Source organism: Peromyscus leucopus, chromosome 8b (genome assembly GCF_004664715.2).
Source record: "Peromyscus leucopus breed LL Stock chromosome 8b, UCI_PerLeu_2.1, whole genome shotgun sequence".
Classification (NCBI taxonomy): domain Eukaryota; kingdom Metazoa; phylum Chordata; class Mammalia; order Rodentia; family Cricetidae; genus Peromyscus; species Peromyscus leucopus.
The window spans coordinates 92,348,648-92,417,719 of NC_051086.1; the positions used below are offsets into that span (position 1 = coordinate 92,348,648).

Sequence of the window (69,072 nt, forward strand, 5' to 3'; positions counted from 1 at the left end):
ATCTTTCCCCTTACATGTCTCCTGAGTTTGCTTAGGGAGTGTGTGAAGGTAGTGGAATGCAGGGGCTCTAAAGAGTCAGCGCTACAAACACATGAGCCTCTGTTTCCTCATCTGTAAAATGGGTGGTAATCATTTCCCTTGCAAGGCTGTTGTAGGGCAAGTACATAGTGGCCGTAAAGAGACAGCAATGGGGGGTGGGCAGGGTAGCCAGGTTTTTACATGTGGGCTCATCCCTGGAGATTGGACTGGGACAGTCAGAACCTGTTGTTACTCCCTGAGGCAGACAGAGAGGTAAGGAGAGGCGTGTCCCTGGACCGGAGTGGGGCTGGGCCTCGTTAAAGCACTCCTCAGATGGCCAGGAATCGGGGCAGCGCAGGGATGGAGCTAAGAGGGACCGAGGCCTGGCAGAGTGAGGGATAGGGCGGGCAGGAGGGGTGTGGGATGAGTCCCTCACTCCCCCAGTTCAGCTTGGTGGGATGCGGAAGGAGTGAGGAGACTCAGCTGCCTGGCGGCACCGGGTACAGAACACCAGGTGGGGAGGCAGCCTTGGGGAAGGGCAGGGCACCCTGCCAGCCACACCCACTGGCCGGGCCTTGCCCTACCCTGTTTAACCCATAGGGTGGGGGTGGGGTGAGGCTGTGTGGGGCTCTGAGACGAGGGCCTGGCGGCTTTCTTCTTTCCCTGAACCCTGGTCCTCAAGGCTTCCTTCCTTCCTGTGAGCAGGAGATGGAGGAGGATGCTCACAGCTGCTCCCTACCCCTGCCAAGATACAGGCCGCATGCGTACCAGGCTTCATGTAGACACACTTGGTCCCATCCGTACTAGGTGGATGCTTAGGGGTACCTGAGTGGGCTGTGAACGAAACACATCTTGTCCAGAGACATAGACAGGGCCGGGACCAGCAGAGGGCAGCACCCAAGGGAAGCTCAGGTAGAGCACAGTAGAGGTTCAGACGAGGGTGGGAGCCTGGGGCCTGAACAGGGGGGCTACCTGGGAGAAGAGGCTCTGGGTAACAGGCCGCTGCTTTAACAAGTTACCTCAAACCCATACAAATGCACCATCTCTTTGTTTTTGAGGTGGGTCTCTCTAGTATCCCGGATTGCCATCAAATTCAGGATCCCCCTGCCTCAGATCAACCTCCTGAGTGCTAGGACTGCAGGTCTGCCACCGTGCCTGCTTCAAACTGGCTGTCTCACAGTTCTGGGGGTGGGTGGGTGGGTGGGTGCGGTTTACAAGTCTGAAATGGTTGCATGGCTAGAGGCCGGGGTCGGGAGGGAGGGAGGGAGGAGGGAGGGAGGAAGGGCTGAGAATCCATCTCGATGGTTAACTGTCCGCTTGACTGGTTTTAGGATCAACCAGGAGGCAAGGTGTTTGGTGTGTCTGGGCGCTTGTTTCCAGAGAGGTTTAAGGGAAGTTGACAGGACCCATCTTAAACATGGGCAGCAGCATCTGGTAGGGTGGGCTCCAGGACGGAAAGAAACAAAAAGGCATCGTGTAACAGGCCTCAGACCTTAGTAGGCCCCCAGATCTTAGCACAATTAACTCCATGATGAAAGCACCATTCAGGCCATAAAACTCAGCACATAGACAGCATCACCAGCCAAAACAAAAACAAAGACCTAATTCATCAATGTCCATAGTTCTGGGAAAGTCTCTAAATTTCTAACCTTGCTTTCTGGCTTCTGTAGTTCCGCTTCTGACTAACCACTGCTCTTCTTAACTGAATTATACCAGCCTAGAATATAGTTTTTGTGTTTAAAATCTCGTCCCGAGAAGGCTCAGGACTCCACTGGGATTGCGACACCTAGTGTCGTCCCCAGCTGGCTAATAAAGGCTTTCTATTGGTTTAAACCTGTGTCTGAGTAATCTTGTCTAGTGGACACCCCACAAGAATTGAGCTAAGTGCTAGCTGGCTCTCTGCTTCCTGACTGTGGATGCAATGTGACTATCCGCCTAATGCTCACCCCTTCCCTGCTCCGGTGGACTGTCCCCTCCAACCTGGAGCGGAAATAAATGTTTTCTTGGCTAGAGTGCTTCTGTTGGGGATTTTGCCATAGCAACTGGGAAAATAGCTAACACACCACTTCCTTGTTTGTCCAGTTTCTAGAGCTGTTTGGATTCCTCCCTTGGCTGGAGGGCCATTCTTCACAGTGCATCATCACCCTGCCTCTGTTTCCACGATCACCCTGTCTCTGTTTCCACGATCACATCTCTTCTCTCTAACTTTGATAGTCCTGTCTCACTCTCATAAGACTTTGTCCCTACATTGTACCCAACCAGACAATCCACTTCCTTTCTCAGGATATTTAACTTAATCACCCTCTTCCAAGTCTCCTTTGGTTGAATCTCTGGGCTTTTCTGTCCCATGCAGGATGATGAAGGTATAATGCTGACTTCTCAAACAGCCATGGAAGGCGCATGCTCACAGGACATGTGCATCTTTGGAAGGCTGCTTGTCTGTGGATGGCATCGGAGGTGGCCACAGGTGACATGTGGATGGCTGGGGGAAGGGCACTGCAGGTGGGAAGGCCAGCTGAGCAAAGATAGGGTGCGGGGACATCGGTGGCCCATGCCAGCTCCTGTGGGTGATTGCAGGAAGGCGTGGCTTTGGGGAACGGGGCTAGAAAGCCTACTTGAAATGGCCAGTACCTTGATCGAGTCAAGTGTGTCCTGAGGGTTAGGGGAAGCAGACATCTGAGGTCAGGGAAGTTGGTTTCATTTTGTTTTTGAGACTGGGTATTAATCTGCAGCCAGGCTGGCCTGGAACACGTGATTCTTATGCCTCAGCCTTCTGAGTGCTGGGATTACAGGCATGAGCTGCCATGCTCTGCTTGAGAGAGGAACTGTGGCCATGGAAACAGGTGGAGGTAGGGCACTTTGAAGGAGGAAGGGGACACAAGCCACAGATAATTCAGGGGGCTCTGAAGCCAAGAAGGCAACCCTGTGGGGTCTCCCCTGCCCACAGCCTCCTGAAGGGCACCTTCTGAAGATGCTGTGATTTTAGCCATAAAATCAAGACTGACTGGGGTTGGTGTGCTGGGTGTCCCGAGTGTCATTATTCAGTGCTGATCCCTCTCTGATCCTTGTCACTGTCTACCCAAAAATGTCTCCCAGTGTCACTGCTGCTGGCAGGCTCAGAGGCGATACCATTCCTTTCTCCAACCTTTCTCGGTCTCAGGCTTCTACTAATCTCCTCGTTCTGTGTTCTGATCCCGGGTGGCATCTGAACACCCCACATTCTTTTTTTCCATGCCAGGCTGCTCTGCCCTGCACAGCTCAGGGGTTGAATGGACAGGGGTGACGAGAGAATGAAGAAGGACAGACACATGTACAGAAAGCTGAAATCCTGCAGCACTGTGCTCCTCTGACGAAAGGCACCAACCACAAAGTGACCTGGATCCTGGGGGCGCGCAGGGCGTGCGCGGGGGTGGAGGGGTTGTTATTGTGTATAGAACAAGGAGGAGGCGTTAGCTAGTCTCTGCAGCAGTGTCTGTAGGTGAGCAGAGTCAGGCAAACACGTGGGGGAGGCAGATGCTTTCCTTACACCCTGTCAAAATTCATGGAACCGTGGAAGGCTTTGCCAATCCCGAGGGTCTGAGGAATTGCAGGTCTCGTCAACAATACACATTCGCTCAGGACTCCATCTGCTCCTTGCCCATTCGCTGAGGGCTTGGCTTCTTCCCTGCACCAAGCTCCTCTGGGTGGCTTTCCTTGTGTGGGAACGCCCTCCTCAAACCTCCTGCTGCACAGGGAGCAGAGAGAGCAGGTTCCCACCAGACTTCGTGGGAACATCCGCCCCTGCTGTTTGGTTTGAATCTATTCTAGCCTGATGGGCACAAGACACCCGGTCCCTGAATGGGTGATGGTGAGAAGCAGCTCTCGAACACTGAGGCTGACTTGGTCATTGCTTTATCCACGATTGTTGGCTCAGCTCCCTCAAACACTGCACGGCCGTACCTGTTAGCCCCATTTTAGATGAGCATAATTAACACACAGGGCTCAGGGCAGAGGAGTGGCATGCCATTTGAGAAGAGGCTGGGGCAGAGATGAGCAGAGAGAGAGAGAGAGAGAGAGAGAGTCTCTGGCAATCAGAGTGGAGATGGCTGAGAGTGGTTAGATTATGGACATGATCTGAAGGCAGAATCCATTGTCAGGATTTCTTGAAGGACTGCATGGTGTATGTGTGTGTGTGTGTGTGTGTGTGTGTGTGTGTGTGTGTGTGTGTGTGGCTTCACAGGACACAGTCTTAAGTCAACAGTGACTCTGTCTCACACCAGGACCATTTGGTTCCGAGGTCTGTGTGCTCAGCCTGGGCTGTGGCCGTGTTCAGTTTATCACTGCCCGCATGTGGCAAAGGAGGAAACCAAAGCTTGGGGAGATTATACAACTGGGGCGGCTAATGAGTGGCACTCAAACCAGGCGTGGTGCACTCCAAAGGTCAGGCTTGTCCCTGCCTTCCCACATGCTCACTTATTAACCTTAACTGCTGTGCTGCATGGCCTCGCTTTTACAGCTCTCTGTACGGCTTTCTCTCACCTCTGCCTGTCCTGCTCTGTGCAGAGCTCACTGGGGCCTGACCCTGCATCCCGTTCATCTGTGTGCTCTGTGCCTGGTGCAGGGACTGGCTCAGAGTGCATGCCTGCCTGGCACAGGAGCCGACGGCGGCGGAAATGAGTAATGCTGCCTGCACAGGGTTTTGAGAAAAGCAGGGAACAGCTCAGGGGGCCCCTGCAGCCGCTCCATCCAGAGGGGCTGAGACTGCGCACTCCTCCTCCAGCTCTGCTCCAGCTTCACATCCCATAGGGACGTCTGAGCCTGGGGTAGTGGTGCATGCCTATAATCCCAGAAGCCAGGGCACCGAGACAGGAGAATCAAGAGTTCAAGTCTAGCCTGGGCTGCAGAGTGAGAGTCTTGGGGGTGTGTGTGTAACCAAATCGAATCTGATTTGATTGACATTTTTCTTCCAAACATAGTACAAATATGGAAGGGATCATACATGTATAGTACAGTTCAGAAACTTAAACTATAAAGGGTATAGAGTAGAATAGTGGTCTCTTTGAATGCAGTCTCCCAGCGCCCCTCCCTGAAGCATTCCTGGGCTATCAGTTTCTTTAGTAGCCCTCTGAAGAGACATAGAGGCGTATTTGTGCTTCCCTAGAGCACCCAGACATGACAGCCAGCTCCAGGGCCAGCAAGACGACTCAGGGTAAAGGCACTTGTCGCTAAGCCTGACCACCCAGGCTCGATTCCCAGGACCCACATGGTGGAAGGAGAGGACCAGCTCCTGTAAGTTGCTCACCCTCTGGACTTCACATGTGTGATGTGGCTTGTGTTCCCACACCTCCACCCCCTACAATAAATCAATACGCTAAAAACATCACGAACGCTAACAGACACTGTGCTGCTCTGCCGCATCACTTTCTCATTTCAGAGAACACGTTGAGCAGCTTTGCCACTGGCACCACACAGAGCTGTCACTGCTCTTTGGTGATCGCCTAGCACACCAGTGCACAGGGAGGCACATGGTGGGTGGTGCATACCAGTGCACAGGGCGGCACACGGTGGGTGGGTGGTGCACACCAGTGCACAGGGCAGCACACGGTGGGTGGGTGGTGCACACCAGTGCACAGGGCGGCACACGGTGGGTGGGTGGTCAGGCAGTCTCGGTCTTTTCTGATGTGAGCAACACTACAGTGAATAGTCTCGGGCACGCATCACTTTGCAAAGGCACATCTGGACGGTTCAAAAAACTGCCTTCAGAGAGGGGCTATGTCTCCGTGGGCAAAGGCGCCTGCCGCTAAGTCCAGCAACCTGAGTTCCATCCCTAGGGCCCGCATGAAGGAAGGAGGGAACCCACTCGTGTAAACTGTCCCATCATCTGCATGCATGTGCCGTGCTAATCCCCACGACAAATAAATGTGAAGCATTGCATTTAAAACTTAACTTGAAAGAGTCTCTCTCTCTCTTCTCCTCCTCTCCTCCCTCTCTCTCCTCCCTCCTCTCCTCCTCTCTTCTCTCCCTCTCCTCCTCTCTCTGAAGTCAGAAGAGAGTGTCAAATCCCAAGGAGCTGAAGGTAACATGCTTGTGAACTTCTTGATGTGCTTACCGGGAACTGAACTTGGATCCTCTGCAAGAGCAGCACGTGTTCTTGACTGCTGAGCCATCTCTCTAGTCAACATCTAAGATTTTGATACACAGCTGGGTGGTGGTGGTGCATGCCTTTAGTCCCAGCACGCAGGAGGCAGAGGCAGGCAGATCTCTACAAGCTCAAGGCCAGCTTGGTCTACAGAGTGAGTCCCAGGACAGCCAAGGCTGCACAGAGAAACCCTGTCTTGGAAAAGAAAAGAAAAAAAGAAAACAACAACAACAACAACAACAAACAAAGAGAGAGAGAAAGCTTCTCTCAAGACAGTTTTTTTTTTTGATACACACTGGGTATTATTATTTATGTAATTATACTGATTTATGATCAAGGAATGTGTGTTCAGTCCCCCAAACCCCTAATAAATAATAAGCTATCAACATTTTGCTTTCTTTCCTATTTATTTATTTAAAAGTTTTTGAAACCAAGTCTTGTTATGTAGCCCAGACTGCCCTTCAACACTAACACTCCTTCTTCCCGCTCCCAGGTGCCGGGATGTCAAGCATGCACGCCCTGCCTGCACAATACAATCCTTTCCATGTCCGATGTGAATAGTGAGATCTCCTGGCAATCTGAATTTGCATTTCTATTCTCGTCAGTGAATTGGGTATTTCCATATATTTAAGTGCGGTTTGCATATCCTCTGGTGGGAGCTGTCTTCAAATTCTTTGCCCCTTTTCCTCCATGGTCTCTGGTGTCTTTCTTGTCCACAGGCACCTCATTGCGATTAAGGATTTCAGCCTTCAGTCCATGATAAAGATTGTGAGTATTTTCCTGTGTTGTCCCCTCCACATTTAATGTTAACAGAGGCTCCACATTCTTCACTTTCCATTTTTGCTTCTAGTTATTTACCTCCTTGTCTTATCCTGTGGACTCTCACTAGTGTTATCTGGTTTATGGCTTATAACTTCCTTGCCAGATGAGAGGTGATACCACCAGGGAGGCAGCTCTCTACCCATGCCTCCTCACATATCTGCACATCTTGCAATCAGAGGCACCTAAGAAGAAGACGTGGGTTAGCAGCAAGTTGCTTGTTTTGTTGAATGATTGTTTGTCTCCCTGGAGTAAACAGCAGACAGCTTTGCCCAAGGCTCATTTCAAAAGATTTGATTTCTTAAAGTGTAGTTTTGTTTCGTTTTGTTTTGCAAAACCCATGGCTCACAGTCTCGTCCATCAGGGGCCAACTTTGCATTGTCTCCATAGTACTCGATGGACAAGAGGGCTTGATGCAAACACGAAGCTCAGGCATCTTAAGCTCATAGACAATCTCATTCTATTGTCCAGGTTTGCTTGGAACTCACTAGCTAGCTTAGGCTAGTCTTGAACTCATGGCAATCCTTCTGCCTCAGTTTCCCAAGTCCTGGAATTAGAGGTGAGCCACCATACTTGGAAATCAAGGGGGTTTGTGTCTTCAGTAAGCATCTGTAACGCTGTAGCAAAACAAGTTGTTAGCTTCCAAAAAAAAAAAAAAAAAAAAAGAAAAAAGAAAAAGAAAAAAGAAAAGAAATTGTGTCTTTTCGGCGTGTGATGGTTCAGTAGCTGGTCAAAGGGAGCTGAAGGTCGGGGCTGGGCTGGGGAACTGAGTCTGCAGCTAGGTCTCTTAGTTCACACCGCCAGCTTTGCTCTGCTAATGTGGCTTTCCTCCGCTCACAGTCACATGACCTCTGACAGCTTGATTGCTGATCTTTCCTGTGCTTGCCCCCCAGCTTCATCTCTGCGTGGCTTTCAGAGTTTATTAAAAATTCAGAGTTGTTGGCCTGGTGTGGTGTTGCACACCTGTAATTACACCACTTGGGAGGCTGAGGCAGGAGGATGAGATTGACTTGGGTGACAGAGTGGAAACCCTGTCTCAAACCAAGCAACAAATAAAAACCAAATACAATTAGAATTATTAAATATGTAACCTCACTTACCAAAAAAACTTAACTTGTGACAGCGCATATTACGAAAATATCTCTTACATTCAAAGAGACTGGAGCTTTTGCTGGAGCTCACAGATAAGTTAATGATACACCTTGAGGTCACTGAAGACTCAAGGCTGGCATCCTACTGTGTACTCAGCCTGTTTGTTTAACCGTCTTTAAGAGAACCCTGTAACAACCCACCTTACTTGCCTTGGGTTTTCCATGCAATAAACTTTTACGATCTAAGTTAATGCATAGTTGTAACCTTAAGCTATGCACGCCTCCATGTCCCTGACCTAGAGCAGCTTATGTGCGGATGTGTGTCATGGTAAATAAATGCTAGAAACAGCAAATAGGTTTGAAAGCAATCTTACAAAGTGAATCCCACCATAAATGCCAGAGACAACATGGCTGTAGGTTGACACATCTGTTTGCAGCGATGGTGTAGAACAGTTGTGTCTGGGTCAGTTGGAGTCAGTGACTTGATCCCTTGTAAAACTGTTAAAGATTTCTGTAAAATGTCCCTCATTCCTTCCCTGTGTGATTTCAGTGGGTTCACCAAAACACAGAGCAAAAGTCTTTGTTAGGCTCACATGGACACAGATAAAGGGACAGATAGCACTCAGGGCAGGCACAGATTTTATGTTCCAGCTTCAGGGTGCTGGCGCCTGGCTGGCTGGCACACCTAAAGCTCTGTATGTGCTGCCTTCCAGGGGAGGAATAAAATGCAGCGACCTCTGCTACCCCTCATTCTTTTCCCGCACAGTGGTTAGGCCTCGGGGTGCAGGGCCAGATCTCCTGAGCTTAAATTCCATGTCTATTCCTCACTCAGCTTGCAAAGGTCTTTGGTTTCTCAATCCCCACGGTGGAGGGGATCCCGGATGATTTCAGCAAGCTTGTGTGTGTCAGCCACAAATGGAGTCGGTACATGGAGAGGGAGCACCATGTCAAGCCTGTGTCTCCAGGTCATCTGTCTCCTGTGCTGTCACCCCCCCCCATCATCAACTGAAGCTCCCCTCTGTGCTCAGGGTGTCCTCCTCCACCCAGCATGCCCTTCCTGCTGGCCCAGACCTGGCTCCCAGCTCAGATTTCCTCCTCTGTCCCTGTCACCAGCTTCTGTCAGGAGCTTCCAGGCCTGGCCTTTCTCCTCACTGAGTTTCCGGTATCCTTGATGGGAATTTATCCCCTGTTGGGCAGCAGCCTGGATGCAGAGAAAGCAGCTGAGGACTGGTGGGGAGGCCACATCCCTGCTCCCTCCCACACAGTTTTCTGACCTATAAACCCAAGGTTGTGCTGATGCAGTGGACCAGAGCAAAATGTTACAGAAACCGGATGTGCAAAAATGAACAAGAGATGTTTTGTGTGTGTGCGTGTTTGTGTGTAGGAAGAGTGTATATGTGTATGTATGCATTATATGCTTGTATAAGTGTGCATGTGTATCTGTACATGTGTACTTTTACACATGCGTGTGTTTATGTGTGAGTATATGTGTATCCAAATGTGTATGAGTGGATACACACATGTGCAAGTGTCTTGGTATATGTATATATGCATATGTATGTGTGTGTGTATCTGTGTCTATATGTGCAGGCCTGTGTATATGTCTGTGTGTACATGTGTTTGTGCATTTTTATGTGTATTAGCATGTGTGCATGTGAATATAGGTGTGAATGCATGTGTGGGGATATATTGCACGAATACATGTGTTTGTGTATGCATGTGTGTTTATTGGTATGTATATATATTCAAATAAGTGTCCACTCACATGCATGTGCAAATGTGTATGAGTGCATGTATTTGTATTTATGAGTGTGTACATGTGCCTTTATGTATGTATATGTTCATGTTTGTGTGTCCTTGTATGTGTGTATGCCTGTGTGTATATGTACATGGATATATTTGTGTGTATGTTAGCATGCATGTAAACATGGGAGTGTGTACAAGAGTGTGACATGTGTGCAAATGCATGTGTGTGCCAGCATGGGGATGTGAGGATGTTCTCATCAGTGTATGAGTTTGAGTGTGTGTCCATGTGAAGATGTGATAGTGTAGGTGTGTTCTTGAGTCAGTGTGTGAGTGGGAACCCAAGGTAGTGAGTGAACATGTCAGTGTTTGTATGAGCATGCCAGTGTGTGAGCATGCCGGTCAGTGTGTGTGTGTATGTTGGTGATTCTGTTTATATATGTGAGTGTGTGTCAGTGTGGAAGAGATATCAGTTTGTATGAGTGTATGTGACTATGTGCTGGTGTTCATGAGTGTGTTTGTGTAAATATAAGTGTGTAATGTAGGCATGTGTCTTGGTGTATGTGAATATGTGTGTCATTGTGCAAGTATGAGCATGCTAATATGTATCAGTGTGTGTGACTATATGTGTGAGTCAGAATGTATGCTGACTTGTGCATATGTGTGTTTTATCATGTTAGAGTGAGATGTAAGTAACTGTATGTGTTGTGTGCATGCACATGTCAGTCTTCATGTGTGTGTGTGTGTGTGTGTGTGTGTGTGTGAGAGAGAGAGAGAGAGAGAGAGAGAGAGAGAGAGAGAGAGAGAACAAGTTTCAGTGTCTGATTCTGAGCATGTGGCTGTGCACAAGTGAGGCAATGTATGAGTGTGTGAGCATGTGATATTTTTTTTTGTTTGTTTGTTTTTTGTTTTGGTTTTTCGAGACAGGGTTTCTCTTGTGTAGCTTTGCGCCTTTCCTGGAACTTACTTGGTAGCCCAGGCTGGCCTCGAACTCACAGAGATCCGCCTGCCTCTGCCTCCCGAGTGCCGGGATTAAAGGCGTGCGCCACCACTGCTCGGCCTAAAGTTTTTTTTTTTTTTTTTGGTATCTCAATTTAAGTTTTTTTTTATTATTATTATTTTTTATTTTATTTTCAGAGCTGAGGACCGAACCCAGGTCCTTGTGCTTGCTAGGCAAGTGCTCTGCCACTGAGCTAAATCCCCAGCCCCCGCATGTGATATTTTTTAATGTTTGTCAGTGGGTGAGTGGGTGTGAACATGTGCTTCAGTGTGTGTGACAGTATGTGTCCACGTGTTAATTTTAGCAAGTATGTCAGCAAGTGTGTGAGCATGTCAGTATTTGAGCATGTGTATGAATGTGTCAGTGAGTGTGAATATGTGCTCATGTGTGAGTATGAGAGTGTATATAAGTGTGAGTGTCAGAATATTAGTATATTCTGAGTATGTGTGTCAGAGTGTGCAAACAGGTGTCATATGTGTGTCTGAACACATCACAGTGAGGTCTGAATGTGTCATTGTGTGATATGAGCAAGTCAGTGTATCTGTCAGTGTGATCCGTGTCAGCATATCGTTGTGACTGTATGTGTCAGTGTGCATGTGTGTGTCAGCATGAGTGAGTCTAGTGTGTCAGTGTGCACCAGCATGAGTGAGTCTAGTGTCAGTGTGCACATGTGTGTCAGCATGAGTGAGTCTAGTGTGTCAGTGTGCACATGTGTGTCAGCATAAGTGAGTCTAGTGTGTCAGTGTGCATGTGTGTGTCAGTATGAGTGAGTGTGTGTCAGTGTGTAGCTCCACTTTTGCTTCCGTGTTACACACACTCCAGGCCCACCCCTCCCCCGCTCCCCACCACCTCCTTTCCCCTCTCATGGTCACTTTGTAGTTTCATGACCCACACCCCCCACATATGCTCACATGTGTGAAGTGAACATCTAGGATCCACCTATGAGGGAAAATGTGGTATTTGTCCTTTTGGATCTAGATTACTTTGCTTAATCATTATGCTTAACCATAATGATTTCTTAACATCAAGGCGAGGATGAGGATAAGGAGGCCTGGCTTGGCAGGTCTGGTGCCATCAGGGTCCTCTCCCTTCCCTTCCTCCCTTTCCTCATGTATTCTCACTTCTCTCTCTCTTTCTCTCTCTCTCTCTCTCTCTCTCTCTCTCTCTCTCTCTCTCTCTCACACACACACACACACATACACACACTCATGCATACACACTCATACATACACACCCCAGCTCAGACCCAGCCTCCTGAGCCCGGCAGGTACAGGTCTGACTGTGGGAAGTGTCTTTGGCTTGTGTGTTCCAGGACCCAAGTGCAGGGAGGTTGTGTGTTCACTGGGGTGGCTGACTGATTCAGGATGAGTATCTCTGGTGAAGGTTCATACCCCTAAACCTTTGCCTAAATCCCAGGAGCAGAACACCCCATACCTGACCCCGGGGCATTCCCCTGGAGGATACGGCATCTAGGCAGGACTGAACCAGCAGAGACCAGGTGACACTTCCTGAAATGTGGGTCCTTGTCAGATCCCTGTTGTCTTTGGTGCTGGCCAGCTAGCTCCTTGTCCCGGTGAGGGCTGAGGCTGCTATGGGAAGACTCTGCCTGGGATGGGCGGGAGAAGTTCCTGGGAATCCATGAGATTTTGATGTCTGTTAATTTTCTGTGTGCCTATGTCTATGGATGTGTGTGCCCTGTTCAGACTGCTTCTCTGACACCAAGCCCAGCATGGGGTAGAGCACCAGCTGCTCTTTTGCTGGGTGGAGACACCTTTGTCTTCAGGTCCCCGCCCCCAGCAGTCTGATGATGCTTCTAGCTTCGGCAGGCCAGGTTCCCATGTGATGAGTTATACTGAAGCTCACTTCAGCCAGGAGCAGCTGGGCCTGGGGCTCAGCATTCTGTCTTTACAGCCACCGAAGTGTCTTCCAGCTGTCCTTAGGAGTGTCCCTTCTCCTCCACATCTGTCATTCTGGTCCAAAGACTCAGGGAAGCTGACCACCTCCTTCATGGCCCAACTTGTGAGTTTGCAGCCAGACTGTGTTTCCCTCCCAAGAATACCTGTTGGACAGACAATGTGGGCATCAGCACTGGCAGATAGAACTCATTGTCCCTGGAGAAGGGAACCTAGCTCTGCCTGAGCCCCTGCCAAAGCAGATCCAGGAGAACCCCAGGGGCACAACTGTCTTCCTGGGGGGTGGTGGTTATTGGATAATTCACATACTCCAATCAGGGGGAAATGTCAGGTCAATGTCCCCATGGTATCACCGCTGCAGGCCAGTGCCCCTCCAGGCCATGGCTGTCTCCCACAACCAGCTCCAGTCCTTTTTATATATACATCATGGTTTCCAGGTTTCATTTTTGCCCCCTGCTCCGAAGTCAATGCCACACAGAGTAGCTGAGGGCTCCCTGGTGCTCCTCTGCTCAAAATTCCTTTCCTTGAAGAAGAACATTCAGCTCCTAAATAAGACTGCAGAGCCGCAGGGCTCAGACCAGACCTCCTCCGGCTTCACCTCTTGCACCCTGTCCTGGCTCACCTCCCAGACTCCCCACTCATGGTCTGGGAGATGTTTCTCTAACACACCTGGCTTCTCTCCCACATGGGGACTCTGCCTATGCCCTCAGTCTGCAAGGTTCCTCTCCAGGCAAGGCTGCCCTGAGGAGAGAACAAGGCTCTCTTCCTAGGTCTCCCCGACTTCTCTCAAAGGCTTCACCCTCAGTGCCTCGTCTAGCTCTGCCCTCACCCTAACTCGCCGAATTCCGCCATGGGAAGGAGTTCCAGCCGGACAGGAAGCTTCGGCTGGGTCTAGAAGGTGCCTGTCACATAGAAGATCGTCTACAGCTACTCGATATATTAATTCCCAAAGGCCGCTTTCTTCCTCTGCCCCAGCAAATGACCGTTGAATATGCTAAGCACTGAGGTCAGCCTAGGGATACACTCTATCTGAGCCAGAGGCCTGTGACGGGCCAGGGTATTTTCAGGGGGCAGTGGGGACTGGAGGAAGGCAGCCCAAGGATCTCAGCAGAAGCGCCGCCTCTGCGTGGAGCAGAACCGCAGAGAACTGGTAGCCCAGGTAATGGAGGAGGCAGGGGGAGAGGGAGAATGCGGCAGGCTGCAGGCCTGGCCTCTCCTGAAAGCTGGGTACGTGGTTCCCTCAGCCCAGGGTCTCCACACACATAGAGCTCCCTGGAGGCTCACTAAGGCATCCGGTGGCCATGAATTTCTTTTGTTGTAGAGAAGGGAGTCCACTGAAGTTCCTGGTTAGGACGATCACCCTCTTAGGTGAGCTTAGTGAGAGCCCCAAGCAACCACTTCCGGGGCATCACAGGATCTTGAAATGCAAAACTCTTGAATGAGAGACCTAGAGCCTTTGTCCTTAGCAAGGCAGCATGCCAACACCCCCCATCCCCCCTTCCCCCCCCTCATCAAGACAGACCCTGGTGGGAGGGAAGATGTCTGGCCAGGGAGGGAGAAGAACCTCCAGGCAAAGAGTGAGTCTGGCACACCCCATGCCTCCTTCCAGGCCACAGAGGCAGGAGCTCCAAATAGGGCCCACATAGAACAGGGGAAGGGGAGGCTGAGCTACCCCTAGCCAAGGAGAGCTGGGCCCCACCTTGTGTGGAGAGAAGCCTGTGCCTCCCCAGGTCCATATTCACTCAGCTAAGTTATCTTTAGCCTTCCCAGGATGTAGAAAGTGGCACCCCATGGTTCTCCCTCCCTCGCTTCACTTTTGCTGGGGTAGGGACTGTTATTCATAGGTCTCCCCCTCCCTCCCTCCCTCCCTCCCTCCCTCCCTCCCTTCGCCCCCCTCCCTTCCCTACCTTTGCTCTGGTTCTGGTCAGGCTGCTTTTTTCTCCCCAGGGCTCATAAAGGAACACCGCGGGGCCACTCTGACTCAGAGAGCCTGCCCCGCCCCCTCCTCCAGTTCTCTCTTGCAGGAAGTACCTGAGCTCCCAGGCACTATTCACCCAGTCTGGGTAGATCCTTGAGCCTTGCAGACAAGCCGGGAAACGAAATTCCCTGTTCTCCAGAACTGTTTTAGAATCGGACCCAGTGGCTTCTGGTGCCTTATGCTAACAATTAGAATTTAACCCCTGATGGCACCCAGTGCCTCGCCTTCAAAGGGCTGCTCTGGGAGAGGATGAGCGGCATTATCAAATTTACTGCCTCAAGATAAAAGCTGCTCTTTTGAACCCTATTCCAGAAAATATCACCCCACACAAGTAACCCAGTAGGCCAAGTTAGGTTAACTTCTCTTCCTGATGAGGAAGGACCTCATTCCCCTGCCGGGGTGTGGCATTTCTATCCACAGTGCTTTATTCTTTAAATTAAAAAAAAACAATGATCTGTGTGTTTGCCTGTAATGTGTGTGTATCACATGTGTGCCTGGTGCCCTTGGAGTCAGAAGACGGACGGCACCGGATCCCCTCGGAACTGGAGTTACAGATGGTTGTGAGCCACCATGTGGGTGCTGGGAACCAAGCTCAGGTCTTCCACAAGAACAGGCGCTCCTAACTGCTAAGCCATCGCCCCAGCCCTCGCAGTGTTTTCCCTTATTAAGGCTTCTGTGTCAGTTCTGGTCTGGTCAGTAGGTTTCCTGTTCCTGCTGCGTCAAGGGTTATGTCCTCCTGGGCAGCACCCCAAGCTCCCACGCTGGAGGGAGCTGAGCTAACTCTCACATCCTCATAGAGTTGGTGCTTTGGGGGTCTAAATACTGTTGACTAGAGAGCTCTACGGAATGGCTCATGTGGTGACTGACCACTCCAGTGCCTCCCAAGATCCCTCACTCATTTAGTCCAGTCTCTGAGGGGGACGCCTTTCAGGTGCCAACATCATGGCTGTTGGTTGCAGGTCCACACAGGGTACACTGTGACCTGTGCCAGCTCCATTCCTGTGGGCTTCAGACGCACGATCTAAGATCTGGAGGCCTTCCTGCCCAGTGTGGGAATGCCTGAGGGGCCCCACAATGCAACCATTGCTTCTGACTTTTGGAGAATCAGAGCAGGAAGTCGTCTTCCTCTGGGTCAAAGTCCCTGTGTGGGGGGGCACGGCTGCAGAGCCTACCTAGTATCAGATGTTTCTAACCCCTCTTGACTTTATCTAGATGTTCCCTGCCCTGTAAAACCAGCTCAAAAAACCCAGGGCTGGCCAGGGGTCCTCTCTTTCCTATGCCTGCTCCCCTTTATAAAACACCCTGCTCCCCCTTCTAAAATGCCCTGCTTTCTTTCTAGATCAAGACCCACGTGTCAGTGGGATGTAGAGGTTCATATGGTGAGGGAAGAGGGTGGTACTGTATTGGATGAAGCTGATTCTAGTGTTTCTGTGTATGTGTGTGCAAGTGCACATGCGCTTATGGGTACAGAAGCCAAAGCCAAGTGTGGTATCATTCATTCTCCAGTTCTTCAGGAGCTGAAGAACGTATTCATGTATTCGTATGTATGTACGTATCTACCATCTATCTATTTATGAGACACGGTTCTTCATTAGAATGGAGTAGACTAGACCGGCTGCTCAGCAAACCCCAGGGATCCACCTGGCTCTACCTTCAAGCATGGAGATTTCAAGTCTGCACCATCATGCCTTTCTTTATTTACTGATTAAGGTGACTTCTTTGGATCTGTTAGTTCCTTTTTTATTGCTGTGATAAAACACTACAGTCAAGGAAACCTATAGAAAGGAGGGTTTAGGCCAGGCGGTGGTGGCGCACACCTTTAGTCCCAGCACTCGGGAGGCGGAGGCAGGCGGATCTCGGTGAGTTCGAGGCCAGCCTGGTCTACAGAGTGAGATTCAAGACAGGCACCAAAACTACACAGAGAAACCCTGTCTCGAAGAAAAATAAAAAAGAAAGGAGGGTTTATTTGGCTTGTGGTTCCAGAGGGCTAAGTGTCACCTGTGGGAAAGCAGAGCAGAAAGCTGCAGACATGACATCTGGAGCAGAAGCTCGAACTGCAAGCGTGAAGCAGAGAGAGCAAACTGGGAACAGCACAAGGCTTCGAGACCTGAAAGCTCCACCCCATGTCCCCCAGTGACGTACTTCCTCCTAAGCTCCCCTCCCTAACAGCACCATGAACTGGGGGCCAAGTCTTCCAATGCCCAAGACTATACAAGACATCTCATTCCAACCACCACAGGCTCTAACTCGGGTTCTCACGCTTGCATGGCAAACACTTTACCAACAGAACCATCATCTCCTCAGCCCTGAATGCAGCCAGCTCTAAAAGCCAATTGTACAGCGTTCCTAAGACAGCATTTAATTTAAATAAACTGACAATGCACAAACACATTCTTGCAAAAATGAAAACCACATAGATCAATTTCAGCTTCTGCTCTCTAATCAGCGTCTCCCCCAAAGAAACCTTTCCAGCCAGTCCGTGCATTGTCTTATCAACATGCTTACATCTGTATTCATATGCACCTGCAGAAAACAGTCATCTTTCAACCATATGCCAAGGTGCATTTATCATATTATGTGTCATGGCCTCCCACTGCTTTTATTATACCCAGCCGCTTGTTCTTAGGGTTTTCTGAGGGCTTTCTGAGTGTTGACATTACTCATTCAATTTGATTTCCGCCCCTGTCCCTCCCTAGATGTTATGTACTTAGCTGTCTGCTCACTTCTAATTGTTTCTGCTTTTTCTTTACTGCCACAAGGCTTCAAAGACCCTCCCTTTTGTGTCTCTTCCTGAAGACATTGCAAGGCATTCTCTGGGGGTAAATAAGAAGAGTCAACCAGGGAGCTTGTGCCTGAGATGCTGCCACTCACCTCCTGCAGTTTTCCCGACATTGATGAGATGGAATTCTGCAATTTTTGACCGGGGCATGTGGCTCAGTCACTAGAATGATTGCTTAAGGTATACCAGGCCCTGGGTTAGATTTCCAGTACAGCATACAACCAAGTGTAATGGCGTAGGCCTATAATCTCTTACACTTTTGGTTGTGAGCCTAGCCTTGAATGGCTGAACCATCTCTTCAGCCTGCCTGAAATCTCAGTACTTGGAAAGCGCAACAGGATCAGAAGTTCAAGAACATCTGGGTCTACACAGTGAGGTAGAGGCCAGCCTGAGCTTACATGAGATCCTGTCTTCAAAACAGAACAAAACAACCAACCAACCAACCACCCACCTACCCACCCACCCACCCACCAACCAACCAACCAACCAACCAACCAACGACCCCTTTGCATTCATCACTGGGGAAAAGTGAACCTTTTCCTGGGATGGAGAGAGGTGGTCCCTCAGCTTCTTTCATTGGGGCTTGGGTTTAAATGGGGGCCTGGTGCTGCTTATAGAAACTTCCAGAGATTTGGTGCCTTGGATTCCCCACCTCCTCTGGGTTTCCTTCTCTTTTCTCTTCCTACACCTTAGATCTTGGAGTCTCTCCTACTACACCTCCTGTTTTTGAGAAGATTTCTCTTTTTGTTTTTTTGAGACAGGGTTTCTCTGTGTAGATTTGCACCTTTCCTGGAATTGAGAAGATTTCTCATCTTCTGCAGCCTTTTACTCTCTTTAGGCATCCCTCTTGTCTCTTCAGGCCTTTAGGAAGGGATAAAGTTGGATGGGTACATCTGATCTGCTCTTTCCCTTTTTCTTTTCTTTTTCTTCTTCTCTCCTTTTTTTGGAGACAGATCTCATTATAACCCAGGCTGACTTCAGAGACAGCAACCTTCCTGCCTCAATCTCCCGAGTGCTAGTATCACAGGTGCCGGCCACCATTTCATCCAAGCTCATCTGTCTCTATCTATAACCCCTTATGTACGTCAGACTCGTAGTGACAGGAAAAGCTTGTGTTTACACCTGTATCTCAGAACCTAGCAACATGCCTTGTGTGGATGAGGGGCTTGGTGCATGTCTAGTGAGTGACAGGTGAAAGGTACCTTGAGTGCTCAGTGTCGATGGTTTCTGGGGAAGAGGATTGTCTCCTAGGTAAGGGGCTGCTAACTTACTCTACAGCTGAGTTCATGAAATTTTCCTCATGTCTACCCTTTTCTTCTCCAGCATGAATCTATCCCTTCCGCCAGGCTGAACTTTGAGGAGGAGCTGTGCTTCAATGGTCCAGTGACTTAGCAAATGACTGTACAGGAGCAGAAAGGACGAGGAAGGACCTTGGTGGCTGATACTGTGGCTTCTTCAACTGGACAAGTCTTTCTCCAGGCCAGGGGAGGAACACACCTTGACCTCTGTGCAGCAAAATCAGAAACAGCCATAATGGCTGGGACTGTGGCTCTAGGGGCTGGAGATCTGTGCTTGGAGCCTCGGTTCACTGATTAGTCATGTGACTTTGTGCAGTTGCTAGCCTTTTGAGGCCCGATTTTCTTGACTGTAAAATAAGGTCAGTAATACAAAATTTCCCAGATTACGTGAGATAATGTATGCAGGGTCTTGCAGAATGGCCCTGGGCAGTAGAGGTTGGCAATGATCACTGGCTGTCACCATTATTATTGTCACCAGGCTGTCACTGCCGTCATCCCACACTTCCATTCTACTTGGGTGCTCTCATTCCCAGCAACCTCCAAACCTTTCCCCATTTTCTCAGGGATTGGGAAAGTTCCCTATCTTTAGCGGCTTTCCTGGGAGACAGTGAAGTCTTTGCTAAGTGGAAGAAACTTCTAGAAAACGTCCATATGGAGATGTAATGTTCTACCTGACAGTCAGATCTTGGGGGGTTGATTTCAGCTCTCTTCAGTAGGCACGTGACCTTCTCTTACTTCTCTGAGCATTCTTGGATTGAATCAGCCTTTCATGTCATTTGGGGGCTATTGCTAAGAGTCACTGGACAAAAAAAGTCTTATTAAACAGTTAGACGATAATACTAGTAATTATAATTATGATAACCACATACTATTTAATACTAATAACATTGTATGATAAAATAATAATATTGAAGCTATTTGGGTGCTTACTATTTACTAAGTGTGGGATAAAGCCTTTCACAAGCCTCTTAGCTCTGGGAGAGACACTTGCTGAGACTAGAGAGAGGCGGCAGTGCCTTTTCTCTGGCTGGGCCCTCAGTGACCAGGATCCCAGGCCAGGCTGGGACTGACTGTCTTTCGGGGTCAGGACCGTAAAGAGTTATTTGGGGCTGCACATTCTTGGAAGGATGAGCAGAGTCTCTGCCACACTCAGAACCCCAGCTTGTTTGGGGCTGGGGTCAAGAGGTTGGAATCTGGACATGTTGGCTGTGGATCTCCGGCAAAGCTACTGAGTGGTTTCCTTATCTTTAAGATGGGCAGAGAATCTTGTTTTCTTTGGACTGTTGTAGGCTCCAAAGAGGTCTGAAAAGGCTTTGTAAGGTTGTGCCCAGGGTAATGTCACTCCAGCAGGAGTGGACAGAAACCTCCTGAGAAGCCGAGGGAGCTCAGAACACAGCAAGTCCTGGTGCTGTTGGGCATCTTAGTCTTTGTTTCTGGATACAAAGTCCCTTTCCAAGACCCCTGGGTCAGGCCGGAATACCAGAGGGGCTGCTGGAGCATAGAGCATAGCAACTATCTGGCCAATCTCTTCCTTCACCTCCCCCAGGGATCAGGCCTCCTCCTCAGGGCCAGATAAGGAATGACTCACAGTGGCCATTTAACCCTAGCCACTAAAACCTTTATGAAGATTCAGTCACACCCTGTTTCCTGAGTGGCCTTGGGCTCCCTAGAGTCCTTCTGCAACCGCTTCCCTAATTTACAGTCACCCATGGTCATGGAAGGGTCGTGTGTGTGTGTGTGTGTGTGTGTGTGTGTGTGTGTGTGTGTGTGTGTGTGTGTAGGTACTGTGGCTGTCTCCTTCCTGGAGAAGACGGTGACTAGAAGACTGTTTGCTGGGTTTTAGCGGAACAATTCTTCATTTAGAAGATCAGTTGATACTATGAAGAAAAGAGGGCTGACTTTAAACATTTCACTTCACAGGGGTTAACTGAGGCTTGGAGATAGGGAGTGGCTGGCCCATCTCCCGGTCTCCCTAACCTCCCTTTCAGGAGGCACAGGATTTCCGTCCTGAGCCAGAGACAGCTCTGACAAAACTAGAAGGTACCACGGGGACACTGCTAAGGACTAGTGAGCTGGAGCGGGCAGGAACTGGGGGGTGATGCTGCTGAAGTGCCCCACAGTATGGATCAGGGCGCCTGGCCCAAGGAAGAGATCCAGAAAGATCTGGAATTCTTGCACCGGGGGCCGGGTGGGGAGAAGGGCTCCTTCCATTCTGGAAACGCTCCACTCCGTGTTGCTGATTTCAGTCTCCTCACTCCTTCACCTCTGTTCGAGGAGGTTTCCGAGGTCCACTGCCTTCAGCCTGCACCGTTTTAACACACTCTTAGCACACTTCAGAAGTGCTCAAGGAGGGCAGGTCCCATTCCATTTCTGTCTCTGGGTGGCAGGTGCCAAATGCCTTATGGGCAAGTGACCAGCCTCTGCCAGACTCAGAGTCCTCATCATGGGAATATTAAAGAAACTCAATAGAGGTCTTGTTAAGTGCATCTCGAGACTGGGGTAGGGAGGGGTGGAGATGTCCCGGTGGGGGTGAGTGTTGTTTCTGAGCTGGGTCAGTCATGCTGGAGGTTAGGTTTAAGCACCTATGGTACTGTGGAGAAGCCACTATGGCAGCCTGCTGTTTTCTGCAGCTGTAGTTATTGTCACCTAGGGCATTGTGTGGCTGCAGCAGGGTGGGGCAACTTTGTCTCAGTCAAAGAACAGGACTCTTTCTTCCTCAAGAGGGAACTTATGGGGAATTGGGGGCGGTGGTCTGTGCCATTAGGGGGACTCTGAGAGGCTGTTATTTTCAGTGGTGTGTAGGAATCTGGTGTGTGTGTGTGTGTGTGTGTGTGTGTGTGTGTGTGTGTGTGTGTGTGATCACAAGGAGGGAGGGATTTATTAACATAATTCCAAAGGTCTCAGAAACCTCCTAGAACAGAGTGGTCACTGAGGTGGGGTCTCGAAGGGGTATGATTCCTGAGGGTGTCAAATTCTTGTAGGTCTTAAAGGGCCAAGGTGATACTGTCATTTCCGGAAGTCAGTGTGGTCAAAGCCTGTGTAGTGGGGGCTGAAGAGCCAGAATAGAGACGTGCTGTCTGGGCAGTAGCTTTGGAGTGGGCTGGGGTGGGGCCGCTCTAGGGAGGACTGGGGCCTCTGGCTCCTGGGAGGGGAGGGCAGGAGCAGAGTCGCCAGGAATTGACCAATGGGGAGAGCGCCCATGTTTGTCCTCAGGAGCTTGCAAATTCCTGATACCCGCCCCTGCAACATCTCCATCCCCCTCTCGCCTGGGGCATAAAAAGCCTCAGGTGAGGGCCTTGCCACTCCTCCTGCGGTCAGTTGCTCTCAGGCCCGTGTCGCTCCAGTCTTCCTCCTCACCATGACTTCCTATAGCTATCGCCAGTCCTCAGCCATCTCTTCCTTCGGGGGCCTGGGCGGCGGCTCGGTGCGCTTTGGGTCAGGGGGTGCTTTCCGTGCCCCCAGCATCCACGGGGGTTCAGGTGGCCGCGGTGTGTCCGTGTCCTCCGCCCGCATCGTGTCCTCGTCCTCCGGGAGCTATGGCGGAGGCTACGGCGGAAGTTTTGGTGGGACTCTGGCTGTGTCCGATGGGCTACTGTCTGGCAACGAGAAGATCACCATGCAGAACCTCAATGACCGCCTGGCCTCCTACTTGGACAAAGTGCGCGCCCTGGAGCAGGCCAACACCGAGCTGGAGGTGAAGATCCGCGACTGGTATCAGAAGCAAGGGCCCGGACCCTCCCGCGATTATAGCCACTACTACAAGACCATCGAGGACTTGCGTGACAAGGTGGGCAGCGGCGGGGCCCCGGGAGGTGCACTTGCTGGGGTTGGGCGGCAGGGCGGGGAGGCGGTGGAAACGCAGCCCGCAGGCGGCCAAACCCGTTACAACTTTGTGGGACAGCCCGCAGGGTGGGGCCGAAAGGCTGGGCTGGACCCTGGAACTGGAGTGGAGGCGGGGTGTTAGAAACCGAGACAGACAGGTAAGTGGGTGGGACCTTCAGAGGTGGTGGGGACTTGGCTTGGAGAGAGAGGGTCAGGAATATCCAAAGAGAGAGCAATGCCACACAGCTGTGGGCTGCCCAGAGAGGGAGACCCCGAGCTGTAGCCTCAGCTGGGGGCTGCAGGGTATGAGTCCGTGGGACTCTGGGTTCCACCGGAGCCAGCGACCCTCTTGGGGAGTTTTCAGTGTTCTTTTCTCGGGTAGTGCTTGTCTGGTTGTCTTCACATAGGCCCTCCTCCCACTCCTCTCCAGTCCGGCGGGGGGAGGGGGGGACGACCACCCAGGCTCACAAGGAGCTATTGGAAGACTGTAAGAGATGGGGGCTGCATAGCAAACCCCTTCTCAAAAAAGGAAAAATTTATAGTCAGGCGTGGTTGCTCAGGCCTGTAATCCAAGCATGAGGAAAGTAGATGTTGTAGCAGTGATTCTCAACCTTCCTAACGCTGCGACCCTTTAATCCCAGTTAATACAGTTTAATCCCTTTAATACAGTTCCTCACGTTGTGCTGACCCCCAACCAGAAAATTATTTTCGTTGCTACTTCACAACTGTAATTTTACTACTGTTATGAATTGTGTTATAGATATCTGTGTTTTCTGATGGTCTTAGACAACGCTTGGTCTTGACCCACAGGTTGAGAACTACTGTGCTAGAGGCTGAGGTCATGCCCATGCTCAGATACCCCGTTAAAGTGAGGCTAGTAGCGTCTGCATGAGTCTCTCTCTACAACCCGCCTCGCAAAAGCCCCAAACAAACAAAAAACCCTAACATGAAAAAACAAGAGAAAAGAGAAAAAAAATATTTTAGCCAATGAGAGGGAGGGAGAGGTGATGACCCCCCTGCTTATGTGGACCTGTCTCCTGGAGTACCAGGTACAGAGAAGGTAAACCTGAAGGTCTGAACCACAGGCCTGTTGGATGGGGTGTGGTCTTCCTTTCTGGGAAGAGCCATGTCCTGAAGAAATGTACCAGAGACCGGGGAGGCATTTAACAGCTCCCTCCCCACTTGTTCTCCCAATATGCACTCCTCCAGAGCATTTTCCAGTGTTGTGTGAACCCAGCATGCTGTTGGGCACAGGCACTGAGGTGCCAATCAAACAGCGAAGGGAGTGATTTTTTTTTTTTTTTTTTTTTTTTAAACTTTCTTTTTTTATTCATTCTTTTCGAGAGTAGTGCTTTTTAACACCGTGATGGATGGCTAGAATCCTAGACAGCTCGAACCCTCTTTCTCCTGCCTTATCCCTTTGCCCTCCCACACACCCACAGCAGACATGTCTAGAAGCAATTCTCACTCTGCAGTGAATGGTCTCCTCTGATCTTTATACTCTACTCTGTTTTCTTCACCACCCCCCCCCCCCCCCAATATCTATGGAGCTGCCTGTGGTGGCTGACACCTATAATCCCAGCATTAGGTAGGAAACTGAGGCAGGAGGATGATGAGGCTAATGCTAGCTGAGCTACATAGTGAGATTCTGTCTGCAAAAGTCAAACCGGATGAAACCAAACCAAACCAAACCAAACCAAACCAAACCAAACCATGAAACAACAACAAAACTATGCCAACGACTGCCCGGGGACAGGCCGCCGAGTGGTCCTGTCCTAGTCTTTGAAAACACTGGGCCCAGGTATTTAGATCAGTGGTGAGCTGGATGATTTGAATGGACTCCTGGGATCAGCGAGTCTTCAGGCGGGGTAAACTCAGGATGTGTACCTCTGTGCAGGGGTGGTACTGACGTGGGAGTGAGACTGAGTGACTGTGAAGGGTCAGGTGCCCGAGGTGCCTGGCACATTGTAGATGATCAATGAGAGATATCCCCACCCCACCCTCTGGAAGGCAGAATGTGCTTTGAGTGTGGGATAGAGACAGGGGTAAACGATTTTTCTTCTTTTTCTTCCTCTTCTTCTTGATTTGTCGAGACAGGGTTTCTCTGTGTAGCCCTGGCTGTTCTGGAACTCGCTCTGTAGACCAGGCTGGCCTCGAACTCACAGAGATCTGCCTGCCTCTGCCTCCAGAGTGCTGGGATTAAAGGCATGGGCCACCACAGCCCGGCAGGATAAGTAATTTTTAATGCTTCTCTGCTTCAGGTTTATAGGCCCCTTTCAGACCACTCAGTTTTGGCTGCACAGGTCTTAGACATGTCCTTCTGAACATGCCTCTTGGCCTGATTCCCTTCACTCAACCTCTTGTACAGTGTGTCCTCTGGGGCCAGTGGACCCATGCCAAAGCCGCCCAGAGAAGGGGCTGGTGGGCAGTATCTAGGGAGTGGGGATTATTCAGTCATTTATCTGGGAAGAGAGTGGCTAGGTCATACTGGTTTGCCAAACTGGTGCCAGCTGCTGGCTGCTTCCCTTCCAGATTCTTGGTGCCACCATTGAAAACGCCAGGATTGTCCTACAGATTGACAATGCCCGCCTGGCTGCAGACGACTTCCGAACCAAGTAAGTATCCCTGCTTTGGGGGTTTCAGAAGCCAGGGTAGTGGGTTAGGAGCAACCCCAGGCCGTTATCGTGATCAATACAGAAGCCAGGGTAGTGGGTTAGGAGCAACCCCAGGCCGTTATCGTGATCAATACAGAAGCCAGGGTAGTGGGTTAGGAGCAACCCCAGGCCATTTATTGTGATCAATACAGAAGCCAGGGTAGTGGGTTAGGAGCAACCCCAGGCCATTATCGTGATCAATACAGTGGAGGCCTAGCCTCTGCCCTTACCCTGAGCTGTATGGAAGCAAACCCCCACAGGCTCCTAAACCCCGGGGAAGTTGGCAGAGACACAGAGCCAGCGCGAGCCTGACTGTAACTATTTCCTTGGAAAGGTTTGAGACAGAGCAGGCCTTGCGTCTGAGTGTGGAAGCCGACATCAATGGCCTGCGCCGGGTGTTGGATGACCTGACCCTGGGCAGGACTGACCTGGAGATGCAGATTGAGAGCCTGAAGGAGGAGCTGGCCTACCTGAAGAAGAACCACGAGGAGGTAGGTCAAGCTGGGCCTCCTGTCTACCGTGTTCCAGAACTGAGAGACATTATTATCTTGGACTCACTGACCACGACCTCATTTCTTACATCATCAGTGTGGCTCCAGCTTGTGACCATACCTTTCACAGTCCCAACAGGGCATGGTGACCATCACGTCTGCCCTCCCATGCTGGCTCCAAGATCTGCTCCTCCAAACAAGCCCTCTTTGGCTCAGGGCCTGGGGGAGTGGCCTGGTCCAGATCCAGCATGTTTAGGTCTTGACATGCCCACTTCTGTGGTGTCTTTGCAGGAAATTAGTGCCCTGAGGAGCCAGGTGGGTGGCCAGGTCAGCGTGGAGGTGGATTCTGCTCCAGGCATCGACCTAGCCAAGATCCTGAGTGACATGAGAAGTCAATATGAGGTCATGGCTGAGAAGAACCGGAAGGATGCTGAAGCCTGGTTCACCACTCGGGTATGCAGAGGATGATGGTATCCTGTGGGGTTGTCGAGGAGAGAGACCCTGAATCCCACACACCAAGATATGCCTCGTTGCTTATTTTCTCTTTGACCTGTCTTGTTACAGACCGAGGAGCTGAACAGGGAGGTGGCTGGCCACACTGAACAGCTCCAGATGAGCAAGACGGAAGTCACCGACCTTCGACGTACCCTCCAGGGTCTTGAGATTGAGCTGCAGTCCCAACTCAGCATGGTATGTGTCTCCACCCCAAGGGCTGCAACACTTGTGCCCTTTCAACCTCAGGTAGCTGAGCTGGTGGTTGTGCCGGTGTTCAGGAACCTGCCTCTGCTGAGTCACGTCCCCTATCCCTCCCCTTCAGAAAGCCGCGCTGGAAGGCACGCTGGCAGAGACCGAGGCCCGCTATGGAGCCCAGCTGTCACAGATCCAGGGTGTGATCAGCAGCATCGAAGCCCAGCTGAGCGATGTGCGTGCTGACACCGAGCGCCAGAACCAGGAGTATCAGCTGCTCATGGACATCAAGTCGAGGCTGGAGCAGGAGATCGCCACTTACCGCAGCCTGCTGGAGGGACAGGAAGCCCACTACAACAACCTACCCACCCCCAAGGCCATCTGAGCGCATCCTGAGACTCCCCTGGGGAGGGGCGTGACTGGGGTGATGCATTTACTCCAGCTCTTTCCTTGACTCGCCAATAAAACTGTCCTCCAGGGGAAGAAGGATGCTTTGCTTCTTTCAGGCCATGGAGTGATGGGTCATGTCTTAGCCCCTTGTTTTATTTGAACCACATCTACCCTGTCCCAGGACAGAGAGTGGGGACAAGAGCACACTGCTACGGGGATGGCAGTTCCCATTTGTACGTCTGTACAGGGCCGTTTACCTACCTTGTTCTTTACAACAGTCTTGTCTCCATGTAAGAAAGGAGGTAAAGCGGGCTTTAGAGAGGTCCCGTGGTTGGTGGCATGTGTAACTGCTGTAATACATGGCAAGAGTGAGAAGTGTGCGTGTGTGCGTGTGTGTGCGTGTGTGTGTGTGTGTGTGTGTGTGTGTGTGTGTGCGCGCGTGTGTGTGCGCGCGTGTGCGTGTGCGTGCGTGCGTGTGTGCGTGTGTGTGTGTGTGTGTGTGTGTGTGTGTGTGTGTAGAGGCCAGAGGTTAACATTAGGCGTCTTCTGTCATCACCCCCTCGTGTTGAAGTTGCAATGCACGTGCAATGCCACGCCTGGCTTTCTTTCTTTTCTTATGTTTATTTATTCACTTAGTGTGCCTAGGTGTGTATGCACAAGCATGCCACTGTGTGGGGGTGAAGATGAGACGACACCGTTTAGGAGTCCGTTCTCTCCTTCCACCCACACCTGTTCTAGGGACCTCACTCAGGTTGTCAGCCTCCGTGGCACTTGCCTTTACCCACAACATCGCCTTGTGGCCCCGTACCAGCTTTCCATGAGGGCTCTGGGCATCCGAACCCGGGTCTTCATGCTTGTGCGGTGAAATGCCACTGCCAGAGCCGTCACTCTAGCCTCAGGGTGGGCTTTGAGACAGGCACAGAGTTGTCTTTCTTCCCAGTGCACTCCCTTGGGTTGAGATGTGTGTGTGTGTGAACGCAGACTGAACCCCGACTATGTGCCATTAACAGAAACCACCCCCGGGGTAGGATGAGCTGCGTGTTATATGGCAGGGAATGAGTTCAGGGAAGCCGCACACAGCTATACAACACAATCAGCTATCCACAGCCTCAAGGTCACTGTGACCCAGGTGGTCTCTTAGAGTTCACACCAGTTCTCCTGGCCTTGTTCCATGTGATGGACGGCTCGGGACAGGGATCTCCCGAGATGTTTTGTCCTGACACGTTACTGAACGCATACCGGGGCTTTGGGGTTTTGACGTTCTGTTCAAAGCAAGGCTGGAGAGGGTGTCCTTGCTGATGTATGCCGGTGTGCAGACACCAACACATTCATTACCCGGCGGCCCTGCATAAGCCCCTTAACACCCACCAGCTCCTACCTGGGCCCAGAGCCTGGAATGAGTCTCAGCAGGGACCTAGATCTCCCATGTGGCCCCCAACCTGGCTTGTCTGGAGCCTGCCCTGAGCTCACAAAGGAACAGAATTGCAGCTTCCTGGTTCAGCTCTGCCCCTGGGTAGGTATGGTGACCCTGTCGTTTACAGTTCAGCTGCCAAGAGCTGCAGCCAATTCAAGGTAAACAAGGGAACAGCCAATTCAAGGTAAACAAGGGAACCCATAAAACAAGACCATGGCTGCCTGCTCTCACGACAGCTGGCAGGGGCCCGTGGGGGAGGGGACAGGTAAAGGACCCCTGTCTTACTCCGTACCCCATCTGAGACCTTTTAAGGAAGCACACTGTGCTGTGATTCCTGCTAACCCTGAAGAAGGCGCTATTTCTTTCCTTCCCTCGTGGGTCTCCGTACCTTACTTAGCTTGCTCCAAATCATAAGGCTGATTATAAGAATGTGGTCCCAGAGCTACGCTCTCGCCTTTTCTGTCCACCTCTGTGGCCTCCTTCTCTGCCTTACGACACCCTCCATCTCCTTCCATCACTTAAATTCTCAGGTTTTGGAGCTGGTGGCAGAGACCAGGCCGCACCCCAGCCTCAGATTGCCCGGAGATCCTTGTCCCTGCCTATGAAAGCCTCTCTTGTCACAGCAGAAACTCTCCCTCTGCCCCAGGGCCCCCTGGAATGTGACTGTGGGGTGGGGTGTGGGCCCACACAGGTGTGGCAGGTGACTGGGTCACCAGCACAGGAGGACACAGGTTGGGGTGTGGGATGAAGCCTTTCTTTGTGTGTGCACAGGGTGGAAAGGCTTTGCTGTTTCAGCCTCGAATCTGTTTATGGGGAGATCCGGAGTTGACCATAGAGCTGGGTCTTTCCATCGTGGCTCTCATCATGGCCACTCCAGTTTATGACACATTTTCCATCAGCCACCTTGCTCTGTCTATACATCGGCTATGTCTATGTAGGAAGTTATTTTCATTTCCCTGACATAGATTAAAGTTCAGAAAGAGACCAAATCATTACCCAGAGCCATATACTTGGGAAAAATGGAAAGGTGGGACCCTGAGGTCAGAGGTTGTGTGCTCTATCCCTGGAACATCGCGATCTCGGGGGCAGGGGAGCTGTGAATGGGAGCTAAGGCTTAGGCAGTTTCCTTCCTCATATGCATCTGAGCACTCACTGTGGTGCGAGGCTGGGTCCCCACAACCCATTCTGAACCATGATCCAGGCTCAGAGAGGCCAAGTCATACCTGAGATAGACCCCGGTGGGCAGCATGGCCTCATCTCAAGGAGAGAAGGCCTGTTCCAGAGACACCTGTGTGGCTACCGTGGGCAAAGGCCAGAAACAGGCACATATCTATCCAGCCTGCTGATGAAGATGTTCCAAACCTCACTCACAGGAGCTGTTTGGACTGAGATCAGGGCCTTCCTTCCTTCCTTCCTTCCTTCCTTCCTTCCTTCCTTCCTTCCTTCCTTCCTTCCTTCCTTCCTCCCTCCCTCCCTCCCTCCCTCCCCCCTCCCTCCCTCCCTCCCTCCCTCTCTCCCTTCCTCCCTCCCTTTCTCTCATGTGTGTAAACATGTGAAGGCCAGCATTCTTCTCCAGTCTCTTTCCATCTTGGTTTCTGAGAGAGGGTTGTTTCTGAGCCAGGAGCTCACCGATTGGGTTAGAATAGCCCGGCTGGCCAGTGAGCCCAGTGATCTGCTTCTCCTTACCCCACCCCCACCCCGTGCTGGGGCTATAAGCCTCTAGCACTGTGCCTGGGGATACTGGGGATGCAGACTCAGGTCCTCATGCTCCTGCAGGGGCTACTCTGTTGACTGAACCATCTCCCCAGCCCCGAGATTCAGATTCGAAACTTTCTTTTGGATTAGGACAGAGAGGAAGGCAGGTGTCACTCCTGGCCTGGATCAGCGAGTGGAAGAGAAGTCTCCCCAAGGGCTGCTGGTGGGGAGTTAGGGTGCAGAGGGGAGCTGGCTGGTGTCCAGTTCTCCCTCACCCTGGGGTGATGGAAGATTAATTGTTCTCTGTGTTAATTGCTGGGGCCGCCATGTCTGCAGAGGTTTTAATGAGCTCCGACTGATCTGGGTTTGATTATTTTTCTTTGGAAGGAAAAGACAATATCCTCCCACCCATAAGACAATACTACACTGTTTGGAGCCAGCCCCAGGATGCCTGGCTTACGGTGAAGCTGGTGAGGAGCCCTCTCCCTGAGGCCTGTCGTTCTCCTTTTAACCCGGTTCAGATAAAAGGAAAGTTCTCTATATCTTGCTTGGGTGGGTGGGTGGGTGGGGGTGGCGGGGTCCAAAGTCTGACATAGTCCTGGTGATCCCCTTTTCAGGTGGCCGTCCTGTGCTCACAGCGGCGTCACCCCTTCGAGTCTGAATCTCGTTCCTTCTGAACCTTGGGCCACAGCTGTGCTCTGTGTCATGGGATTAGAGGGGATTGTGGATACAAAGGTACTTTGTCAATCTTGAAAGTATGGGACATTATCCTGTCACAGCCGAAAGAAGGGTCGGTCATCTGATGGCTAGCTGGAGCTGCCGAGCCTGAGAAAGCTCTCAGTTCAAGGACAGAGTTTTTCCTGGTGGGCTCTCAGGAGGTTCAGATGCAGGACCTGCAGCCATCACTCGCCTCAGATGGATGATGGGGAGTCAGGGGGAGGCAGGATGGAAATCTTAAGTCTCAGCATGTCCTAAAAAGTGAATGTCCTATACCACAAAGAAGCTGAGCCTTAGAAAGTGATATGCGTGGAGTTTCACAGGAGTCGTTGATAGAAATGGGGTTCAAACACAGGTCCAGGCCTCCCTGGGCTCTCTCCAGTGTGGGTGGCACTGCCCAGGTGCCATCAGCGCAGAGAAATCCGACTATTGAGCTGGTGCCAGAGGACCCTCCTGAATGTGGGGCTGTACTTTTTGGCCTCAGTGACTGATCCCTTGAGCCTGAGCTCCGATGCCTTCCACCTGCTTGTCAGCCCCCCCCTTCTTCCTCATAGTACTTAGGCACGCAGAGCCTCTAACTCAGCCCCTCCCCAGCTGGCAGCAGTTGACAAGGCAAATGGGGGTTAATCTGGCCCTGCTAAGCAGGGACATGTCTCTTGCTGGAGAAGGCGGGGGCTTTCTGGAACTTGCCCGAGTCTTATCTGCAGAGGTTTGCCCCAACGCGTCTTAGGAGCAAGCAAAGGTTCAGTGACATGTGCAGTTGGCAGGTGACAGGGCCATCAATCAGACTCCTGTCAGCCTGAGCCTTCTGGGCTTTTGGGACCTAGCCAGGGCCATGAGCTGGGGGGCTGTGGGGGGAGCAGGACTGAAGAGGCAGAAGGACTTCTGGAGTGGTGGAGGGGATGATGAGAGGAGAGAGCATTCCCAGGCATCAGGGATGGGAAAGGCGGACAGGTACTGGCTTTTCTGGTCACCTCAGTTGGAATGTGACTCAAGATCCTATCCTCAGCCTGCCCTGTGGTCACATTCCTAGGGACTTCCATGTCTCGAAGGCTCATGCATGCACAGGGCCTTTGAGTAGGGAGGACAGGGCAGTGATGGGAGACACAGAGCAGGGAAGTAGAGCAGGGAGCTATCTACCTCGGGGTAAGACTCACATGCTAGCAGTGGGGTGGGGTGGGGTGGGCAGAGCTGGCCTGGCTCCTCTAACGGGATGGGGCATGAGAGAACCCTTAGGAGCTGTGCTATGGCCAGGGTTTGCTTCTTCCTGGAGTGAGAAATGAACCTGTAATCCAAGTGTTAAAACTGTGGCCTAGAGCAAAACCCCATTAACTCTGAATCATCTCTTTTGTTGCATTAAGGAAAAAAAAAAAAAAAGAAAGAAAAGAAAAACTCCCCACAAGCGAGCCCCGTGGAGGTGTGCAGGCAGCTGTGTTTGTCTGGAAGGCAGAGGAGTTGGCTCCACTCAGGGGGAGGAGGCGAGGCCCCCACCCCCTCCCAAGGGTATATAAAGAGTCCCAGGCCAGGGTCGACAGCACTGTAGCCTGGTTTCAGCCCAGCTCAGAAGCTCCTGCTGGAGTCTCTCCTGCTTGAAAAGGACAAGAAGGCACAGGCTGCCTGACCATGGCCACCACATTCTTGCAAACTTCCTCCACCTTTGGAGGTGGCTCTACCCGAGGGGGTTCCCTCCGTGCTGGTGGAGGCGGCTTTGGTGGAGGGAGTCTCTACGGGGGAGGCGGGAGCCGAAGCATCTCTGCTTCTTCTGCTAGGTTTGTCTCCTCGGGGGCCGGAGGGGGGTATGGCGGTGGTATGAGTTGTGGTTTTGGTGGTGGTGCTGGTGGTGGTTTTGGTGGAGCCTTCAGTGGGGGTTTTGGCGGTGGCTTTGGTGACTTTGGCGGTGGCGATGGAGGTCTCCTCTCTGGCAATGAGAAGATCACCATGCAGAACCTCAATGACCGCCTGGCCTCCTACCTGGACAAAGTGCGTGCCCTGGAGCAGGCTAACACGGAGCTGGAGGTGAAAATCCGAGACTGGTACCAGAAGCAGAGCCCAGCCAGTCCAGAGCGAGACTATAGCCATTACTTTAAGACCATGGAAGAGATCCGGGACAAAGTAAGTCCTTACATGTCAGACAGAGGGAAACAGGCAGCTGGTGCCCCGTACACATCTGTAACATCAGCATTACTGCTGACTAAGAGACTAAGTCCTTTACTGCTGTGTAACCTCAGCAAGGCTGGGATACACTTGCTTTCCAGGCATAGGTGGGACACCTCTGTTCCACTTGGCAGTGCCGGGGGAGGGAGTGGTCTTGAGAATCTGATTTGGATACATGGGGTTGCAGATGGGGGCAACGAATGAGAGCAACTCCTTTTCCCTGCCCTACCAAACTTGCAGGGATTTTTGTAAATGATTGCTTTAACTTTTTGACCTGCGTGCTGTTCAGGCGCAGCCTCCTGAGTCCTAAATGCCAGGACCATTTGCTTCAGCCCTTAAGGATGTCTTTATTGCCGAAATCGTTGTTGGATCTTAGGAGACCAGGGAACTCAATACAGGCTGGGCCACCCCCTCACTTTCCCTTTTACTGACTAGATCTGTTTTCCTTAGCTGTAAACGCTTTCCTTAGCTGCTGTCCAAGTTCCTAATGGCTGCAATGTTTCGGAGACAAAGGGCCCTGTTAAGGCATGCAGGAGGCTGCCACTGTGAGCTGTGCCCAAGTAGGCTGGTTTAGAGTGTCTCTGGAGAGCCCTTACCTGCCAGAGCCGACTGCATCCATTGCAGCACAGCCTTGGCTAGTCACGTCCCACAGGCAATCCCAGGCAATGCTGCTCCCTTAGTTTTCTATGCCTTGAAGGTGTCACAGGAAGGTAGCGTGGGTTAGCACAATGAAAGCGCACAGGGAGCGGAGATGGGGGAGTGGTTGGCAAAGGGGAACTTGGGCATAGGACCTTAAAAACAGCAGCCCTTAAGTACAGCTCTCTGTCTCCTGCAGATACTGGCTGCCACCATTGACAACTCGCGTGTCATCCTGGAGATTGACAACGCCAGGCTGGCAGCGGATGACTTCAGGCTCAAGTGAGTTCCCATTGCTTCCCCGCTGTCTACAGCACTCCCGCTACCCAGCCTTCCTCCTCTCTGACTCAGAAACCTGGGCCCCTCACCTTCCCTGACTTGGGCTCCTTTCCACTCCTCAGGTATGAGAATGAGCTGGCCCTACGCCAGAGTGTGGAGGCCGACATCAACGGCCTGCGCCGGGTGCTGGATGAGCTGACCCTGGCCAGGACCGACTTGGAGATGCAGATTGAGCACTTGAATGAGGAGCTGGCCTACCTGAAGAAGAATCACGAGGAGGTGACCGCAGGACAGGGTGGGAGGCAGAAGGGCAGGATTGTCTTTCTTTTGTCACAGTCCGCTGAGGGCTTAGTGGTTCAGAAATGCACCCCAGGGGCCCCGTGGATGAGAAGGGACACTGTTATCTGGTAATCTGGACCCAAGGTCAGGTGAGGTGTGAACTACAGGATTGGTTTGCTTTGTGGGCTTATTATCACAAGGTCCTTGTTTCATAGGACCTGGAGCAAGAGAGCTCCTCAGAGCTGAGGGGTCCACGTGATCCAATGGGGACCAGAGATAGGGTGGTGTGATGTGCTAAGGTCACATTGTAAATTAGTGACTGAGTCAGTTGGCCCCAAGACTCCAGATGTCAGATCTGTTTTATAGCCTTGTCTTAAAATGGTGTCCCCCCCCCTCCCCACTCTCCCCTTTGTAGGAGATGAAGGAGTTCAGCAGTCAGCTGGCTGGCCAGGTCAATGTGGAGATGGATGCAGCACCTGGGGTGGACCTGACCCATGTGCTGGCCGAGATGAGGGAACAATACGAGGCCATTGCAGAGAAAAACCGTCGGGATGCAGAGGCTTGGTTCTTCAGTAAGGTGGGTCTGACTCCCTCAGCTCTGCTCTCCCCCGCCTCCCCACTCCACAGGCCTCTGAGGAGGCCTGCGAGGCTCATGTTTCTCATGTGTGACTTGCAGACTGAAGAGCTGAACAAGGAGGTGGCCTCCAACACAGAAATGATCCAGACCAGCAAGACAGAGATCACAGACCTGAGACGCACCATGCAGGGGCTGGAGATCGAGCTGCAGTCCCAGCTCAGCATGGTACGGCCACTCTGGCCCTCCTGGGTGATACATGTACCCATCTCCCATGGCTGGTAAAGCCTCAGCCCCTATCCCACACAGTGGTCATTCCGGGCACTCCATCTCATCCTCCCTAACCCTCTGTCTTCAGCGGGTTGCCTTCTAGCCTGATGGGTTTATGGATCTGTTGCCCTACCAGAAAGCTGGGCTGGAGAACTCTCTGGCAGAGGTGGAGTGCCGCTATGCCACCCAGCTGCAGCAGATCCAGGGGCTCATCAGCAGCCTGGAGACCCAGCTGAGCGAGCTCCGCTGTGAGATGGAGGCTCAGAACCAGGAGTACAACATGCTGCTGGACATAAAGACTCGGCTGGAGCAGGAGATCGCCACTTACCGCAACCTGCTCGAGGGCCAGGATGCTAAGTAGGTGTACAGGTGCAGGGAAAGAAAGGAAGGGGATGGATGGGCTTATCTGGGACCATCAGGGAAACAGGGTATCCTGAGAGCTGCTTTGTTGAGTGGAATGAGACCTAAGGAGTCTGGAGTCTGTTCTGGTGTTTGGTTGTTATTTTGGGTGTATCACGTCTGTTCCCTGGACCTGTGCTTCACCTGTGAATGATGGCTAGGGCACGACTACAGCTCCTGCTCTATTTGGGATGGCAGACCCGAGGGACTGACCACCAGGATGTCCTAGCCCTTAGAAAAGTCATGTGTGGTGTGGGGGCTGGAGAGGACCGATTCAGTGTCCACCAGGGGTTCCCTTCGGGAAACTGGAGCTTTCTTCCTTGGCTAACACCCACTGTCCCGTCTCTTTCAGGATGGCTGGTATTGGTGCCAGGGAAGGTAAGAGAGGGTAAAGCCCTTTGGTGGGGTGGGGAGCAGAGTATTGGAGGCACCATTCTACTTACAGTGGGGAGGAAGGAGGAAGAGACAGATGTCCCAATAAGTCAGGGTATTCCTGCTCCAGAATATACCCTTTTCCCATGGACTCTAGGTGGAATTGAGATTAGAAGTTTCCTGAGAACATTTCAGGCTGAGCAGGCTTTGATCAGGGCTTTCCTTCCTGATCTCACCTTCATGCTGGTGGGATACTCACTGTAACTCCTGTTCACGCACAGCTTGAAATCCCCTGTATCATTCACTGTTGGGTTACCAGCTCTCACCTCTGACTAGTAGTTCATCAGACCTCCTGGCAGCTCCAGAGGGACTGGCCAGTGGCTCTCCACAGGGATGCTGTCCATCTTCCCAGAGCCCAAGCCTGCTTCCGGAAGTCCCCCATGCTGAAGCTTGCTTTTTGTTTCTGCAGCCTCCCTGGGAGGTGGAGGCAGCGGTGGCGGCAGCAGCAGCAGCAACTTCCACATTAGTGTGGAGGAGTCAGTCGATGGAAAGGTGGTTTCTTCCCGTAAGAGAGAAATCTAAGTGTCTGGTGCAGGAGAAAAGACCCTTGCCATGCCCCCCATGCCCCCTGCTCTCCCTGGGCTGAGAGAGGTGCAGGCCAGAGAGGTTGGAAAAGCAGACTCCAATCCATGCTTTCGGAGAGTGACCTGATGAAGAGAGTCTCTCTGCTTTCCAGCTCCGGGCTCTGCATGCTCTTCCTGTTGTACCTTTCCCTGCTTCCTTTTGAGCGGAGAGGTGTGTGAAGCAACTGACCTTTGTATGGTTGTCTGTTCCCTCAATAAAGAATCACTTTTCTTTTCACAAATGCCCCTTGGTCATGTGTTCAGTATTTCTTGGTGGCGTCCAGTTCCGAGGAGGTCACCATTCTGACACGTACCTCTCTCTGTTTTGTTTTTTTCTCCTTGTACAATCATACATAATTCTTTTGTGTGTGTGTGTGTGTGTGTGTGTGTGTGTGTGTGTGTGTGTGTGTGTGTAGCTCTGGCTGTCTTGGAACTTGATCTGTAGACCAGGTTGGCCTTGAACTCACAGAGATCCACCCGCCTCTGCCTCATGAGTGCTGAGATTAAAGGCGTGCGCCACCACTGCCTTGAGTGTGTATTCATTCATTCTTGAGTGTGCAGAGGGTTGTGGCCCCAAAAGGTGGCTCACTTTTCTACATCACATGGGATGGGGGAACAGGGAGGGGTAGAAGTGGGGCTGGGACGGTTCCCTGGGGTACTTTGGGACACCTAGCATAGGACACATGTTTAATAATTATTTTCAAGTGACGCCTGCACACGAGTGTTTGGTTATCACTGTGCTAGGCACACTCATTCCCGTGTTTGATACTCACCATGCTAGGTGGTCAGAGTTTGTCCTTCCCGTCTTAGCAGTGAGGACCCTACTGCTGTAGAGATGAAGGGCTTGCTTGGTAGCCTGGTGGATGCGCGGTAAGCATCAGGGATGGACTGCATCTCATACTTACATGACTCATTAACCAGGTCTTGTTCTGGGATCCTAGGCCATGGTCCTTTGCAGCTTGTTGTGAGACTCCATTCCTGGCTTCTGTCCTTACCTCACACACTGAACATCCCTTTCTGTTTAGTGAGGCACATTTAGCCTTCAGGATGACCAGCCAAGCTCATCTCTGTCCCTCTGAAAAGCTATACTTTGTTCCTTTGAAGCAGACATCTCCTTCCAAAGGTCACATAAGTCACCTAGAGGGGAAGACACTGGCTCCAGGAAGCCCCCTTTGATTTTCCCAAGGTCAAAAGCAACTCTAGCCCTCGCTGCCTTCCTTGATCCAGACCTCTGTGCCTGCTCCCCATTCCCAGCATTTCCCAGAGCCCATTACAGTAGCAGTGTACACACACACACACAGACACACACAGACACACACACAGACACACACAGACACACACAGACACACACACAGACACACACACAGACACACACAGACACACACAGACACACACACACACACACACACACAGACACACACAGACACACACACACAGACACACACACACAGACACACACACAGACACACACAGACACACACACACAGACAAACACAGAACACACACAACACACAACACAACAACACACACAGACACACACACACAGACACACACACAGACACACACACAAACAACACACAACACACAAACACACACAGACACACACACAGACACACACACACACACACACACAGACACACACAGACACACACAGACACACACACAACACACACAGACACACACAGACACACACAGACACACACAGACACACACACACAGACACACACAGACACACACAGACACACACACACACACACACAGACACACACACACACAGACACACACACACACACACACACACAGCACACACAGACACACACAGACACACACACACACAGACACACACACACACACACAACACACACAACAAAAAACACAACACACACAGACACACACACACAGACACACACAGACACACACACACACAGACACACACACACACAACACACACACACACACAACACACACACACACACACACACACCCTGCTGATTGCCTCTGATCTGGGGCTACGTCCTCGGAGCCCAGATCGCATTGCCTTGCACAGAGTGTGGAAAGAGGGAGTGGAGAGAGCCGGGTGGCTCAGTTGGGCTGTGTCAGGTCTGGGTGAGGGCTGGGGATGGGAGGGAGAAGCCTTTAGTCCTGCTGGGAGGAGAAGGCTGGGGGAAGCTCTATCTGGTCTTTAAGGGAAGCACCAAAACCCTGGAGAGGGTTGGCATTGTGTGCATGGGCAAAGCCCCTTCTCCACAGACCCTTGACCGAGATAGTGCTTGCTCTTCTGAGGAGACTGAAGGGACAGTGTGTCTCCAGACAGCACAGGGAGGTCAGACTTCCTTAGGCTGAAGGCAGGAAATGGGATTTAAGGAGTGTCTACACTGTGCTGGCCACGGGCAGGGCTTCCCATGATACAATCTCATTAAGTGTCCCACCAGCACTGTGAAGGGCTGTCAGCCTCCAGGGCCAGTTGCAGAAAAGGAAATGGAGGCCCAGGAATGTGAGGTTAATTTGAATAAGGTCTCAAGCCAGAAATGGGAATACTGGGTCCTGATAAGTCCCTCTGATCCTAGATCCTCACTTTCCCCCGAATGACAGGAGGTAGCAGACACTGAGACACATCCTTTTAAAGACACGTGCTCACTGGGACCTCCAGGCAGCCTGTTCAAATGTCATAAAGAAATACCGTCAGCAAGATTGTCCTGGTGCAGCTGGGTGATGGAGGCACTCAGGAGGCAGAGCCAGGCAGATCTCTGTGAGTTCGAGGCCAGCCTGATCTCCAAAGCGAGTTTCAGGAAAGGCGCAAAGCTACACAGAGAAACCCTGTTTCAAAAAACCAAAAAGATAACAGAACAAAACAAAACAAAACAAAACAAAACAAAACAAAACAAAACAAAACATTGTCCTGGTGTAAGTCCTTTGTCTCTTCTGCCGTGGCTTATGCTCACATGGAAGGACGCTTAATACATTCACTGCAATCTATGCCTTTCCCCATCCTGAGAACAGCCAGGTTCTGTACCAAGCCTCCTTTGGCCCATGTGGCAGAAGCTTGTAGCCCTGTTCCTGCTCTGCTCACAGGCCTTCCGGCCCCCAAGGAGAGGCCTCAGACCTTCTGAACCAAGCCTGTATGTAGCTAGAGTTTTCTATAGAGTCCCGCCTATACTTCCTGCCTCGCCATGGCCAATCAGGTTTTATTTATTGACCAATCAGAGCAACTTGACATACAGACCATCCCCCAGCACAGCCAAGTGCTGACCATCTCAGACACCTGCACTCAGGCCTGTGGTCCTAATCATCCTCTATGCGGACCTGCTGGGTAAAGCCATGAGGAACCCAAGAACAGGCTCCCACAGGACATACAGAACACCCCACAGCACCCGTATCTTTCTGTCTTCAGTTTGCAAAACAAACAAACAAACAAACAAACAAGCAACAACCACCTCTGCAGAAGCTGCAGTATTAAGGCAAGAGAGGGTACAGACTGAGTGTGCCATCTGCTAGCTTTCTCCTGCAGCTGGACCTTGAGTCTAGGGAGGAGGAGAAGCTGCCTCTCCGACAGGTGGTGCGGCTCAGCGAGGAAGAGCGGCTTGTGGCCAAGACCGATGACCTAAGTTTGAGTTTCAGGATCCGCATGGTAGGAGAGAGCCAACCTCCATAGGTTGTCCTCTGAATTCCATTGGTGCACCGAGGACAACCTTGCTCACATAGACACACAAATAAGTAATAAGATAAACGTGAAAATTATCGTGTATGCATGTGTGTGTGTGTGTGGGGGGGAACGGGATGGGAGAAGAGGAGAGAGATGACCTAGAACTCCTGATCTTCTTGACGACTGGATTTATAGGTGTGAGCCACCATGCTGGTTTGGAGTACCTATTCTGCTTTCCTGGATCCCCAGTGGGGCTGTCAAGATGTTCTTGGAACTTGTCTCCTGCCTTGTCCCTGGGGATGCCTATGTCCTATGAGCTCTTAAATAGTTTCTGAGCAGAAGAGGTACACCTTCTGTCTGTCTGGGCTGAGGTCAGGCTTGGGTTGCAGCCAACCCGAGGAAGCAGGTAGCAGATGATCCCATTCCCATCCCTACAGAGAGAGGTTATGGCCTTGGGCATGTCTTCAGCTCAGGTTGGCTTTCCCAGAGCAGGCATGAGATATGTCTGCCAAATCTCCCAGAGGACTGAAGCTGGTCTTTTTCCTTCTCTGGGCCTCAATTTCCCAACCTGTGTAACGAAGAGTATGGCTGGACATGGTGACCTGGAACCTGGGAGAAGAACCAGGCACTGGACCTTCTGCAGAACCCTCTGTGTGGGTCAAACATCAGCATTTGCTGACCTTGTACATGGAGCTGGTTCTCCTTCACTGATCTTGCCTGATACATGGCTCTAGATGGTCTCTGGTCTCTTGGAAGTGTGTCTCTATGGTGGTCACCTGCAAGGGCAATGGGAGGAGAGAGGTCCAACAGGACAGCTTTGCTCCTAAGACTGGGAGCTGGGGTCACTCCTTGAATGCTGCTTCTGTGTGCCTTGTCTTATCACTTGTACCCACAGACAAAGGCTCCCCCAAACTGCTCCTCAGGCTTCTCTGCACCAGGAGCTGTGTTCGGAGAGGTGGCCAAGGATTGTGTCCTCAAATAGGGTAGAGGAAGTGATATAGGAGCCACCTGCCACCTGCTCGGTTGCTATGTGTGCTATGCAGGGGCCAGAGTGGGAGGAAGGCGAAGCTGTGTGTCAGTGCAGGGTGGAGGCCCAGGAGGATTTTCAGACCGGCCATCTAACAATGAGCTTGCATTTCCTCACCGGCAGTTCTCTCCCTGCTCCATGCCCTTTGCATCGCAGGCATTTGATAAGCCGTATGTGCTCACTCATCTAATACCTGCTTTTCAGTTGTGGCCATTCAGGCCTTGGAAGGTTGAGCAACTTTCCTAAGGTCACACACAGCTAGCTGGTGGCCAATGGAGGCTTGAAACTCAGGTTCCTCTCATCCAAAGTCTTTGCTGACCATGCTGAGTCCCTGGGAAGCCTGTGTTGACATAAAGCCTGTGTTAGAATTAGGCACTGTGGACGTGCCAGGGCCCGAGGCACCAAGGCTAGTTTGAAGTGATTTATGAGTAGTTCTGTACGAAGCGGGTGTTTGTGAGGAGGGAGAGCTGCCTTAAGGCCTGGGTTGACTGTCAGGAGGAAGGTCTGCTTCTCAAGAGAGAGAAGACAGACCCTGTCTAAGCAGGACACTGAAGTAGAAGCCAGGGGACTGGGTACAAGCCAGGGAAGGCTCTGCACATTAGCAATTTGGTGAAGACATACACTAGTTGAGGGCCAGAGACTTGGAAAGACGACATGCTGAAACCAACTTAGAGATGGTTTCACTGTGAGGTTCATGAGAAGCTTGCATTTCTTCTTGTTTCTTACTGTCCCAGGCCTCAGTTTTCCTAAATGTGAAAAGAGGTTATTAGGTGGGACAGTTCTTATTGCAGTCCCTCACTGAGTGAGCACTCCCATAAACCCCTGGGCTTAGGAACTCAGATCAGTCAAAGCCATTGGAAAGGCTGATACTGCAAGCTATTAATGTCATAGGCCACCATGGGGAGCAGGACCATCCACTGTCCAGATACTAGTGATGGCTGAGCATGGAAAGGCCAGCAGATGTGCTTGCATGGGGGATAAGAACTGACCACTCAGAAATCTGAGTACCCCACCACTAAGTATGGTAGACAGACCAAGAGCTGAGATTCAAAACTTGAATTCAAGGTGTCCTAGGACAAATGAATTGTTTATTTGAAATTCACCTGCTTCATCTGAAAAAGCAGGTTTAAAAAACACAAAACAAAACAAAAAAACATCCCAGGCTGGACATGTAGCTCAGTGGGTAGTGAGCTTGTTTAGCATGCATGAGGCCCTGGGTTTGAGCCCCAGCACAGAGTAAACTTGGTGTGATTGCACTCACTTGTAATCCTAGCACTCGGGATGTGGAGGTAGGAGGATCAGAAGTTCAAGATCAGCCTTGGCTATGTAATTTATTTGAGGTCATTCAGGACTACATGATGTTTTTGAGAGCAGCCTGAGCTATGAAAACACTCTGTCTCAAAAGTAAAATAATAAAGCAGCGAACAACGATCCTCTCCTCTTTGAGATCACATGACAAGAAATTCTGTGATGTTTACTGGAAATCTGACACAAGCTCAATTCTGACACAACCATAGTTAGAAAAGACCTCACAGCAGGGCGGTGGTGGCGCACGCCTTTAATCCCAGCACTCGGGAGGCAGAGGCAGGTGGATCTCTGTGAGTTTGAGGCCAGTCTGGTCTACAGAGTGAGATCCAGGACAGGCATCAAAACTACACAGAGAAACCTTGTCTCGAAAAACCAAAACCAAACCAAACCAAACCAAACCAAACCAAACCAACCAACCAACCAACCAACCGACCAACCAACCAACCAAACAAACAAAAAAACAAACACCCCCACCCCCCAAAAAAAAAGAAAAAAGAAAGACCTCACAGGTTAGGGTTTAGTCCCACAAGATAGAACCCTAATTCAGATAACAACTGTAAGCAGCATGTCTCCAGGCCTCCCACAACTTCCGCCCCACTTGTAACAAATTGTGGGGTTCTATGACTCCCTCCTTACCAGTCTCACAGAATTCAGGAAAATAATGTGCTTATTATTGCCAATTGATTGTGAATAATACTTTAAAGACTTCAAATGATTTACATGCAGACCCTGGAGAAGATTGTTTGTGTTGAAGTGGGTTCTTACATATCCCAGATTGATATCAAGTATACTGTGGAGCCAAGGATAACCCTGAACTCTGAATTCCTGAGCGGTGAGATTACAGGCATGCACCACCGTGCCTGGTTTATACCTTTAAATCCTGGTCTTCATGCGTGCTAGGCGAGCGTGGTACCAGCAGAGCTACATCCTAACTGACGGCCGAGATTTTGAATTTGGGCAATGCAGTTAACCTCTCTGTACCTCAGTTGCCCCAGCTGAATAAGAGTATGGTATATAGAGCAGAGTTGTTCTGAAATAAGATCATGCAGATAGAATGTTCAACGTAGTATCTATTTTATTGATTGTGTGTAGGTGCGCATGTGTGAATGGAGGTGCTGTGTGGAGGTCAGAGGGCAGTTTTGGGTATTGTCTCCGCTATCTACTTTGTTTAACGCAGGACCTTTTGATTGTGACTGCTGCTGTCAGTCCAGCTGGCCCACACGCTTCCTGGGAGTCTTCTGTCCCCATGTCCCATTTTCCTGTAGGAGGACTGTGGTAATAGAACTTTGTGTGTCTGTCTCGTACATGAGTCCTGATGATCCCAAATCAGGTCCTTAGCCTTGGGCAGCAAGTGCTGCTTTTACCTGCCGAGTCGTCTCCCAAGCCCCTCAACATCTCGTGTGTACTTTGACCTCAGTGAAATCTGAGTGGAGAATGGCTGACCCACCTCCCAAGGGGTCCCAAGGCTCCCACCAGGGAGGGGACTCTACTGAGGAGCAGATTGATTCAAGCCTAGAGGACAGCCCCCTTCCTCAGAGATACGTTTGGCACGCACTATTCCCAAGTCACTTCAGACTAGCTTTAGTGCTTCAGGCCCTGGCATGCCCATGGGGTTCGCTTCCTTCTCCCTGCTAATCTCACCAACTCAGAGCATGCATGTGACCTGCTGTGTGGGGTGTCCCCCCCAACAAGCATTTCTGTGATGCCCTCTGGAAATCACACCAGTCAGTGCAGTTCTGACATCAACTGGAGTTAACACAGACCCCAAAGGCTGTGACCCAGCCTTTAACGGCTGAGCCGTCTCTCCAGCCCTGGAGTTAGTACAGACCCCAAAGGCTCTGGCTCAGGCCCACAAGACTGAAGAAACCCTGTTTCAGATGACAGTTATAGGCAGCACATTCCCCAGGCTAACTGCAACATTTGTCACACCTGGTTGTAAGTCATGGATCCCCAAGACTCCCTTCTTGGGTAGAGGAGCTCACAGAATCCAGGAAAACATTGTCATGGTTGCTAAAGGCCCCCAAATGAGCAGTCGGGGGAAGAAACACATAGATGAGGTTTAGCTGGGCCCCCAGTACAGGAATTATTGTCCTCATCAAGTTGGCGGACATCACCCTTCTGGCACATAGGCATGGTCTCATTCATTGACTGTGACTGTCTGCACTGCATACTTTAGCATTTGAGTGGAGATTTCATCACACAGGCATGATTAATGAACACAGCCTCCAGCTGCATTCCTCTTCCTGGAGGATGGGGGCTGGGCAGGTAAGACTGAAAGTCATTCCTGTGACCAGCCCCCCCCCCATCCATGAGCCCACCCAGCACCATCTACCATGATGCTCCTGTTATCAGAAAAAGCTGAGAGATTGGAGACTGTCTGTGGCTAACACTGGAGACCAGGTATGAGGACAAAAGGTGTCCCCAGTGTCCCCATGGATCAAAAATTAAGGGTTTTAATTCTGTGCCAGGAACCCAAGACAAAACTCCCTAAATGTTCATATTTTTCTATAAATCACACTATCCTGGAATGAACTCCTCAAAGACTTGAGCACCCCACCCCTGGGTATGGATAGACAGAATCAGAAGCCAGATTCAAAATTTGGCTTCAAGGTGTCCTTGGGCAAGTGATTTGCTTTCTTGAACCTCATCTACTTCATCTGAAAAATCCTCTCTTGAGCTGGGGATGTAGCTCAGTAAGTGGTGAGCTTGGTTTGCATGTGTGAACTGCTGGTTTTGATTGCTGGCCTGGAATAATCTGGCATGGTGGGTCATGCCTGTGATCCTAGTACTCAGGAAGTATACACATAGGGTCAGAAGTTCAAGGTCCTTGGCTACAGACATAAGACTCTGTCTCAAAAGTAAAGAAATAAAACAATAAACACCAATCACCCTCTCCTAACATGAGGCTAAATGACAACGTATTAGTGTTAAGCTTGGGGGTGAATGCATGTGGTTTTCTCTCTCCTGCTCTTGAAACAGCTGGAGACCTTAGGATGGAATTTCATGTTGTTTTGTCAAAGAGCCAAGGAGAAAACTGCCAGACAAGCGAGCATGAGTTTTTCTGAGTGTTGAGATGGGGACTGGGAACCCAGATGAGTCTCTGCTCTGCTTCCCTTCGAAGGGCCTGGTTTGTACCCATAGTCTCTGGGGGGGGGGTCACAATGTGTAGGTGGAGGGCATTCTTGTAGCAAGACACCATGAGTCCCTTCTGGGAAGGAGAGGCTGTGCCCTGACCCTGTGAGGGGAGGCATGTCATGGCCATCCATGTTTGCTCTGCCAGGGCTTTGGAGGATCTGTGACATTGTTACCTTTAGAGGCGTTGGCCCCAACCTGCTTGTCAACCCAGGAGGATTGGGGCATCATCACCTCGGGCCAGGCAGGTTTCATTAATCACCTTTTTGTTAGTTTTGATCCTTCACCGAGAGAGCCAGGGCTCTTGCTTTGGGCTGAATCATGCCTTTCCAGTGAGAGAGCTGAGCCATCAGTTTGGGATGGGAGGGCTGGGCAGGGTCAGGGGTCAGCCCAAATCCCGGACTCATCGTGGTGTTTGAACACCCCAGTACACCCTGGGTCTTGCTCTGGCAAGACCACCTGCCTTCTGGGTGAACACGATCCACTTCCTTACCTCTGAACATGAAAGTGACAATGTCCCGACTCAGGGCTTTCTTTTCTAGTCTTGCTGAATCAGCACAGGGAGTTCTGGGATGGTCTCACACCTGTGCCACCTCTCCTCGGCCCCTGCCTGGTATTACCAACGCCCTCATACTCCTGTGGCTCAGAACCCTCTTCCTGAGAGGCCATTCACAGTAGCTGTGGTCCATTGATGTGGGAAGGTTGGGGGCCCAGGCTGGGCTCCTTCCTTTTCAGCCCTGGGAACTTCTTTCCTATCCCAGGTTCTGAGAGGGGCCCTTCAAGACCTTTTCTTCCAGTGGGACCAGCAAGGCCTTCTCTACCAGTGTCTCTGTGTAGTCCCTGAGCTTCTTAGCCACACTCTGGGGTCTTCAGAAGAGAACCCAACCCTAGCCCCCAAGACACAACCTTCTATGCGTCTCTCAGTCAAATGCTTACAAACTGAAGCAGATATCATGAGAGAGGGCCCTGCTCAGGAACTCAAGAACCTTTGCAGATTTGGAAGGTGCCCTAAGACAATCAGAATTATTAACCTAATGTGTTGGACTGACCCAGAGCTTTTGAACCTCAACCCTGTAGACCTTTGGGGTATGGTAATTCATTGCTGCGGAGACTTTCCTGAGCATTGCAAGATATTTAGTGACGTCCCCTATCTCTACCCTTTGCACACCAGGACCATCATCCAATGGTTTGTGACAACTCAAACAACTCTAGATATTGTTAAATGTCCTCTGGGGAGTCAGGTAGCCTCTGGTGGAGAACCTATGGGCTCATCTCTGGTGACAGACATTGGAAGAATGATTTTATTAGGGGTGTGGGCTGCAGGTGGATTCTCAGGAAAGGTACCATGAGTTTACGAGTACTCAGTTGTGGATACGGTTGTACAGGAGCATGCATAAGTGACAAGGCAATTAGACACTTAGGCTTTATAAGCTTTATTGTGTGAAAAAGAGATCTAAAATGAGTCTTAGGGTAGAACTAGCCTTGGGGTTTAGTTCTGATTCTATCTAAGATTCAGTTTTCTGGGTATAAAGTGGGGGATATTATAAATGTTACCTCCTGGGGCTGCTGCTAAGATGGGTGAAACTGAGCACAGGGTTGGAGAGATGCTCAGCAGAGTTTCATTCCTGGGACACACACGGTAGAAAGAGAGAGCTGACTTCTGACAGTTGTCCTCTGACCTCCACAGCATACTGCAGTACATGTGTTCCCCCAGTGCACAAAATAATTAAATGTAACTGAAAAATTAAAGGAAAAAAAAAGAAATTGAGTGTAAAGTATTTAGGCTCTGAGCATATTACTGTGTGTGTGTGTGTGGGGGGGGTTACTTCCTCTTCCCATGCCTCAGTTTCCTCAACTGTGTTTGCTTTCTGGGGTCCCCTAGGGTCTCTTATTAGTTTCTTTTTTGAACCATTTCCTTCTTCCTTCCTTCCTTCCTTCCTTCCTTCCTTCCTTCCTTTCCTTCCTTCCTTCCTTCCTTCCTTCTTCCTCTTTTTTTTTTTTTTTTTTTTTTTTTTTTTTTTTTTTCTTTCTTTTTTTTTTTTCTTTCTTTCTTCCTTCCTTCCTTCCTCCCTCCCTCCCTCCCTTCCTTTCTTTCTTTCTTCCTTCCTTTCTTTCTTTCTAGATTTATTTATTTTTATTTCATGGGCATGAGTGTTTGATGCCATGCATCATGAGTGTTCCTGATGCTTACAGAGTCCAGAAGAAGGAATGAGATTCCTCTGGAACTGGAGTTACAGACATTTGTGAGCTCTCATGCGGGTGTTGGGAACTGAACTCAGGCCCTTGCCCAAAACAGCAAGTATTCTTAGCCATGGAGCCAACTCTCCAGTCCCTGGACCCATTTCTTTCTCAGGCTAAACATGTTCAAGGTGGTTAATTCTTCAAGACCGACAAAGTTTGTCATCAGAAGTGTTGGGTACATTGGCATAGATGAAGTGCTAAGGGGTTTCCAGAACATTCCAGCCAGATGTTTTAGAAGCAGAAAGAAGGGCTGTGAGGGCTAAGGCGATTCCACCCAGCATGGGGCCACTTTGCAGCCTGGCCTTCCCCTGAGGAGGCTCTCTGGCAGACCATTGCAGCTCAGTCCCCATTCTAATACTGGGCAGGGCTGGGACCGAGGTTCCTAACTGGAAAGGTGAAGTAGAATTCAGGGTTGTCAAAACGATAGTCTCAAGCAGAACACTGCTCCCTCTGAATCATCCCTTTTGTTGAGGATTAAAAGGAAAAAGAGCCACCCCCAAAGACACAACCCACCCTGGAGAGCAGAGGTAACTGGGTTTGTGGGAACTGAGGTGCAGTTGGCATCCGGTCAGAGGGTGGGGAAGGGAGGAGAGAGGGTGTCCCACCCCCGTGGAAGGTGCATAAAAGGCATGCCCAGCGAGGAAGAGCCACAGTCCTCCTTGGCCTTGGTCAAGTTCAGCTCCTGTCTGCTTCTGCTCTTACTCTAGCTCCCGCCATGAGTTGCCGCTTTCAGAGTTCTTCCACCAGCTATGGCGGTGGTTTCGGGGCCGGTTCTTGCCAGCTTGGAGGAGGCCGGAAAATCTCTACCTGCTCTTCCCGGTTTGTCACCGGAGGGTCATCTGGAGGCTACGGAGGTGGCATGAGCTGTGGCTTTGGTGGAGGGGCTGGTAGTGGTTTCGGGGGTGGCTTCGGAGGTAGCTATGGCGGAGGTTTTGGTGGGGGTTTTGGTGGAGGCTTTGGTGACTTTGGAGGTGGCGATGGTGGCCTCATCTCTGGCAATGAGAAAATCACCATGCAGAATCTCAACGACCGCTTAGCCAACTACCTGGAAAAGGTACGCGCTCTGGAGGCAGCCAATGCTGATCTGGAGGTGAAGATTCGCGACTGGCACATGAGGCAGAGCCCAGCTAGTCCAGAGAGGGACTACAGCGCCTACTACAAGACCATAGAGGAACTCCGGAATAAGGTGAGGCCTCTGATACTAAGAAGGCTTTCTTAGTACAGGGCAGAGCCTCAAGAGCTCGGACATGCAGTGCCACAGAGGACCAGGCATGGATGGAGTCCATATTCTTGCAGGGGAAAATTCTAACTCCACACTACCAAGAGTCTCAACTACTGAAGTTTTCTTATGCTGTGACCCAGACGCTTCCTCTCATACTTCTTGTTTATTGGTGTCGTTACTCCTGCCGATTTTTTTTTTATGGCTTCCTGAACTGTTACTTGTGACTCAGTTGCTATAGCCTAACCTACTGAGTTATTTGGAAACATGACATTTTAAAAGATGTTTCCATGACATCTTTTAAAATGGCTAAAACCAACACAGAAAAGGCATCTTCGTTCACTGTTTATTTTGGAAGAACCATGTATAAACTTCTCAGTGGAGGATGACTCAGTTGGGTGTAGAGGCAGAGGCTCAGGCTGGTACAGGGCCTGGAAGTCCTCAGTGATGCCCATCTGTCACACCGTGACACCAACTTGTTAGAGCAGAAATCTCTCAGCCTGGATCAAGCCCCGGTTAGGCAGGACAGGCTTTCATGCTTAGACTGTAAATGTTTGGGCAAGAGATTCAACTAGATGTGTTTCTTCTTTGCTTGTCTGGGAGGCCAGCTCCAGGGACATGGCCAGAACGTATCTGGAGTCACATTGAACCCCTTCTGGCTTTAAGGGGAAGGCTCTGGAGACAGTGGCCTAGACAGGTAGCAGCTCTGAGATATGACTACCGGAAGATGTCCTGAGTGGGTGTTTCCTCTGAAATGTCCACCACTGGCCTCTCCCACCCTGACTTGATGAGGAATGCTCAAGAGAAAGGAGAGGTGCTGGCCTTGCCTCTTCCGCACTTCACAGAGTGCTTTCTTTGTCTCCACTCAAGCACAGTTAAGACGCTGAGTTTTGCTTTCTACGCACAGCTCCAGAGTGTTCCACCTGTGTTTTGTAGATTCTGGAAGCCACCACAGACAACAACAGGGTCATCCTGGAGATCGACAACGCCAGGCTGGCTGCAGATGACTTCAGGCTCAAGTGAGTCTGTTTTCCTCAGGTCCATCCCAGCAGACTCTTACATTAGAGGAATCTGGTGGAGGACACTGGGATACTCAGGAGCCAAGGCCTTGGAGTCGTAGAGGAGTTCAGTGTGGGGGGTGGGATGTGTCTAATATTATTTATGCTTTGCTTTAATTCTTAAAAATGTTTCAGGTACGAAAATGAGCTGACCTTGCGCCAGAGTGTGGAGGCCGACATCAATGGCCTGCGCAGGGTGCTGGATGAGCTGACTCTATCTAAGACTGACCTGGAGATGCAGATTGAGAGCCTGAATGAGGAGCTGGCCTACCTGAAGAAGAACCATGAGGAGGTGAGAGGGGATGACAGGCTGGGCCACCTCTGGTGAGCAAGGAGAGCCCTCTGCTGCAGGCTGACACTGCCATCCACGGTGGGGTCCTGAAGACTCTTCCAGAACCTTCTGCTGTCACTCAGAGATAAGGAGAAGGGGGAGCCTCTCACATCTTCCTTTCCTACCCCACAGGAGATGAAGGAGTTCAGCAACCAGGTTGTAGGCCAGGTCAATGTGGAGATGGATGCCACCCCTGGCATTGATCTGACCCGTGTGCTGGCTGAGATGAGGGAGCAGTATGAAGCCCTGGCTGAGAAGAATCGGAGGGATGCTGAGGAATGGTTCCAGAGGCAGGTACTGATGTACCTAACCCACATAGCTGGGTGGTGCTGAGTGGGGGGCGGGGCATGGCTTTTGGTCAGGACTTCTTGCTAACCCCATCACCCCTTCTCTCTGTTTGGCAATCAGAGTGCAGAGTTGAGTAAGGAAGTGTCCTCCAGTGCTGCCATGATCCAGACCAGCAAGACAGAGATCACAGAGCTCAGGCGCACACTCCAGGGCCTGGAGATCGAGCTGCAGTCCCAGCTGAGCATGGTACCCTCTGCTGCCTGTGCCCTGTGCCCCCCACTACTGGGTCTCCCTCTGGACTGGCTCTCCCCATAACTTCTTTCTTGTTGCTCCATCAGAAAGCTGGCTTGGAAAGCACCTTGGCTGAGACAGAGTGCCGCTACGCCCTGCAACTGCAACAGATCCAGGGTCTCATCAGCAGCATCGAGACCCAGCTGAGTGACCTCCGCAGTGAGATGGAGTGTCAGAACCAGGAATACAAGATGCTGCTGGACATCAAAACAAGGCTGGAGCAGGAGATTGCCACCTACCGCAGCCTGCTCGAGGGCCAGGATGCCAAGTAGGTCCCTGGCACCTGCTGTCTTGAGAAGGGGGTCGCAGGAACAGTGGCTGCCAGAACAGGCAGGGTGTTAGAGATCAGCCTCCTCCTGTCAGAGAGGGGAGAGCTTCTGTTGGAACTTAAATAGTCTGGCAAAAGAGCTGGGGTCAGAGCCCCTCCCCCTCTCCCCAGTTAGACTGAGGAACTGAGGCAGGCTAGCAGGGTTAATACCTTTGGACATCCCAATTTGGGTCCCTGTTTTTGGATAGACTGGAAACCATTCCTATTCTGGTGGATAGACCGGAAAAGGGATGTGGAAGGAACATTTAATCCAGGACAGCTGTTAGTTAGGATGTGGTTCAGCCATACAAAGCTGTCAAGGTAGTGGTTTGTGATGGCCACATAAGCTCCATGACAGAGTGCCTGCTTGGCTTCTGCACCAAGGAGAGAGAAGGTGTTGATTGAACTGTTTTCATACTATGTGCAGGGACTAAGCCATCCCTGTGGGCTTAGGAGAAAGGTGGGGGACAGAGAACTTAGTGAACCAGATACCCCAAATCTTGGGGCTTTCATACAGACAAATTGGCAAGACAGGTAGACAGGCAAGCATGCCTTATAGATACCTTGGGGGGAAAGAAGGTCCCGGGCTGGAGACAATGTTGGAAAAGATTCCAGGTCAAGGTTCTTGGAAGGTGACAGAGTCCCTACATCAGAGGACCAGGAAACACTTGTCCTCTATTGCCTTCTGCTCATGGCTGTTTTCCCCCCTGCCCCCTTTCAGGATGACTGGCTTCAGCAACGCTGGAGGTGAGGAGACGGCTCAGTGGTTTGAATTGCTGAACTTGGGTGGAGGTGGGCTGGGAGGGAGGCAGTGCTGGTTCCCAAGTACAAAGATGGAGGGAATTGGGTGGAAACAATTACATAAATGTCTCTGCCCCACAGAGCCATGGGGTTGTCTTGGAGAAAGCCACCATTGAGGACAATAATAGAATGCCCACCCACATACCCTTGACCACTTAGGAGCTTGTGAGCCTTCCTGGGGTCTTGGCTCAGCCTGAGGTGGGGTTTCTCCAGCCTTAGCATCTTGTCTTCTCTCTGTCTCAGGAAATGGCACTGCTTCTTCCTCCAACACCTCTGTCTCCCCCTCCACTTCCGGTCGCCTGGATTTCCGCAAGTATTAACTCAGCCTGGAGTCCCTTTCCTGGCCTTCAGCAGCCTCAGGAGGAGAGTTGACGGTGTAGGATGAGAAGACTCAGAATGTGAAGCCAGTTCCGTTTGTCCAAAGGACCCACGGCTCTGACAACCTCCGAGGATGGACCCGCCCCCTTCTCTCCTGATTGGAGGCCTTCTCTTCCCTTCCCTGCTCTTTCTTCCTACTCTGGTTTCTCATCGCCTCTACTAAAAAGAACGAATAATTCAATAAAGATTACTGCTTTTCTGCAAATGTTTTTGTTTCTGGCCTGGTTTCTGAGGGTGGCCACTGCCAAGGCCTGATTTGGGTGATGGGTGAGGTGGGTACAGGTGGGCTGAGCAGGTAACTTAGACACTGATGGGATCTTGGGAAAATAGAGGCCCAGAACAGGTATCCCAGCCCGGAATGGCTGCCTTCCAGGCTGATAGCTCCATTTTGGCCTGAGATATCCTTCTTTTTCTGTTTTCCTTGGCACACCCCAAGATCTTACAACTCTAAATCACCCAGTGGATTAGCCTATGACTCACTCAGAACCTCAGCCTGCCCTGGTCTCTGGCTGCCCAGCCTCTGATCTCCCTGCTCTCCCTGGCTTTTCTGCAGATCCGGCCTAAAGTCATAGCCTTCTCTGGCCATGCTTATTCTACACAAATTGACTGCACATGTTTTCTCTCTGCTCTTTACTCTCCCCTTGGACCATCCTGGACATGTCTGTGGGCCTAATTACTCACATGTTTGATGACCCCTACACCTGCCTCTTCAGCTTCAGATTCACCTGTCTTATTGTTCATAGGGCATCCATTTCCAAACTCTACAGATCTCCAGGGCCACCCTCTTAGACTGTTTCATCCCTGTTCCACTCTCAGGGACCTGGAAATCTAAGACAGCATCATCTTGGTCTCTCTCTCTCCCTCCCTCCCTCTGTCTCTGTCTCTCTCTCTCTCCTTGTCTTCCATAAGTCCTTCTCATGGACAGTGTTTTAGCTCCCATATCTTCCTTGGCTCTAACTTTCAGGACATGTTACTACAATATCCTCACTGGCCTCCCTGCCTCCAGTTTGACTCTGTCCTTCACTCAGGCTGGGGTGATGGATTGAAATGTAAAGTCCTATAGCTTAGAGATGCCTCTGGAGATATCCATGGCCACCAGGGAAAGGCCAGGATCCTTTGGAGGCCCACAGGTCAGATGATCTGACCTCTTCTCGCCTCTTTCCAAATCTGGCCCCTACAAGAACCTCCCCGGTGAACCTCAAGGTCCTGCTATCTCAAAATGCTCTTGGTGAAGCAGCCATGTGGTTGGGCACCTGGAGAGCCCTTGTTCTACAGGAGACCTCTACAGTCTGACCCTCCTTCTCTTGCTCTCCAGAGCACATCTTTGTTTTATTCGAGACAATGAGGTTTTTCTTAAAATGCAGATTGAGATGAATGACCCTTCTCCATGACAGATAGATGGTGTGGCATGCCCTGGGTGCTCCCAGGATTGTACCCATCTGTCCCCACTTTGACAGTGTGGCCCTAGGGGTAGGGCTGTGTCTTTTCATCTTGGAGAAGATTTAGCTAGTACTTGTAGAAAGAAGAGAAGAAGGCATGAACTGGGGAACCTGCCTCCACGGTGACATTTGGGTTTTGTCTCACAGCTAGAGGGTTGGAGGGTCTCTGGCACCCTTGCCACCTGTCCCCTTTCTCTGGTCTTTCCCTCCCTCTCCTGTCTCTCCTCTGTAGTTTCCCACCCCACCCTGGTGTAATTTAGACTCTTCCCATTTGCAGGCCACATGCAGGTGGCTTAGGCACGCAGGGGTCACTCAGGCAGGCCTGGGCTAGCTAAGGCAGAGACAGTATCTATTCTCCACTCTTGGAGAGCCCACTCCGTTCTCCACTATAGAAGGAGGTGGGGCTCAGGTCAAGTTCAACGTCCAGGACTCTGCCAGGAGCTAAATCATTACAGAAAAACAGGCCATGCCTTTACTCCCAACCCCTTTTGAGTTTTGGGAAATTTGTTTAGTCTGTAGTTATCTCTTGAGTGCTATTGTATTCTTACACTGGAATGATTCTGGAGAAAGAGAAAGAAAAAGATGGCCTCTACCTTTAAAGGAGTTCTCAGACAAACAGGAACTAACTCCGAGCACTTCCTCTCCTGCTAATTGCTACCTCCCCTGTGGGTTATTAAAGTTGAGGGCTCAGGACATATGACACACAGTAAGTCACTGCTCACCAAACAACACTTCTGGTCACGACCTCTCTGGTTCTGTGACTCCCTTTGAGGTAGAAATAGTTTCAGGGTCACCCACATCCTCATACCTAGTGTATTTACAGGAGCTGAAAGAATGTACTAGATGGAGGACTGAGGGGCTCTGGGAACAGTGAGCACACTATACCAAGGACAGGAAGAAATGGGTCCCCTCCCCAGTCAGTCAAAGCTGAGTGCTCCTGGTTGGTTCTGGTCCCTGAGGCCAAAGAGTCTTTTGTGACTCGGTATTGGCACGCTCCACAGAATACGAGGGGAGTCATTCAGTGACAGGAACTGGGCCCCTAAGTCTGGCCTGAGAGCCTTACACTCAGATCCCAGGGAGGACTCTGAGGAGCCCCAACTAAAGACTCCTGTGGCCCCATCATGTGTCTTGGGGAGCCTGGGCAGGGCGGGTCAGGAGCAGGTGTTTCTGCCAGGCCACTCAGCAGGCTTTCTGAGCTGGGAATAAGGCCGACCCAGCTCTCTGATCTGGAAGGTGGGAGGGGTGGGGTGGGGATCCTGTCTTTCTGCCTAGGACTCCATCTGTCACTTTAGTCACCCATGTGGGGTGACACTTGAGGGAGAAAAGACCTGCTGGGTCAACACTGCCCCTCCCTTGGGGGGTTGTCCTCCTTGCCCAGGCCACACCAGGCTCTGTGGCTGCTCCCCAGAGCTGCGGTAGTGAGCAAACAGCTCTGCCTTGGTGGCGCCCGACTCACATCTCTGTCAGACTGTGAATGCGTGTGTGTTAAGGCAGGGACCCTAGGACAAAGGGTTGCAACCAGATCGAAATAGCCAACACACTGCACGTTGCATGCGCCACCCTGTTCCTCAGCTTCATGTCACTTCATCGTTGACCAGCTCAAGAGCTGTCACCGTCACGCCCATTTTACACACAGGAAGACTGATTCAGACCTCCTAAGTGACAGACCTAGTTCAAAGGACGGGATCCACAGTTCCAAAAGGCTTCCCGAGATGCTGACGGGTACTTTGTCAAGGGTCATAGGTTCACTTTCAGTAACGTGGGAGAGGAACAAGACTCCCAGCCAGGCCCCAGCACTCAGGTGCCAAAAGAGTCAACAGGGTACATTCCCGTGATGTCCAGGAGTCTGACACACAGCAGGTGATGTACCATGCATGGGTCATGTTCCCAGGTGGGGGTTGGTGGATTGGTGGAAGAGTCTGACACACGGCAGGTGATGTACCATGGGTCATGTTCCCAGGTGGGGGTTGGTGGATTGGTGGGAGAGTCTGACACACGGCAGGTGATGTACCATGGGTCATGTTCCCAGGTGGGGGTTGGTGGATTGGTGGGAGAGTCTGACACACGGCAGGTGATGTACCATGGCGGTGCAATGCTGCAGTTCTTAAGAAGCTCCTGGCTTCTCACCTTGAGCAAAAGGTACCTCCCCGTCCTCAAGGCTCCACCCCTTGTTAATGGACCAGTACGTGTCTGCGCATCATCTTGTGGGGCTGTCTGTCCTGCCTGGGCCCTGCAGAGGGCAGACTCATGCCAGAAAGCAGACTGAGGCCTCTGGTCACCTGTTGAGACCCAAAGTAGAAGGGGTGGGGCTTTAGATCCGGTCCCAGTAGGAGGCTCTCTCTGTCTGTCCCCAGATTTGGGTATGGCAGCCAGGCACGTGGAGAACAAGGTGAAACTGAGGGCAGAGTCCATGCCTGAGACTCCTTTGGTACTTGGATCATCTATTTTGGGTGGCAGCTTTGACCATCCAAACAGAAGTGTGAGACTTCCCTAGCCTTCCTGGAAGGGGAATCCCACTGTCCTACCCTAGGGAAGCCTGAAACAAGCCTGGGAAGGGATGCCATTGCAAGGTGTCAATAGGGCCTGATGATATATTGTCTCAGAGTCCCCCATGTCCCTGCTGGGACCCCTTTTTTTTATTCCCACTTTTTGGGTTCTTGTACTTCAGGGAGCCTATGTCCTTTTGGATGGTACTTTTGGGACTGCTGGTGGAGAGCATGGTACATGAGCTATGCCTTTGAGCAGCTGTCCTGGGGCTCTGGGAGAGATGGGCACATCATGTCCCCTCATGGAGTTTGGTAGGGGACAGGTGGATGGGTGGCTGCTGAGACTTGTTCAGGCACCTTTTGGTAAAGCTGGCAGGTATCTGGCACGCATCCTCCGTCCAGCTTTCATGATCGGTCATAACAGCCACGTGGCTGCTTTCATCTGAGCATCTCCGAGAAGCTTGAAAGTAAAACCTGCGCCGTGTAGGGCAGTTAATGATAGCCTGGAGCCCCAGGCCTGGCCACAGAGATGCTGCTGTTAGCAGGAGGCATGTTGTTATGTGGACTGCCCGGCATCTGTAAATGCTGATGGCTGAGCCAATCAAATGGGGCGTTTGGGGGGAGGATTTGCTTTGTGGTTCAGTTAAGTGATACTTGAATGGAGGGGACGCAGACACTGAGGTCCCTGACCCAGTATGCCTGACAGTGCATCTCCCATAAATCACAGATTCTCTGAAACACTGGGGAGAAAGGTAGTGCTGTGGGATTCTCAGATCATAAAAGCTGAATGAGGGGAGCAAGAACTTAGAACCTCTGAGCAGAAGGCCATAGTCTCCAGATGGGAGCTGTTGGTCAGCATGGTTGTGCAGGAAGAGCTGGCCCTCAGGGAGAGGGTTTTGGGTCCTGAAACATGAAGGCAGAGCATGGTCACAAGAGGACTGGAGAGGTATGACTTTCTTCTGCTGGGCCCAGTGGCTTCTTGGGTACTCACTATGGCAAGACACATGGCTCATTCTGAGTAGACTTTCAAAGCCCAGAGCAATAACCAAAGTCACTTCTGGGGGAGAAATTTGTGTGTGTGTGTGTGTGTGTGTGTGTGTGTGTGTGTGTGTGTGTGTATGTGTGTGTGTTTGGGGAGTTGATATTCTGGAGCAATATGGACTTGGTAAAGTGGGAATTTCAAGGCCTAGTGAGGGTAAGCTAGACCCAGGGGGAGTTTTAAAACCATAGCAGGGTCTTGGAGAGTTGAGGCCCTAGAGTTTTGAATAGGGAGCCACTGTTTAAGGTCAATGTCATTCCTTATCAGCTCCCCTGAAGATCCCCATTGAAGGGCAGCCAGGGAGTGGGTGAAGGACCTCCTTGGTCACCTAGTTTGTGTTCAGACTGTCCCCAGTCCAGTGAGGTCTGGTGACAGTGGAGGTAGGCAGAAGTTTGGACACCTGAGAGATTGGAAGTAGGGCAGAGAGAGACTTGAGACTCCTGCTCGGGCTGAGTCACCTAGTGGAAGGAAGCCGGGATCAGAGTACAATGTCACTGAAGTGGTCAAGATCAGAGGGGTGACGACTTAGCCCCTAAATCTCTGACTACTGCTCAGGGAGCCTGGGAAGACACACATGGCAGTCGCTGAGACAGGACATAGAGGACTCAGAGGTCATGGTTTCCCAAGGGATGGCAATTGACCCGTCCCCAGGATCAGCTAATTTCATGGTGATGGGGCAGAGGGAAGGGACAGTAGCATCTTGCTTGGTTGAGGCCCTTAAATAATGATGTATCCCTACTGAGGGCTTCCATGCAGATCCCAGTGTGCTCAGCTGGATGGGCTATGCAGAGAGACAGACAGTAACATTTTAGCATAACCATGCCCCCAAAGATTGAATGTGTTTTTGCTTGCTGAATCTGGTAACCCTGTCCTTCCTAGGTCTATGAAGAGCCCTGAGTCTTTCACCATCAAAATCCAGTGGGACATTGGATCCTTTTGAAAAATTAAACGAATGGTTAGAAATGTCTTCCTTGTAAGTATTTTTACTTCCCACCATGCGTTCTTCAACTTTGCCTACCAGTTCCTGCATGTCAGTACTGGAATCTGACATCAGCTGGCAGCACATTTGGCAGGAGCTATGGAAATGGTTATTTAAAGCAGAATATATAGTAACCAGGCTTCTCAGGTGGAGGGAACCAGAAATCCCAGGCACTTCACGCTTGAACAAATTCCTTGGTATAAGAGGAAAGAACAGTGGTGTGGAGGAGATGAGGATTAGCTGTAGGTGGGGTCCTGGGTGGGGTCTGAAGATGTCAGGACAAGGAACCAATTTTCAGGTGTCATCTATGGTAGAGAATTTTCTAGGATTTGTGTGTGGACCTCAAGGTAAAAACAAGAGATATGAGAAAACCAGAAAAATGAAGACTGAGCTGGCAGACTGCTTGAAGAGGGACAGCCACTGGCCATCCTGAGTGACCTTATTCTCATTGATGTCCATTGGTAGGTGGCCTGGCTGTCCCATGGGCTACTGTCTGATCTGATTTCTCTGTTACCTTTGGGGTTCCATGGTAGTGTGGTGGCCCACATAGTCTGAGCAAAGTCTGGAGAAGCAGGAAAAAAAGATCCCTGCTGGGATAGTTCATTTCCTCCTTGGTCACATTACAACAAGCCATGCTCATGCACCAGGGATGGATCATGGTTCCATTGCCAGGGGCCCCACAAACAGACCAAGCCACACAACTGTCACCCACATGCAGAGGGTCTAGGCTGGTCCCATGCAGGCTCCCCAGCTGTTGGTTCAGAGACTATGAGCTCCCACAAGTTCAGGTCAGCTGTCTCTGTGGGTTTCTCCGTCATGATCTGGACCCCTCTTGCTCATGTAATCCCTCCTCCCTCTCTTTGATTGGATTCGAGGAGTTTGGCCCAGTCCTTGGCTATGGATCTCCACATCTGCTTCCATCAGTTACTGGATGAAGGTTCTATGATGACAATTAGGGTAGTCACCAATCTGAATACAGGAGAAGGCCAGTTCAGGCACCCTCTCCACTATTGCTAAGAGTCTTATCTGGGGTCATCCTTGTGGGTCCCTGGGAATTTCCCTAGCACCAGGTTTCTCCCTAACCTCATAATGGCTTCCTCCATCATGCCATGTTTGAACCTCTAAAACTCCTCTTTATTTTGTAGATGAGTGATAGGGACAGGGGCGGTGGGGGGACAGAGAATAAACCACAGCCGTGTGCCTCCAACTCTTAGTCTCCATGGAATGCTTGTGGGCAGCTAACTGCAGGATGTGTGAGGCTCTTCCTCTGTTCTCATGGGTCAGCCGAGGCTCACAGCGCATGGGGCTCATTTGGGGAATTGTTGCAGAGCTAGGCCCAGAGTCCAGGTCTCCTGCTCCTTAGGATAGTGCGTGTTTGATGTTAGAACTGTGTAGAGAGTTTGAGAAGGCCTCTGTCTTGCCTATTTTGCATGATAAATGCTGTGTGGTTAACAAGGCAAATTGGATTTATGGGGGTTAAACCGTTTGCCTGTGTGGGCCAACAGAGAAAGCAAACTCGGCCATGGTTTTCCCAGAAGACAAAATGGGGGTGTAGGGGAGGTCTGATCACCCAGGCTCTGTGCTCATGGTCCAGCAGTTGTCAGATGGGGATGACATCACCACCCTCCCTTTCCCAGGAGATGGAGAAAATGTCTCTAGGCAATTTTGGTCCTCATAACTAGGCCAAGAAGTAGGCCAGCTCTGTGAATACGGAACCTTCATCCTTTTTACCATCCCTCTCCAGCACCTAGAAGAAGCTTGGTGCAATGTAGGTTCCCATCAATTATTGAGTGAATGGGCGAATATATGAATGAATGAGCAGGCCCAGTCACCCTGGGAAAGCCTGGTTCTTCCGTTGTGGCCTCCCACTTGGGCTCCCTGTGTCAAGGGAGCAGGGAGTTAGGGTGAGTTCCCTCCTACCCAGAAACCCAGGGCAAGTGGCATGCCAGGAGGGGGGGACAGATAGGGTGGTAGATACCACTTCTCTAAGAGAGTGGCATCAGGTGGTAGAGGTGAGAAATATTACAGAAACTTTACAGTGTACAGGATAGCCCCGAACAACTCAGGATTGCTCAACCCACAGTGTCTGCAATGCTGAGTCAAGAAGCCCTGGGACAGGGTAGTTTTAGGTCTTGCCGGAGAGCTGGGAGATAAGCAGCCATCAGGAAGCTGTTGATGGGGCGGCTAGAGCTGAGGGTGCAGAGGCTGACCCCCACTCTCTCGACCAGCAAGAGCTGCATGGGGCCACTCTCAGACAGCTGTGGAGGTGTCTACTGCACTGGGCGTGTTCGTCACAGCCAATCATCCTCCCTGAGTAATCTCAGAGAGAAGCTTATAAATTGTTTTTAAGAGGTTGAGAACCACAACTTCAGAAGCACATAAATGCTGCCATAAATGCCAGCTTTGCAAAATGACTCTATGGAGGAAGAGCCAGCAGGGCATCTCCTATGCTTGGGAAAGTCCAAGGTTTGAGGTGGAAGCACCGAGCTTATCTTTGGCCCACAATTTTCAGAGTCTGCTCTCTTGATTTGCTTAGGCATCTGGGAGTTATTTGGTTTTGTTCTTTTTATTCCTTCTCTGCTCTTGGTCATCTCTGGGATGTGTTCAGTGACCAGGAAGGTCTAAATGGTTTAGGTTTAGGGAAGACAAAGACTACAAGGGAAATGGTCTTCCAGCCCTGCCCATAGCTCCAAACAGGTGGATTACATGATAACCAGCTCATGAACTGTTTGAAGGATTGGTTATGGGGTATCTCCTCCCCCACGGTCACCAAACTGTACCTGGGGGGAGGGCACAGAGATCTCAGCAACTCCAGCAGAGTGCCTGTACCCATGAGCCTTTGCTGTCTTACCATAAATCATCATTAAAGACTTCTTTTTTGACTAACCGTCACTTCTAAAGTATGTAGGAGCTTTCAGCACACATTTGCAGCTGTCTTTCGATCCTCTTCATGTCTGTGTGAAGTAGGCAGAACAGCACAGTGATCTCTACTGTTCCCACCAGGCCACTAAGGATCCCAGAGGGGTGACGTGCTCAGTATCACAGGGTGAATGATTGATGGAGCCAGTATCGGAATGTTGAGCTCTTGTTCCAAAATTCTAGGTACCCTGAATTGGGGTCTAAGAGCACTGGTTTCAGATCGAAGTATTAGCACTGGCCCCCTGATTCCTGTGAGTGAGTGTTTAGGCAATGGACCGCAGTTGGTGGAGGTTTGCTGGGCATGATCCATGATTGTTATGAGGAGCAATTGGAAGAGTTAAAATCCCCAACACCACAGGGACACCACCACATCTAGTTCTCTTTTGATTTTATTAAATTTAAAATTACATTAAAAAATCTAAAAATTACATTAAATAAATTTTGTGTGTATGTGTGCACACAGGTGCATGAAAACCTGGTACGTGTGTGAGGATAAAAGGGAAACTCTGTACTTGGTCCTTCCCTTCTACCACGTGAGCCTGGGGATTGAACTTAGGTCATCAGTCTTGGTCGCAATCGCCTTTACTCACTAAGCCATCTCACTGGCCTACACACACTCTCTCTTTTAACAAATTTATTTATTATTATTATTATGGGTGTATGTGTACGATATGTATGTGTGAGTGCAGACATGCCCTGCTATAGTGTGTGTGTGTGTGTGTCGGAGGACATCCTTCAGAAATCAGGTCTTTCCTTCTACTTTGGGATCCAGGGATCAAACTCAGGTTGTCAGGCAAGTGCTTCAGAAGGAAAGATGACTGAGCCATCTTTCTGGTCCTTATTTTATTTTTAAAATTAGCTTACAAGGCATTGGGTTCCTTATGGACTGTTTCTATATAAACAGATACATGTTCGTTTTGCTTGACTCTGCTCCTCACTTGCTTTCCTTTCATCTCTCTGCTCCCCATTCTCACCCTTCCACCCCACTTATCCATTTCTCTATCCATATCACACCTTCTATTACCTCCTTCACCCTTGTCCCTTGTGGGGCCCATGTCTCTTTTATGGGTCCCTTTCTAGTTGTCTGGCCTCTACACACACTCCAACGTAAATACACATATGTAAAAATTAGAAGTGGGGATCCACATATGAGAGAGGCTGTGTGGGGCTTGTCTGTCTCAACCCCAGTCTCCTCACTCCACACAGTCCCTTCCAGTCCCATTCCTTTCCCTGCAAAGTCTATACTTTGCTTTTTCTTCATGGCTGAATAATATTCCACTATATATCCTGTACTCCCTTTTTATCGCTCCGGTGGCCCAGGCATAGATGAACACCTGTGGAAGTACAGGTGACAGATGGACAGATTGGGCTCCCCAGGGGAAGACAAGCAGGGAGGACAGAAACCAAATGTCATACGCAAGGCCACTCCCAGTTTATGAGATCTGGGGCAAAGACTCTTTGAAGTGGTAATAAAATTTAGCCTGCTAGGAAATGACGATGGCTGAGAGTCCTGACTTAGCAAACGCAATTGAACAATTTTTTTTTTTCTTTTACAAGGAAAGACATTCTGATGGATAGCAAAAATGACATTCTAATGAGATAGGCTTTCGGGGACTGGAGAGGGCTTTCCCAAGAGCTAAAGACCTGGAACACGCCACCACCCCATCCATGGAGAGTGTATATAAGCACTGCAGGGAGGCTGGGAGAGTCCACAGCCTGAGCTCCTGCCTAAGCTGCCACCTTCTTCGCTAGCGTCATGGCCACCCAGATCTGCACCCCGACCTTCTCCGCCGGGTCTGCCAGGGGCCTCTGTGGCACCACCAGCAGCTTCTCTCGGATGTCTTCCATCCATTCCATGGGCTCCTGCAGGGCCCCCAGTTTGGTTGGCACTGTGGGGCCCATGTCCTCCTTCAGGACAGGCTTCTCCGGCCTTGGGGGCTGCTTGCCGGGCCCCTATCTGTCCTCTGGGTGCCATTCCTCTGGCTTCGCCGGCAGCGGGGGCTGGTTCTGCGAGGGCAGCTTCAATGGCAACGAGAAGGCGACCATGCAGGTCTTGAATGACCGACTGGCCAACTATCTGGAGAAGGTGCGGCAGCTGGAGCAGGACAATGCGCAGCTGGAGTGCCGCATCCGGGAATGGTACGAGTGTCAGGTCCCATACATCTGCCCGGACTACCAGTCCTACTTTAAGACCGCCGAAGACTTGCAGCAGAAGGTAATGGGCCAGGGCCTCTCCCAGCTGGCCACACAGCTCCTGGAAGCCTCCCATTCCAAGACTCAGCCACTCTCTGAAGTTTGCAGGGGAGCCTTCTAGAAGGAGAGCTCCACTCTCTGGGGCTTGGTTCCCTGGGGACCCAGGCTTCCCTGCTGATCTCTGTACCCTGTTACCAGCTGTTCTTCCTTCCCTCATTGTCTTAGCTGGCGGGGGGAGGGGAGGACCGTGTCCCTGGTCCCCACTAGGTATAGTACCGAACCTGACACCTTCCTAGCCATTGGCTTACTTATTCTTCATCCTGGAGATAGGGGTATGACTACGCCCATCCAACAGATAAGGGGGTTGAATTTTGAGAGGCTCAGCAACTTGTCCAAGGTCGCACAATTTGAATGTGGGATCCAGAATCAGAAACCACTTCTGCTATATCAGAACCTCACCTTGATCTATCCTACTGGGCCACCCTGAAGGCTACAGAAGCCAGGACCAATGGGGCCAGTGATGTGGTGTCCCTCCTGGGGCCTGTTCTCCCTCCTTGTCTGGATATTTGAAGATGTCACCTATATTTAGAGGCATCCATGAGCTGGGCTCCCCACCCCACAGGCTTCACATTGCTGGGCCTTCCCCAGTTCAGGGAAAACCTCTTGTTTTTCAGATCTTACTGACCAAGTCTGAGAACGCCAGGCTTGTGTTGCAAATTGATAATGCCAAGCTGGCTGCTGATGACTTCCGGACCAAGTGAGTGGCCCAACCAGGGGAGGTTTGCTCTGTGTCAAACTCTGTTCCCTGCTTTGGGAACTGGTGAGGTGGGAATAAAGCCAGATACAGTTGTAAATGGGAAGACATGGCAGAGGCCCTGGATTCCTTCTGGGACAAGGGAGAGGACCACTGTGTTTCTGACTCCAAGTTAGCCACAGCCGTTTGGCCCAGGGCTTCCCTGGCTGCAGACTTGGCAGGGTTCTCTGTGTGCAGGTATGAGACGGAGCTGTCCCTGAGGCAGCTGGTGGAGGCAGACATCAACGGCCTGCGCCGGATCTTGGATGAGTTGACTCTGTGTAGGGCTGACCTGGAAGCTCAGGTGGAGTCCCTGAAGGAGGAGCTGCTCTGTCTCAAGAAGAACCATGAAGAGGTGAGGCTGCTGCCACCTGAACCCCAAGGTCCCCATCCAGTCGAGGAGTCCCTGCTGGCCCCTGGGCTTATTGTATGGCAGGAAGTACATGCAGCCCTTTATATCTTATTTCACCGTCACAGTAACTCCAAAAGTGAGAGCCCACTGTAAGCTCTATTTTACAGCTGAGAAGGTGGTCGTAAAGATGTGATGTCATTTACCTACAGTCACGCAGAGACTACACCCTGCCCATGACATTACAACTCCATTTGGATTATGGAGTTTGATAATAATTCTATTTTCTTGGTGTGTCATGCCCCCATTCCTCAGAAGGGGCGAGGTATAGATAGACCAATGGGGAGAGCCATGTTCCAAGAGGCCAGCTCTCCTCTATCATGGTACCCGAGGGAGGAAGGGGAATTTGAACCCAGGTCACTGAACCTACCAAGCCAGCAGCTTGTTCACAGCCTTATGCCATCGTGTTTTGTCTGTCACTGCAGGAAGTCAACACACTCCGTTCCCAGCTTGGGGACCGACTGAACGTGGAGGTGGATGCTGCCCCTCCAGTGGATCTCAACAAGATACTGGATGACATGAGATGCCAGTATGAGACCCTGGTGGAGAATAACCGCAGAGATGTGGAGGCTTGGTTCAACACTCAGGTGGGGCTGGCCATCCAGGACTGTAGGCTGTGGGGTGGGGGGGTCACTGTGTAGAGGGGAGACACTAGGTCTCGTCCTGTTCTGCTCTCTCTCCTCCATAGACCGAGGAGCTGAACCAGCAGGTGCTGTCCAGCTCCGAGCAGCTGCAGTGCTGCCAGACAGAGATCATCGAGCTGAGACGCACCGTCAACGCCCTGGAGATCGAGCTGCAGGCCCAGCAGAGCATGGTGGGTGGTCTCTGCCCAGCTGACTGGCCACAGTTCACTGAAGGCTCTCTGACTTACCAATGTGCTGGCCATCATCACGCTGTCACAGGGCCTAATCACAACTGTGTGCGAATACTATAGTGGAGAGTGGGTTATTTAGGGTGGAATTCCTCCTCCTCAATCGATCCTCTTTCCCACTGTAGCGGAATTCTCTGGAATCTACCCTGGCCGAGACAGAGGCCCGCTATGGCTCCCAGCTGGCTCAGATGCAGTGTCTGATCACCAACGTGGAGTCCCAGCTGGCTGAGATTCGCTGTGACCTGGAGCGGCAGAACCATGAGTATCAGGTGTTATTGGATGTCAAGGCCCGGCTGGAGTCAGAGATTGCCACCTACCGCTGTTTGCTGGAGGGCGAGGACTGCAAGTGAGTGATGCTGGGACACGCAGAGCTGGGCTGAGAGAAGGGCTTGACACACTTTCAGAGCTGAGTGGTTGTTACAAAGATGAAGGTAATTAAGCTAAAGCCATTGAAGATTCCTTCTGGTCCCGCGCTTTGAAAAATGTTCGAGGGGACATGCTAAGCCGAGGCACAAGCCCACCTTTGACCATCTTTTTGGTGGAAGTTCCTAGTCTTCCCTCCTACAGCTCCACCCTCCCTTCCCTGGGGTTTCAGAGTCATTGAAATGCTCTGATATCATTCATTGTTGTTATTACTGTCCAGCATGATTCCCTAAATCGGTCTAAGGCTCTAGTGCCAAGTGCATCATATGTGATTTCATTTCTTCAGGCTTCCTGCCCACCCTTGTTCCACGGAATGCAAGCCTGCTGTAAGAGTTCCTTACACCCCCTCTACACCCTGCACCCCGGCTGGACCCTGCACCCCAGCTCCTCAGGTCAGCACCCAGATCCGTACCATCACCGAGGAGATCAGAGATGGAAGAGTTGTCTCCTCCAGGGAGCACGTGGTGCCCCGTGCACTGTGACCAGCCACAAGTGAGGCCTAGGCCACAGGAAGGAGGACGCCTTGTGGCTTTTGGCAGCTAAATGATTTTGCACCTCCCTAGGGCCCTCCTTGCTTAGCAGGTTTTTCTACTAAAATTCATCTATTGTTTCTGGTCTTAACTGTGCTTTTTACGCCATGCAAACCAGGTTCCCCTGGAAACATACCCAATAAAGTGTTCTCTTGGCATAGCAAACCTGATCCCGGCTGACTCTGTTGATTCTCCCATGGTTAGTGTCCAGGGGTGTTTGGGCATGGGATATAGTAAAGTCGCTGAGTGATCGAAAATATTTAATATTGGAGATGCTTCAAGTTCTGGTCAACAGACACTGACCCCCACCTCAATCTTGGTGGGTGCTGGTCATCGTTCCCAGATTGGCTTTGCCTGTAGGCACCTACCCTGTGATAGCCAGAGAAGATTCAAAGGTTCCAGCCTTCTTTAGCAGGCCTGGTGGGATCAGTGGTCACCTCCCATTCCTTCCTACCTTCTCCCTTGGCGAGCTCCTGTCTCCCCCACTTCCCAGCATGGGTCAGTTCACTAGAGATGAGTCCCAGGGCCAACCAGAGAGTGCCAGTCTCAGGTGGCCTAGCTTGAGCCAACCACACCATGGGGGGGGGGAGTTGGGGTGAATTGGGAGGTGAAGACAGAGTCAGGCAAATCCATGTTTCTAATATGGGGATATGAGAGTAATAGAGGACCCCAGAATAGACGTTAAGAGCTTAGCAGGTATGCACTGTTAATGGTCTGTCTGTCCTAACAACTCCCACCCCCAGCTCAGATGTCCCGGGAGGAGTACAAAGTTGATGATGGCAGATGGCCACTAGACTTAGAATTTCAGGAAGTCCCTGAGCACAGACGTCCACAGAATGAGGGGGGAAGTACTGAGATGATAGAGGCACAGACATCACAAGTCTCAGGAATGCATCTGACAGCCTGACCGAGCTCCAGAGTGATGGACAGCCTTTAGTCTCTCATCCGGTCCCATGTCCTATGAAGTTGCTGGCAGGAGGTGAGATGAGAGGCCTTTTTTTTTTTTTTTGAGTGACATAAACCCATTACCTTTTCAGATTACCATCTCTCCTAATAAAGCACAATATAGGTTGGATTACCATTTCTATTCATTGGCCTTTGTGGTAACAGGCAGCATGAACTTCCATATTTCAATTACAGGAAGTATAGGGTGGCAGGGACAGTGTGGTGCCCGGGACAGCCAGACTGCTATGGGAGGTGGAGCTCAGGGTGTATGGATTTGCCCGGCTGAGCTGTGCTGACCTGTGTATGGAGTTGAACTGGGCTAGTAGAAGCAGGGTCTATGAGAAGTCAGAGGTTCCCTGTTGGCCTCTCTGCCTTTTGACCCATTCTTCAGTTCAGAACACAGACCCAGAGCCGGGAGTGACTTACACCAGATCACACAGCAGTGAGGGACTGAGTCCTGGCCATCACCCAGTTCTTCTGCCTTTGCCTCTGGGCTCTTCCTTGAGGCCAAGGTAGTGCTGCCAACGCTACCATATGTTTGGTGACTAAGCCAAACATGAGGAAGCCAGAGGTTCAGCAGAAGTACCCCAGTTAGGTCCTAGGAGATGTTCACAGGTAGAATGGAAGTGTCTTGGCTGGGGCTGCTTTGTAGCTCTCCAACTCATGCCCAGGCATGCTCAGGGACTCGTTTAGTCTCAACAGTCCATCTGTGAACTGGAGCTTCTGGGAGCCCTGATGGGATGATGTGTGTCAGCACTCAAAATGTGGTGCTTGGCAGAGTTGATCTGAATGAAAACGAAGAGTCTCTGGGCTACACTCAAACAGCCCTGTGCGATTGTGAGTAATTGCTTTGGTCGTGTGTCATTGCTTCAATTCTTACTAAATCCTTCAGAGCACTCGAGTTAGTGAAGGAACCCCTCCAATGCTCAACCTCACCCACACACCCTTGACTGAGGCCACTGACAGACACACTGGAGTGCAACTCAGCACAACAATCGAAAGTCCCAGGACTTGGTTCTTTTGACTCCCACCCCATCTCTCTCTCCATGACATCAGGAGAGAGATGAGATGACACAGGACACTTACTTCCAAGGTGGTCAGTTTAGTCTCTACTTTCTAGATACACTATCTGGTATGTCACTCAGGCTTCCGTGAATAAATTAGAAGGTAAGGCGTGAGACCTCCCCAGCCCATCCCGTAAATTCTGTGCTAATACACACCAGGGCTCAGTCAGGGAGGAGCAGGACATGAGACTGGCCGCATCAACTGTGAACAACAGGCATGGCTCCCATGGAGCAGTCACCCAGTTGCAGACCTTCTCTCACTCCCTGGATCAGTTCGGGGATAACAAGAGTCAGGACAGGACAGGGGTTGAGTTGCCAGCATGGGGAGATTGTTGAGTGTCGGCGTGATTATGGAAGGGTTCCGGGAAGATTTGGATTTGGCAGAAACCTTCAAGGATGGGCAGAAAAAGGAGGCAAGAAGGCAGAAGGCATTTTAGGGCATGGCTGAGCATGTTCATGCCATGTTCTGGGGACAGCGTGGAGCACATCTGGACAGAGAACAGAGATCTTGAGGGGAAAGATTATCAGGAGGCTTCTAAACAATGTTAGTTCCTGCTGAGATAGGGTTCTAGGCAATTATTTTACTTTATTTTAGTTTTTTAAATTCCAAGGGGTAGTGGGGGAAGAAATGGAGCAGCCCAGTTTATAGACTATTTCATAGCACTGAAAACATTACTTATCTGTTTTTAAAAAATCTTATTATCTAAAAACATCTTATCAGGACTTTTCAGCCACACCTTTGAGT

General features: G+C 50.9%; 4 protein-coding genes across 4 annotated transcripts; all 4 read left to right on the forward strand.

Annotated features, from left to right (window-relative positions):
• The first annotated feature begins 22,115 nt into the window (after positions 1–22,115).
• Krt19 (keratin 19) lies at positions 22,116–26,900 on the forward strand. The gene is made up of 6 exons (XM_028889560.2): positions 22,116–22,544; positions 25,112–25,194; positions 25,568–25,724; positions 26,016–26,177; positions 26,289–26,414; positions 26,542–26,900. The coding sequence occupies exons 1-6, from the start codon at positions 22,116–22,118 to the stop codon at positions 26,794–26,796; spliced, it is 1,212 nt and encodes a 403-aa protein (XP_028745393.1). The 3' UTR covers positions 26,797–26,900.
• Positions 26,901–32,142: 5,242 nt separating this feature from the next.
• On the forward strand, positions 32,143–36,457 carry Krt15 (keratin 15). Its single transcript, XM_028889496.2, has 8 exons — positions 32,143–32,739; positions 33,617–33,699; positions 33,819–33,975; positions 34,391–34,552; positions 34,652–34,777; positions 34,956–35,176; positions 35,571–35,596; positions 36,060–36,457. The coding sequence occupies exons 1-8, from the start codon at positions 32,251–32,253 to the stop codon at positions 36,170–36,172; spliced, it is 1,377 nt and encodes a 458-aa protein (XP_028745329.1). The 5' UTR covers positions 32,143–32,250; the 3' UTR covers positions 36,173–36,457.
• Positions 36,458–48,199: 11,742 nt separating this feature from the next.
• Positions 48,200–52,442, forward strand: Krt13 (keratin 13). Its single transcript, XM_028889506.2, has 8 exons — positions 48,200–48,750; positions 49,720–49,802; positions 49,977–50,133; positions 50,305–50,466; positions 50,581–50,706; positions 50,799–51,019; positions 51,780–51,805; positions 52,103–52,442. The coding sequence occupies exons 1-8, from the start codon at positions 48,280–48,282 to the stop codon at positions 52,177–52,179; spliced, it is 1,323 nt and encodes a 440-aa protein (XP_028745339.1). The 5' UTR covers positions 48,200–48,279; the 3' UTR covers positions 52,180–52,442.
• Positions 52,443–61,760: 9,318 nt separating this feature from the next.
• LOC114706942 (keratin, type I cuticular Ha6) lies at positions 61,761–66,483 on the forward strand. The gene is made up of 7 exons (XM_028889504.2): positions 61,761–63,314; positions 63,967–64,049; positions 64,284–64,440; positions 64,920–65,081; positions 65,183–65,308; positions 65,491–65,711; positions 66,075–66,483. The coding sequence occupies exons 1-7, from the start codon at positions 62,856–62,858 to the stop codon at positions 66,268–66,270; spliced, it is 1,404 nt and encodes a 467-aa protein (XP_028745337.1). The 5' UTR covers positions 61,761–62,855; the 3' UTR covers positions 66,271–66,483.
• The last annotated feature ends 2,589 nt before the right edge of the window (positions 66,484–69,072 follow it).

Excerpts from the sequence above, each read along its gene's own strand:
- LOC114706942 (XM_028889504.2), top strand. The coding sequence starts at position 62,856 with ATGGCCACCCAGATCTGCACCCCGACCTTCTCCGCCGGGTCTGCCAGG. Across the intron at positions 64,050-64,283 it reads GCTGATGACTTCCGGACCAA|GTATGAGACGGAGCTGTCCC; the intron begins GTGAGTGGCCCA and ends CTCTGTGTGCAG. Across the intron at positions 65,309-65,490 it reads TGCAGGCCCAGCAGAGCATG|CGGAATTCTCTGGAATCTAC; the intron begins GTGGGTGGTCTC and ends TTCCCACTGTAG.
- Krt13 (XM_028889506.2), top strand. The coding sequence starts at position 48,280 with ATGAGTTGCCGCTTTCAGAGTTCTTCCACCAGCTATGGCGGTGGTTTC. Across the intron at positions 48,751-49,719 it reads TAGAGGAACTCCGGAATAAG|ATTCTGGAAGCCACCACAGA; the intron begins GTGAGGCCTCTG and ends TGTGTTTTGTAG. Across the intron at positions 49,803-49,976 it reads GCAGATGACTTCAGGCTCAA|GTACGAAAATGAGCTGACCT; the intron begins GTGAGTCTGTTT and ends AAAATGTTTCAG.
- Krt15 (XM_028889496.2), top strand. The coding sequence starts at position 32,251 with ATGGCCACCACATTCTTGCAAACTTCCTCCACCTTTGGAGGTGGCTCT. Across the intron at positions 34,778-34,955 it reads TGCAGTCCCAGCTCAGCATG|AAAGCTGGGCTGGAGAACTC; the intron begins GTACGGCCACTC and ends TTGCCCTACCAG. Across the intron at positions 35,597-36,059 it reads TGGTATTGGTGCCAGGGAAG|CCTCCCTGGGAGGTGGAGGC; the intron begins GTAAGAGAGGGT and ends TTGTTTCTGCAG.
- Krt19 (XM_028889560.2), top strand. The coding sequence starts at position 22,116 with ATGACTTCCTATAGCTATCGCCAGTCCTCAGCCATCTCTTCCTTCGGG. Across the intron at positions 22,545-25,111 it reads TCGAGGACTTGCGTGACAAG|ATTCTTGGTGCCACCATTGA; the intron begins GTGGGCAGCGGC and ends CTTCCCTTCCAG. Across the intron at positions 25,195-25,567 it reads GCAGACGACTTCCGAACCAA|GTTTGAGACAGAGCAGGCCT; the intron begins GTAAGTATCCCT and ends TTCCTTGGAAAG.